Source organism: Dermacentor andersoni, chromosome 1 (genome assembly GCF_023375885.2).
Source record: "Dermacentor andersoni chromosome 1, qqDerAnde1_hic_scaffold, whole genome shotgun sequence".
NCBI classification, from domain to species: domain Eukaryota; kingdom Metazoa; phylum Arthropoda; class Arachnida; order Ixodida; family Ixodidae; genus Dermacentor; species Dermacentor andersoni.
In genome coordinates, this window is record NC_092814.1 from 355,548,413 (window position 1) to 355,620,501 (window position 72,089).

General features: G+C 44.7%; 1 protein-coding gene across 1 annotated transcript; it reads left to right on the forward strand.

Moving 5' to 3' along the window:
• Positions 1–11,716: 11,716 nt before the first annotated feature.
• LOC126516795 (uncharacterized) lies at positions 11,717–60,539 on the forward strand. Its single transcript, XM_050166899.2, has 3 exons — positions 11,717–12,044; positions 22,587–22,795; positions 58,638–60,539. Exons 1-3 carry the CDS (start codon positions 11,888–11,890, stop codon positions 59,034–59,036), a joined length of 765 nt encoding a protein of 254 aa, XP_050022856.1. The 5' UTR covers positions 11,717–11,887; the 3' UTR covers positions 59,037–60,539.
• The last annotated feature ends 11,550 nt before the right edge of the window (positions 60,540–72,089 follow it).

Below are 72,089 nucleotides of genomic sequence, written 5' to 3' on the forward strand. Positions count from 1 at the left end.
GTCTTGAAAGGTTTACGATCATCTGAAGCTAATTTTCGCGGGTGACGGGCGCGATCAGACATCGTTGTTCAAAACACGCGTTTAGTTTCGCCTCACGCGACTGGCCTATGCCGCGCAGACGTCGTCAGCCGCACCCGTTGGCACTGCCTAGGCCAATCGCGTGCGGTGAAACTGATCGGGCGTTTCGAACAACGATCTCCAATCGCGCCCCATATGAGTAGAAGCGTCGGTGTTGACTGTAAGAGCCACGGCGCAGTGCCAAGCACTGTTCCCCGCATGGCCGGCGCATCCTCTACCAAGTCGCACGAAAATGAGCCTGTTAGGAATAATAAATCCTTAATACCGCCTTTAGTAAGCTACGATGCTTACAACCACAATTGGAATGACATCCTGCAAAGAACAAATGGCCACGTCTTGGCAGGTGGCCAGACCAAGCCCTTCATGCCAAGAGTGCATGAAATGAGAACATTGTGACAAAGCAAAAACACTTTATTAAAATGTAATGCTTATGCAAGGTTCGAACAAACTGTGTGAGAAATGCAAATAGAAGTAAAGGTACATCAACAATGACAAAAGTCGCAGAAAGGATTCGTAATGAACTCGAAAGTGAACATTCACTAGCACATAAACAAAATTCCAAGTACACATACAAAAATGAACAGAAAAACCTGGAGTGTACTAAAGTGTCTAATTTATCATAGTAAAGTGCACGTGCTATTAGATGGACTAGAGTTATGCAGAAGTGACATCGGAGCGAATGGAAGAAGTAGACTGAAAAATGCAAGAGTATGAATTGGATGGTAACTGCCTCCAAGCAATGTTACCTATCACCTAGAAGCTTGAAAAGAGCACAAAAAGAAATACCACCGCATACCATTCCTGTGACAGAAATTAAAAAAATGGGAACAATGCAAAATTGGAAATATTGCCTTTAGGATATATCAAAGAAGGTAATGGCGAGAAAAAATAACCATACAACAAAAAAGCAAAAAGTGAAATTAGTACAGAATACTTAAACGGGGGATTCAGTGTAACAAGTGAACACTACTGTAGTACAGCGAACGATGAGACAGTAATGCTGCATCTTGCCACTCCAGAACGTGAGAAATGAATATGCAAGCCTCATATTAGAAACTTACATAAACATGGAAATAAACTGGAATGCACTGGAAGCTGCATTTGTGTAACAAAGGAAGCAATGGTCATAATAAATAGTATGTGTTTTATCTAAAAAGCCCTTTACAAGAGGCAAAGTTGTACCTCTCTGGCAAAAACAAAGTTGCAACGAATAATTTGCAAACCAGCAAATACATTAATTAGCACACTGACATGTCACACTTTGCGCACATCTCCAGTCTCCTAAAGTAAAAAAAAGCACTCTGAATGAGAAAAACGTTTAACACATGTAGCCCAGAGCAAATTCTTTGGCAGTTCACTCACACTTTCACATCCAAAAACATTTGCCACAAAGTCCACGCACAGTTCCACTGATGTTTACCAATTCACCCCCACTTTCACGTCCAAAAATATTTGGCACACAGTCCAGGCAGAGCTTCATAGATAAACAGCTTGAGAGCACCCTACTGATTATTGTGCAGTCCCGCTGCTGGAAATAGAACTGCCGCACATGCTGGTAGTGGTTTCAATGTAGACACACTTGCTGCCCTGGACAGGTATGCTCAGATATCTGCACTGGTGCTCCATTTTGTCGAAGTAGACACATTGATGCACTACGCTGGTGATTGAAATGTATTGAATGCACAAGTATTGGCTTCACCAGAGAGACTTGCCCACATACCACCACTGGCATATATATGCACTTGCTCTTCACTCAGTAGCATTGAACTTAAAGTGTTCCCTATGTGGGAGCCATGTGTAAAACCGGTGTCATACGACCACTCTCGATCGCGATCACGCCCGATCCGGATCGAAATTATCGATGCGACTGGCTCACTCTCGTAGCTTGCGCAGAGGAGCCAATCACGACCGAGAAATTCGATTTGTAACGGACTGGATAGCGGCTAAAAGAGCCCCGTGTGAAACCGGTATCAAATAATGCACAGAGGTACGCTAGGAAAATGTGTTGCACAAGGACAAAGAACTGCGACATGCCCTGTTGTGCGAAGCGCGCGAACAGAACACATGTATATATATATATATATAAAAACTGCGAGAGCGCTTCGCGAGCTCCATGCGCACACATGGCACCCGCACGAACTCGGCAGGCCGCCGTAAAGCGCGAAGGGCGCACAGCGTACATTCCGACACATGTCCCAAACTGCAAACAATCGTACTACCTAAAGCATACAAGTTATTTTATACCAAGGGCATACTCGACTCACGTATGCAGTATCCACAAGCGAGTTATGCAGCGTACATGCTGTATTCATTTCGCCAAATAGTAAAATTGATAACAAGCATAAAGCTAAAAGGGACTCAATACATTACTACCATTTGAGGCGTCAAATAAAATCGAATTTGGCCGTTTCATATATTGGACACAATATATGGACACATGTGGTACCCGGTAATACCATGAAATACCCATCACGTGGGTAAAGGGGGCGAAAACACAATCGAGAACCTGAAGCGCAAACGATAAAAGCACGGTATGGTGCACGCAAAATTATGTCAGTGCGCTGTAGCGCGAGGGAAGAAAATAGGGCGAGCACTTGACCTCACCTTTTGGGATACCGCACTAGTACTGAATCATTAAAAAAAAAAAGCCTGTTTGAACCAGTTTCCTTGTCTGCAACACTCTTGCTAAACGGGAGACTAAAATACCACGATGACGGCTCTATTGCGGAGATCGGCAAGGTGCGCACAGACAGAAATTTTGCCGCCTTTCTTCGCATTCTGCAAAATGCTTTCTTGTTAGGATCACGCATAGCGGCCGATCCCGACGCTAGGGACACACAGGCACGATTTCGTCCCTCTAACTTTCGTCCTTATACTGCCCTTACCGCCTTAATTACAGCGTCAGTGAAAAGGCGCCTCACATAACATGACAATGAACTTGAAGAGCTGATTAGTGCCCTCCACTCCGCGCCCTCCAATTGAAAACACTACTGATTTCCAAATTAAACTACACAAACAGATCGCACAACCCAAACTAATCACAGAACGTCGTTTTCTTCACGGCAAAACCCTGCAACACTTACATGACAAAGGGCAGCGGCAGCACATTCAGAACAGCCGCTATCATACCACAGCGCAATGCAAGTGCGATAACGCTATTATGCCCGGCTCAAATAGATCGCACAACCCAAACTAATCACAGAATGTAGTTTTCTTGATAGCAAAGCACTGCAACACTTACATGACAAAGGGCAGCGGCAGCACATTCAGAACAGTCGCAAACAGACCATAGTGCCATGCGAGTGCGATAACGCAACTATGCCCGGCTTCACGAATAACATGGCCGCCTTGGTCACATAACAATTGAAAACACTACTGATTTCCAAATTAAAACCACACAAACATATCGCACCACCCAAACTGATCACAGTATATCGTTTTCTTGGCAGCAAAACACTGCAACACTTACATAGCAAAGGGCAGCGGCAGCACATTCAGAACAGCCGCAAACACACCACAGCGCAATGCGAGTGCGGTGACGCGACGACGCCATGACGACGCGACTATGCCCGGCTCGCCCGGCATCACGAATCACGTGGCCACCTTGGTCACATGATTTGACGACGGTATCGCCCCCTTGCGCAAGGTTGGATCGCGTTGATGGGTTGTTGAATATTGTAGAAGCCGCTAAAGAGGCTGACGCGCCGTGGCGTGGCTGTGGCGCCTTGAGTCGTTTTCAAAACGTATTCACCCCTCGTTTTTAAGCTGCCTGGCTTCCAACGTTATCAAAACGTATTCACCCCTCGTTTTTAAGCTATCTTGTTTGGAACGTCTTTGATGCGTCGATTTTGGTCAAAAATCCGTTTCAGACGTTGAATCCCTTAATACGACGTTTTCAAGACTTTGTGTGCTACCTGGGTAAGTGCCCCTTGAATTTTATTGTTTCACTTTTAACCACTGCGGCCTTGGCTGCCACAGGGCAGCAGTATTGTATGAATAAATAAACTCAGTGCTCAACCTATTCAAGGCTGCGCAATCGCGTTGTGTTCTGAGTCGTATCCCCACTACACAGGCATGCTTGACACAGCTCAGTAAAAAAAGTGTTCGCGAACGAATACCGCTTTACAAAGCTAAAACCTCTCATCATACCAGTAACAAATACTGCTCTAGCGAGGCTTAAGTACGCTGTGGCCGAAAATTATATAAAAGAAAGGAATGGCTAAACTACTCCAAACGCGCGCGCACTTCGTCAATACGCAGCCGGACGGTCGAGCGCCACGCCGTAGCATCAGGACTGCTCGCAGCGCCACCGCCACGGTCAGAAACGGTCCACGCTCCCGTCGGCGGACGGCATACTAGCCAATCTTCTAGGGCCCATAGCACTACATTTGAGATGTCCATGTGTCGTCAGTCACCGACGCACGCGGCCTCCCCGAACGCTCATTGTCATGCAAGTCTTCACGGCCTTTTGCGCACTCGTCATCTTCTACAACTGACAGCAGCGCCGTGCCGCGGAGGTATACCGGCAGATAAGGCCGGTCCGGTCCAAAAAAGGTCCACCACTGGGAATGGCTATGTTGACATCGCGTTAACAGTGGTAATCTGGCTAAAAAAAATCGAGCCAAAGGCTTCCTGATTCACCCTCGTAGTATCCGTAATAGTAACTACTGTTGCGACGCCTGTTTCTCGAACCTCGACCGGCGTTACTATTGGGTACCGTGGCGTTGTCCGCAGGCTGCAGGCGTCCGGTGGACCATGGCGACCAGGCAGGGACGAGACGATTTCTAGTGCGAAATTTGCACTGTTTATTCAATGGTTGGTGAAGGATATAGAAGAGAATGAATGAATTGAAAGTACATGGCGGGGCCGCTCAAATAGGTCGCTATAATCGTAGGCGGTATCTTCCTCACGTCAACGTCACGTGGTATGCACTGAGTCTCGTCGGTGCTTGGCGGCTACTCTTTCTCTCCTGGGCAACGTTGCACGTGCTTGCCTCCGCTGGCGGCAACCTGCGGGTCTTGTTTGGTTCGCGGAAAGGGTCTCCCCTAGAGTCGCACAGTTTGCGGAAAGGGTCTCCCCTTGAGTCGCACAAACACAAAGGGGCCCGAAATCACTGCGGGGCGTCCGCCAGACCGGCAACCAGTCGAGACAGCCATAGCAAATTAGGGATCCATCCTCCGTTTCGGTTAGGCATGGTCTTTTGAGCATCCTTTTTGCCCGGGGTGTTACAAGCCAACCATAACAGCATTTCCGGCGGGGGACGAATATCCCGACGTGTAGGGGCCAGCAGCAACTGAGCGAGGGATCGGCGTTTCAGCAGCAGAATTTCCCTCCGGGGTGACGAACCCTTGGTTCGTAGCTTGTACATTCCTTGGAGTCGTTCATCAGTCCTCGTGGCGCTCTTGTATGCCTTTTCTCCCTGGTCCGGTCCGGTGAAACTGGACTTGCAAACCGGTCTCGCAACTTTCCGTCTCCTGTTTTGGCAAGCAATTACTCCAGAACAGTGCCGGAGCCACAACCACAAAGCAAGCAATCACAATGCCACCCTCCCCCAAGACAAACCAGGCTTTAAAAAAAAAGAAAACCAGCTACTGCTCTCCCATCCCTTTCGCGCGTCCTCCCCCCCCCCCCCCCCCCCACACACACACACACTAAAAACAGCCATTTCTTGAAAGTTTTAAGACGTGGTAACTAAAATCAGCTAAATCAACTACAACTTCTCAATAATAAAAAAAAACGTATGAAAAAAAAATACTAAAGTAAAAATGCCACGGAAACCAGAGTGAGCATGAGGCTTTCGCTACTCTAGGGGCAACGACTCAGACCGTCGGCATAGCCGTTAAGTTCACCCTTCTTGTAGCGAATATTGAAGGTGTACTGTTGAAGAGCCAAGCTCCAGCGTAAAAGACAGCCGTTTTTCGTAGACATGGACTGCAACCATGTGAGGGGGCAGTGGTCAGTCTCTATGGTGAACCTTGAAGCAGCGATATAGCAAGCTAGCGTCTGTGCTGCCCATACCACGCAGGCAAATTCCTTTTCTGATGCACTGTATGCTTCCTCACGAACTGAAAGCTTTCTACTGGCGTACTGTACGGGGTGTTCATTTTCGTCATCTCTCTTTTGACAAAGCACCACCCCAATACCCCAGTCGCTGGCATCACACTGAAGAATGAATAGCTTAGAGTAGTCGGGCGCTTTCAACACTGGCTGACTCGTTAGTGCGTTCTTCAGCATACTAAGAGCCGTTTCCGTCATCCCACTCTACCGTTTGCGGTTCTGTTTTTCTGAGAGCATCTGTTAAAGAACTTGCAATCTCGGAATAACGCGGGATATATCTTTGGTAATAACCTGCCAAACCAAGAAATGACCTGATGTCACGCTTGGTACGTGGTTGCGAGAAGTTGTTTATTGCGGCCAGTTTAACTTCTGAAGGCCGACGATGGCCTTGCCCTATTACATGACCTAGATAAGCTACCTCCGCGCGCCCCAATTGGCATTTGGGAGCCTTGACAGTTAAGTTAGCCTCTCGTAGACGACACAACACGGTTCGCAAGTGTTGCATATGGTCCGCCCATGATGAAGGAAGGATTGCTATGTCATCGAAATACGGAAGGGCAAATTCCTCCATTCCCCGTAGCACCTGGTCCATAAGGCTAGAGAAACAATACGGAGCATTCTTCAATCCAAAGCTCAGGACTTTCGGCCAAAGGTTCCCATTGGGGAAATAACCGCCGCAAGCCTGCTTGCCCTCTCGGTCAACGGAACCTGCCAGTACCCTTTGACTAAATCGAGCGTAGAGATGAAATTTGCACTGGTCCCTCTCTCAAGCCTTTCCTCGATATGCGATATTGGGTAGGTCTGGTCCTTCGTGATTAGGTTGAGCCTGCGGTAGTCGATACGCGGTCGCGGCTCCTTTACTGGGACCTCAACCAAGATAAGAGGCGAGGTTTAATCCCTCTCTACTGGCTCGATTACACCTAGCTCTAACATCTTGTTTATTTCAGCTGCCATGACTTGACGTTGACGAGGTGAAACGTGATAAGCTTTCGAACGAACTGGGTCCGATGAGGTTAACTCCATATCGGGAACGATCGCTGTGGTCCTGCCTGATGCGTCCGAAAATCTGTCTTTAAATTCAAACACGAGTTCCCTAAGTTCGGCCCTTTGAGTGGGATTCAACTCCGCCTGTTCTACTAACTTGTCAATGGTCTCGTGAATGTCTTTTGCCCCCGTTATTGAAGTTAACTCCAGAAAGTCGACAGGCATCTCCTCAGGTTGGTTAAGTGACATGTTCACAATAGTCTCCCTCTGCCGGTATGGTTTAAGTAGATTGCTGTGGTACACTTGTGGTGTCCTTCGTTTTCCCGGTACCGTGATTACGTAGTTTCTTTCAGATAATTTCTGAATTATGTTAACTGGTCCTTCCCATTGAACCTGTAGTTTGTTTTTCAATGAGGGTTTCAGAATCATTACCGTTTCCCCAACTTCAAAGCGTCGCGTTCGAGCCGTCCTGTCATACTAATGCTTAGCATTGCTTTGGGCCTTGCGCATTTCCTACCCTGATAATTCTTGAGATGTGTGCAGTCGGTCTAACAGCTCTAGCACGTATGCCACAACCGAAGGATCGTCCGCCCGGCCTTCCCAGGCTTCTCGAACAATGCGAAGAGGGGAGCGAAGGCAGCGTCCGTAAACGAGCTCTGAAGGTGAAAAACCTGTTGATTCGTGCGGTGCAGTTCGAAGCGCGAACATTGCTGCAGGCAAGCAAACCTCCCAACCGGCTTTGTGCTCATAACAAAGGGCTCTCAAAAGCCGTTTCATGACTGAGTGGACTTTCTCTACCGCGTTTGACTGCGGGTGGTACACTGAGCTATGAATAATTTTAATACTACACATTTCCAGAAACGTCGAATATCAGTGCGCTCGTAAAGACGGATCCTTGATCTGTGTGGATTTCTGCGGGAAACCCTACTCTCACGAAGATAGACAAAAGCGAGTTGACGATCTCCACCGAGCTTAGTTGTTTGAGGGACACCGCCTCTGGGAATTTCGTTGCGGGGCATAGTACAGTGAGAATATGCCGATAGCCAGACTGCGTTGCAGGAAGTGGTTCCACTGTGTCTATTATGAGCCTGCGAAACGGCTCCGTGATAATGGGAACAAGTTTCATTTGTGCTTTAGCCTTATCTCCGGCCTTGCCTGTGCGTTGACATGTGTCGCTGCTTCTCACGAATGCTTCCACTTCCCGAAAGCAGCCGGGCCAGCAAAATTCCTGCAGTAAGCGGTCCTTTGTTTTCCGAATGCCCAGATGCCCTGACCAAAAGCCCCCGTGGACCAGATGCAGGAGCTTCTCACGATAGGGATGCGGCACCACGAGTTGGTCGAATTGCACTCCCTTTTGACTGGTCTACTTTCTATAGAGGATGCCTGCCCTCTTGAGAAACTTTACGTTCTGTTTGGCCACACCTTCTTTCGCGTCTGGCCTTAGGTTACGTCGGGTGGAATCTTTTTCCTGTTCAGCAATCAATGTGGCAGGTGTTACAATGAATAACGTTCTTCTGCATTCTGCCTCTCAAGTCATATCAGGCTCCGGTGATTTCCTGACCTCTTCATTAGCTATTTTACTTTCCGCAATATCCCTATAGGGCTGTCCTGTCTGGTGCTGGTTGACGAATCCTCCGTCAAACCTGTTTCCTCCACCACTGTACATTCGTACACTGCCTTGACCGCGAGCTCCCTTGCCTTGGAACGAGTTAGGGCTTGTACTATTCCCTCACTAAACCCGATTCCCCTGCGTCGCAGTAAATCCTCGGATTTGTTAGAAAACAAATATGGATACTGCGGCGGGAGATGTGCCGAGACGGCGGCTTCAGTGTCCAGTACTCCAAAAGGGCCTTCGATGCGAATCTTTGCCATAGGGAAACAAACACTGGAGGCCTCTACGGCTTGCCTTACCCAAGCACATTCTCCCGTGAACTGGCCTCCCTCCACGTACGACGGGTGCACCACGTCCATTGTGGCTGCCGAGTCGCGAAGCACCCGACACGGTTTGCCGTTTACCACGAGGTCTCGGATGTGCGGTTCTAGCAAGTTCAGATATTCCTCGTTACTACTTAGTGACATCAACACTAGTTCGAGATTTCTGCCCCCCACGGAGATATGCCCCATTTGCTGGAAGTTGTAGCAAATTAGTGGTTTCTTTGCCTCGAAAGCTTTATTTCTTTTGCCTTTCTGCCCTCTGTTCGGGTGACTCCTCCTTTCCCTTGCTGTTCTCGTCACTATTTTTCACCGAATCTGACCTTTCCTTTTATTTATATTCTGACTCGACTTTGACCATCGCTCTGGCTTGTCGGGTCTGTATTTATTCATCTCCTCCTTAGGAGCTTCTTTGCCTTCGAACGCACGACGAGTTACGTACTCCTCAGCGAGATCGGCCGCTCTCGTGATAGTGTCCACGCCTGGCCTATCCTGAACTCAATACTTGATGTTTTCTGGCAGCCGGCAGCAGAACTGTTCTAATGCAACGCCCTGCATTGTCTTTTCGGCGTCGCCGAGTCTTCTCTGAGCCATTCTTTCAGGTTTACCTCCAAGGTGTACGCGAAGTATGAGTATGACTCACTTTTGGTCTTCTCGACCTCCATGAATTTTAGCCTGAATGCTTCTGCTAATAATCTATACTTTTTAAGCAGACTCGCTTTGACTTTATCGAAGTCCTCTGCTTCTTCTTTCCCCATGCGGGCAATGATATCAGCTACCTCACGCGGCAGCAACGTAAGTAAGAGTTGCGGCCACGTGTTTCTCGCGAATTTTGCCTTCTCACACGCGCGCTCAAACTGCGGCAGAAAAGGACCTATGTCCCCTCCTACTGCATGCGTAGGGTGCCATCAAGTCTGTCATTCTGCGCTCGCTATCTCGTGCCTCTGTGCTAGGTCTTTCAGTATTTTGAGCCTTCAGAAACTCAATATCTAGGCGCCTCATTTCGAGTGCGTCGCGTGCAACACGGTCGCGCTCTTCTTTGGCCTCACGTGCTGCCCGCTCGCGCTCTTCTTTTTCTTCTAGGCGCTTACGCTCTTCCTCCATATCCGCAATGCTCTTTAGGCATTCCTTCAGCTCATCGTGGTCTGCCCTGATCGCTTCGATCACCTCAGTGATCTCCGGTTTCTCTTCGATTCGGCAATTTGCAGGCCCAACTCTCTGGCCAAGTTAAACAACTCCGGCTTCTTTAGTGCCTTCAAGTTCATGGCTGCCCTTAGTACTGCTAACTCTTCCCTCTATAACAACCTCGACGTACTCAAAACTTCCGTCAACGGTTAAAGAAAAATCACGGCTTTGTACTTCCCCCCCAAAATACGTAAAGCCAAGTGATACCTTCGTGAAGAAAAGCCGTGCACTCACCATATGCAGTCATGAATCCGGACACTTTTATTCCGAATTTGTCACCAGGACCAAGAGGAGACGATCTCTTAGATGTCATCCAAAGTTGGGGTCTCCGGGGTGGCGCATCCCATCGCTGCCAACCAGTTGTTGCGACGCCTGTTTCTCGAACCTCGACCGGTGTTACTATTGGGTAGCGTGGCGTTGTCGGCCGGCTGCAGGCGTTCGGTAGACCATGGCGACCAGGCAGGGACGAGACGATTCCTAGTGCGAAACTTGCACTGTTTATTCAATGGTTGGTGAAGGTTATAGAAGAAGAGAGTGAATGAATTGAAAATACATTGCAGGGCCGCTTAAATAGGCCCGCTCAAATCGTAGGCGGGATCTTGCTCACGTCAACGTCACGTGGCGTGCACTGAGTCTCGTCGGTTTATATATATATATATATATATATATATATATAAAGCTTACGAAACTTCTGTAGCAGTTTTCGTCGTGCAGACGCGCTCTCGTGCTTTTCTGTGGCACATTGTAGAAGGCGAAGACCCGCCCCGTAATTACCTGAGTGTCTCTGTTGCTGGCTGACACACTCATAGATCCCAAACACAACTTTCCAGCTTTTATACATATATATATATATATATATATATATATATATATATATATATGTATGTATGTGTGTGTGAAAAAAAGAAGAGAACAATTTCAGAAAAATCAATTACATTTAACAAGTCCTGCTTGATATGATAGGCACGTTACGTTGTTCAGGGAAGGATTGGAAAGTTTCTACACGTTCCACACTATAGGTCTCGATTCGAAACTACATTTTCAGTTTATATGTCTCAGAATTTTTCCACTAATTAAACAGAAAACACTGTGAGGCTGATTACTCTTTAACATGTTGCATCTAGCAAAAAACAAATCGCTGCTCACGTTAATGCCAACGCAGCGCCACAATGCGCGGCTGAAGCCGGCGCAAGCGTTGCTCTGCGCCTCCGTAGCAGACGACGCAGACACAGCTGGCAGACAACGTCGCCAGACGCTGTTGCCAGACACACAATACGACCTCACAGACAGCGTCAAACACGCATTTGTACGCGACTCGGAACATCGGGTGTAAGAGATTACTGCTATGTTGTGACAAAAGCGACTTGTAAACATTAATTTTTTTAGTTTTAAACCTACTTTTCAATCAAACTGCTAGATTGGTTGCGCGTGCAAGCAGAGCGATCGTGTTTTCCGTAGGGAGACGCGTAGTCAACGCTGCTATCGTTATCGCCACTGCCAACAGTGAGACGCAAAGAAAAGACGTTTTTCCATAGAGTTTCGTCTCCCTATTCACTCAAGTTTCTAGATTTGCTTGTGTGATTGCTGGTTACTGACTACATTACAGTGCGCGTAGCGACGGTACCCAAGGCGTCACATTTAATGACCTGCGATGGTCGAGTTCACCCACGACGTGGAATCGGAATTGATTGCTCTTGTCGAGGAACGGCCATGCCTGTGGAACTCTAAAGACATACATTATCACAACAGGCATGTCAAGGAGATGGCGATGCGAGAAATCACCGAACAATTAGGAGCCGGGTTTACAGGTGAGGACACGCGGCTTCGGTAGCGAAGTGAGGTTTTTAGGCGTTGATCAACGCAAGAATGCAAGCGCGGAGCGACGCACGACAGTGCAGTGGCGGCATCTGTTGACAGTCACGAGAGTTTCTGCTGCAGCGGCCTAGAACGCGGAATCCGAATTGGGTTCGGGACACTGTGCAAGTTTGTGTTCCAAACGCGAGGTACGGGTGTTTGATGGACTCCCGTCGCGTTGTTGGTGTCACAGCTGCTTTTCAACAGCCGCCAGATTTACGTGAGTCTCTCGATCTGAAACCTGCGAAATGTTCCGCTTACTTGTTCTTTAACAAGGAACAAGAAAAATCGGACCCCTCGCAACGCATTAAAGAAAAGAGAGAAGAAAATTTATCGGAAGTTGATCGCTGCAAACTGAACTTTATTTCCCGTAAGTTTCACGCACTGCGTGAGAGAAAATTCGGCGTCATTTCTGATCTTATATTCTTTAGCAGTATGTCTAAAAAAATGCAATATCATACTTATTGGAGTGATTTACAAGCCATGAATGCTGCAGGAACGCTTTTCTACAAGAACGTCGTGAGTTCTGTGAGAGCTTGTGATTAAGCATCCTTGATCCTGTAGTGGATGCCCGACCAAGAGCATGCTGTGTTGAAAAGTAACATCTTTAACTATGCTTCTGTGCTTTTAGTTAAATTAATCTGTGTAGGTATAGTGTTTACATACATTGCACGCACATATGCTGGATTCATAGTACTGGGAAATTGTATTTGAATACGGCAGAAAATACATTTATTTCATTGTAAGCAGAAGAATATCCATCCATCTCTGTTGCCATCCTCTGTTGTCACAGGTCACAGGTCAAGCCACAGGTCAAGTGAAAATCACTAATGAATTAAGCGGAAAAGATGGCAGCGCCCGCTTGCGAAGCATTAAAGCCTAACTGCAATGAAATTTCACTTCAGCTAAATTGGTTATAAGGGAGTATACCAAGTGTTTCTTTTTATGTGGAACACATTAGAAACAGCTGTCACATCTAGGCCCCTGCCGGTTTTCTTTTTTTTTTTTTTTGCGAATAGGCAGCATGAGAGGGCAAATGTAGCAGCTAGAAAAATTTCGCTGGTAATTTGTTTGTTTAACTAATTATGCTAGTTAACTTTTTAATGACCAACATTTTTGTAATTGTGTAATTGAAGTCGAGGAGTAGTGAAGTTTTAGCAGAGATCCTAAGAGCAGCACTTTTGTGGCAGAAATCTGCTAAAATATGCCTCGTCATTCTATTTAGGTAGTCCCAAACATTTAGATGCATGCTTTTAGGGAACTGTTAAGGGGAACACCATTGTATCTCGTAGCACCATTTTAAGGTTGCATATCTCAAAAGTAATGCTACTCGTAGGATTTCTGCTGAGGAGACATAATTTTACTACTCACCGGCTTCAATTTCACATTTACAACATATACCCTAAACTTAGTAATTAAAATGTTAATTAGCATGTTTAGTTAATGAAATTATAATTGAAATGTTTCTTGCTGTTAGTGTCTGCCTAGCATATCGGCAGAAAATGACAGGGGCCTAGATAAGAGTTTTTCTTTTCAATGGTTCAGCATAAAAAGAAACACATGGTATACAATTTAAGTAACCTTGGCAGTGCCACAGAGTTAGTAATTACAAATTTTTTTCAATTAACAGTCTTTGAATAATGCCTTAGCAGACAACATGGACACCTGATGGTAATTGGATATGACCCAGATACCAGAACCACACATGCATGTTGTCCCACCTTGGCAGGTGCTAGTTCTTGATGTTTTGTGCTTGATTTCCGGTGAGTGGTAATGTTGGAATTTTGAGTATGATATGAAAACATGTGGATATCTATGATGCATCCACTCATACTTCAAATGAAAAATTTTGCACAGAGGCTGTTTCATATGTACACCATCCAAAATTAGCCTTTTTTTGTAATCTAAAATTTTGTTGCGGTTGTCCTATAACCTATGTTGGGGGGGGTCCACACGAGTTAAATGCAAAACAGGTCAGTCTCACATTGACCTGAGGTGCAGTGAGCCAGAAAAGACAAAAGCAACAAGAGGAAACTAGGGGCCGACTTCCAACTTGAGTTCCTGCACAGCGCCCGACGACATTGTGTGTTTTGACAGTGTCTGCTTCAGTTAGGGCTTCTTACTTGCCTAAATTAAGATGACATTGTGTTTCAAAGGAAGTGCAGGATAAATCTAGAAACATTGGAGAGCTTTTCTGGCATACGAAGAAAAAAGACAGTCAGTGAGGTAAAGTGATGTGGTTTGTGTGCTCAATTGAAGAAATAAAAGTGCGGCCTTCATTTGTTTTCTGTGAATCATCAGCCTTTTGTCTTTCAAAGAAGTTCAAATAGAGAGCTTTAAATGCGTGCTTCATCAGCCAAAACTTTTTTAGGGCTTCTCTTTAGTGTCCCTTTAAATGTGGACTCACAGAGCACTCAATAGCCAGTTTAATCCACAGAACGAGCATAGCAGCATCGTGGAGCAAGCTTAGCAGCACCAAATCGAACTTTGCACAAGGGCACTGCAGTCCTTCTGTGCACTGTGGATGTTGTGCTTGGTCTGCTAACTGAAGCAGCGATATGAGGTATGTTCCATTTTGTTCCAGTAATCAGAGGTATCTAACTTGATATCTAAGGATACGGCTTCATGCGAGTCTGTATTTAGAACATGATCATTTGCCCGGGTTGTCCAAGTTTCAATGCCAAGGTAAGTTGAAAAGTTTTGTAATTGTCTTGAAAAAAATAAGAACTCTTTTGAAATTTTAAGTCACTCATGCTTCTCACATTTTGTATGAGGCAGTGTGAATATGTGTCATTACAATCTGCTGATAACACAAGAGTTCTCCAGCTTGATGACATATGCACATTGTTTATTTCCTAACCCTGCGTGTTCCCAAGGTGGGGCTTCTCTCCCAAACTTTTAGTGCTCACGCTTAAGGTTTGATGCCCCAGCCAGGCCTACAGTTGTTCAACAAAATGGCAAGCCTGGTTAATAGCACTTGCCTGACTACACTCCACCACCCAGCTCCCCTGTTGTGTCACTAATCTGTGTCATCTCCTGGCTAGTTAGCAAAGTAGCCTGCAGTATTGCAAATTTTTATGCCATCTCCTTGAAGCTCTCTGTCTTTGCTATTTACATTGCGATTGGAATGGAACTTATGATGATGGCTGCATGGCAAAGGTGGCAAAGTATCTGTCCGCACTGAGTTTACAACATACCCATGGTTTTCATCATGTCAGTCCTCTTTAATGGGACTCTTATGGAAGCACTAAATCAGTGTAGCCTAGTTTAGTGTCGCAACTCTCTGCATTTGCTCAGCCTAGAAAGGTCACTTCTTAATGAGGCACATTGAAGGTCAAGCATATCTTTTTTGAATGCCATGTTCAAACCACAGTCCCACTGCCATCCATTTTAGGGCTACAGCTTAGCGTGTTTTTAACCAGCACAGTTGGCTTTCTATGGATAATGCCAGCTGCTGCTTGAACCAGCAGCATGAGCTTGCTGGTTTTCAAGTGGTCGCTAGATAAGTGAGTGAGAAGCTGTGTCATAAAGACGGCAGTGGGACACAATTGAGTCAGTGAAGCTTATGAGCACTGAATTACTGATAAAATTTGTTTTTCATCTCCAGTTTTAGTGCATGTTTGAAATGTCTCACTTCAGTTTACTGCTAAGCCAATTAAAAAAATTATTACATTTTTCTAGTTTTAGTTTTCAATGAATCTTTGCAAGTATAGTGTGAAGATTCTTTTCGCTTGAATGTATTCCTTTCTTATAATTCACTGTTATGACCAGGCGATTCTAGTGATTATGAAGACTGAGTGTTGCATGTAATACTTGCAAAAGTGTGTTAAGGAACGTATATGTGCATTGGCATAGCTAGAGAGTTCGGGTCAAACCCCCACCCTTGTGAAGTTTTCTGGTGGCACCCACTCCCCTCCCCCTTTTCTAAGGAACAAAAAGTCATAGGAAGCAAGCTCAAAAGAGTGACATGGATGAAAGGGAAAGTTTAAATGTGACAGCATGTCGAAGGCTAGAGGTGGTCTGAAGGGGGCGGGACGTCATGGAGTCAACTCCCTGGACAAAAAAAAAATGTATTCATAGTCACACCAAGAACAAATGGGCGAAAGATGCAGCTTATGTGCTTGGCTACTTATCCTTGTCAGGACACATCTGAAAGTTACTATATTTGTGGTTAGTGGAAGAAAGAAAATTTGCTAGTCGCACTAGTGCTGGATGTCACCTGAACATTGGCCAGCAAAGGGGGTGGTGCAATGAAGAGGGAGCGGAATAGGGGAAAGCATGAAATGGATTGCAAAAAAAGTAAAGAGGGCTATTTCTAATAATTACAGTATCTACAATTGTGAGTATTAAAGAAATTTAATCGGACATTTCACCTCTTGGGCAGAGGACACACCGGCTAGTGAACATGAATAGTGCGAGCAGACAAGATAGCCCATTTCAAGAAGTGCAAGCCAACGGCCCGGCCCATTGTACCTTAAGGTTTAAAAATTTTTCGGGGGCCTCAGCTTTGCTCCCAGCTGGTGTCAAGGCGTTTTCGAAGTAAACACAGGTTCATCTGCGTCACTGCTCCCCCAGGTGCTATGTCTTCGACAGGCATATAGCGATTATGGGAGAGGAGAGAGAGAACAACTTTATTGAAGGGAAATCGTCAAGGATGCAAAAATCTGTCAGAAGCAACCACACTTATTTTTTTTTGAGGAATGATGACCTTATCATTCTCTGAAAAACAACCAGCCCTTGTTTTGTGCCTGTCGTCGGTTGCGTGTATAAAGTGCACCACTGATGAGATCCTCCATTGATAAGAGATGTGCAGCCTGACCTTGCTACTTCCAATGATATTTGAGATGTGGGCAGAGAGGCAAAGAAAAAAAATTTGTGAACTGTAGAGCTCTCCTCCCCTGAATACAATGTTTAGGACTGCTGTTGTCGGTCGCCAAAATTTAGTGCCCTCGACTGCTAGAGGGCCCCACCCCCCATTTACATATCTGCTGGTCTTATCATGGAACTCTGACGTTGCTAAATGGGCACAAGGAGTGCACCGCTTTCGGCGAGAAAACTTAAAGAAAGGTGTTGCCCAGCACCTGCAGTAGGCAGAACATTGCGGCCGCTCCCAAGGCACGCCACTCCCTCTTTCCAGATTGTGTGAATCATAACTATTGAGAGGGGGATCACGGCTAAAAAGTGCACAGACAGAGAAAAAGTGGACAAGCATGTGCTAAAAACTTGAAATTGTTATTGCTCCCTACCAGGCCATCGTGTTGTCGAAGGGCTTCTCATTTCATGTACTTGACCAAATCATCGACTATGCTGCGTGGAAGAAAAGCATTCTGAAAATATTATGACTTGCCTGTCTAGGAAACGCAGAATAAGCGTCCCCCTCCCCCTTTTCTTTCCCTTGTCTCTGACTTTCATTACGTGAATAAATTTGAGGAGAGCTTGCTGTTGGGCTAGTTGGCATACATTCTGCAGGATGACAACAGCGAAAAAAATGGGACAAGAGAGAAATGCAGACGGAACGCTGATTTGTGCAATGCAAAATATATCAAGGACGGGGGTACAGGGCAGGGAAGCTAAGGAACAGCCATAGCAACCAGGTGGGAAGGGAGGTAGGGGAATGGCCATGACATCCACACAGTGGCGCTGCCTTGAAGAAGTAAGCAGAAATATAGGAATGTGAGGGGCCGTTGCACCGTTCACAATTGCAATGACTTGACATGTTGAGGGTGACAGTGGCTGATGGAAAAGAGTTATAAGGAGGGGAGGGCATTGAAGGATACGAAGCAGAGGTGGGGGGGAGAAGGGAGGAGTGGGGAATTACAAGTATAAATGGCACCAAGAAGGAAGGTGGTGAATAATTGGGGACAAAGGAAGAGCATCTTGTCACTGCCCGATCCCTCGACACTAGACGGCCGTGGCCAGTGTCCTAGCTGCGGTTAACCTACTTAGTCGAAACTGCTGAGAGCCCATCCTAACAAAACATCTCTGCAATCTTCAGAGCAAGTGAGCTACGAACTACGGATGCCATAACAGAACATAGAAAGCATTGATGCTTCAGACTGTCTGACTCATAGATTCCCGAGTGTGTCCAAATAATTATATGTGTCACTTGATAAGGACCCCAAAACCATGATTGCAAGTTGCCTCTAAATATCTCTTCAAACAAGTCATGCAGTAAGTGACCGGTAGTGAGTGAAACTTGCCTCATATAATACTATTGAAGTTCTGGCACAAAGCGTTGTTCCTGTGTTTTAAATGTAAACGAATATAGCACGGGCACTACACAGGAAGTGCACTTCAATAATGGGTGACTTGCACAATAGTGTGCACCCTCTTTCATACGTAGCCCTGGCCAAACCACCCCTTAGAAGATCTGGTTAGAAAATTATGCTCATCACCTGCTCTTACCGGGGTTGCAACAGGTCTCTTCTGGCTCTTGGCCTTGCTTTCCAGCCCATTTTCTTCTTCTTACTTTTCCTGCGTCAAGCAATAAGTGAAAGAAATGCCAGTCCTTTTTCCTTTCATTAAAAATGGATAGACAATGGATTTTTATAGGCCATCTGTGAAAATCTAAGCTTGCTGTCTTGCCTGGCTGTTTGGTGTTTGCTAACCAAAGACTCTCCTCCACAGACTCTATTCCTCCCCCTAAGTGGGGTCCCTTAAGGGAAGGAGTGTGAGCTTAAAGACTTTCCTATAATTTCTGTGAAATTTCTTGTCCTTATGGTACCCTACTCCATACCTAGCTGCCAGGAGGTAATGTGTTGTTGCTGTTCAAGAGCCTTTGTTATTGCCAAAACCTAGAAGATTGAGTAGAGAGTTTGGAGTGGTAAAGGCAAAGCTATTGGTAACAATACACTGTTCTGCTAGTCTGTAGGTTATAATATTGCAGTTGGAAAGTTCCTCTCTCGTGGTTGCGCTGAATACCAGGTGTTTCTGCAAAGACTTTAAGAAGCCAACAAACAATGACACCAAGGACAACATGGGGGAAATTACTTGCATTTACTAGTTGAATTAAAGAAAGGATGAATGAATGGAAATCAAAGTGGCTGAAAAAACTACTTGCCGCAGGTGGGGAACGAGCCCACGTCTTCGCATTACGTATGCGATGCTCTACCAATTGAGCTATCGTGGGGCCGTTTTCCCATCCACTTTCTTGGGTATTTATGTTTTACGACAAGAACTAACCCTGGGAGTGTTAGCCAGCGCCACCACTCATAAACCTTAACGGCAGATGTGGAACATCCTTTCTGCTTGAACATCCTTTCTGCATCCCTCGGTTAACCCTCGGTTAATTCACCTAACTCACCGCTCGGTTAACCCACTTTCTTCTTGTTTATTACATAATGAGCGTCTCGAATCCGGCAACATTGATGCCTTCAGGTAGCATATGTGGGTTTATTGATCAGTTGCCTTCACCCAAAAAGATAGCGTTCTCGTGGCGCCTGCTGCAGAAAGGATGTTCCACATCCGCTGCCAAGGTTTGTGAGTGGCGCTGCTGGCCAACACTCCCAGGGTTAGTTCTCGTAGTAAAACATAAATACCCAAGAAAGTGGATGGGAAAACGGCCCCACGATAGCTCAATTGGTAGAGCATCGCATACGTAATGCGAAGACGTGGGTTCGTTCCCCACCTGCGGCAAGTAGTTTTTTCAGCCACTTTGATTTCCATTCATTTATCCTTTCTTAAATTCAACTAGTAAATGCAAGTAGTTTCCCCTATGTTGTCCTTGGTGTCATTGTTTGTTGGCTTCTTATGATATGATTAATGAAAATCTGGCCCCTCGGTTAACCCACTTTCTTCTCGTTGCAAAGACTTTAAGCAGTTTTTAAAAATCAATTGTAGTCCTTGTGCTGGTCCGCTCAAATACACAGATGTTACCTGCACAATAAATCGAGATGCGAATTTACTAATAAAGTAAGTTAAGCTTTTTAAATAATTACCTTGCAGCACACATTGCAATTTACAAATTGTAACTAGTGAGACTGCAAGGCATATCCACTTGAAAAGAATTCTTTGGATGACACCATTTTCAGGATATGCTGCATCAAACTTGCAGGGAAGATGCACAGTCATTCCATTTACTTTTTTTAACAAAACACTGTTTGATGCATTGAAGTACAAATTTGGCTGGACTACCACATGTATTTCTTTACAAAGTTTGGGAAATAATATCTAGAAACTGATGTCATCCTGAGAACTTGTTCCGAGTGGATCCACCTTGCATTGAGTTGTAAATAAAATGGTATGGTCTTTATTATTTTTGAAGTGTTATTTTTATAAATAGCATATGGACAATAGCATAATTTGATGCGAAGTTTTGTCAGAAGTTCAGCAAAATGTTGTTTTGGCAGCATAAAAACGTGCATCCTCATTGTTGAAAGGTCCCAAAACACTTTTTGAACGTAGTAAGAAAACAATGCTGATCTGTCATAGAGGCAGCTGTAAACATGTGAGCCAAATATTACTGCACTGCTTGTGGCAGAAAATTTACAATCTCTTCTCAAACACAGCGAAAATTTGCTTGTGCTTGCTTCTGCAATGTCCTCATGCAGCGTCATCAAAAGCAGCTGAACCTACCAATGCTACTGGCTAATTTTGTGATCGCAAGAGCATTCTGAGAAATGCATAATTGCTAACTTTTATTTAAATAAATTAAACATGTACATCTCTGCAATGTCGAAAAGGCAAAAAATAATTTCATCTTTACACTGCGCGTAGCTGCATCTGCTGCGTGGGGCCTCCAAGATGGCAGTGGCATGCTGCATAGCATAGTCTACCGGGGCCCCACGAAGTGCCGCAATGAGTCCTTTCACCACCACAACGCTCTATTTTGGCCAGAGCTCTGCCCTCTTGGTTTTGCTGTGTAGCTTTCAGTGCGCTAGCAGAGGCAGGAAGGGAGAGAAAGCTGGGTATCGGTGCAATAATTCCACGTATAGTAGAAGGATTTAAAAAAATTTTTGAGCCGTGAGATTTGTGAGATGACATCCTTTAAAGGGGCCCTGAGCCACTTTTTATCGAAGTGGAGAAAGACATTTGAAGCGAAGATAAGCTATTTCAGAACCACTTTGTCCTTCAATGCGCTCAGCAGAAGCGGAGTTATTGGCAATCAAACATGCCGTCAGCTGTGCTCCCCATCCTCCTCCAATGCCTTGCACTGTGGAAAAAAAAAAAAAATGCTGCGCTAAATGTAAGCCAGACGCGGCTGTCCTCAGAGAGCTGCAGTGTGCTTAGCCACTGGACTTGTGGTGGCACCTCGCAGCAGCCGTGGTGTAGCCGAGCGCAGCGATCAATAGCAGCCGCGTATTGGAGCGTGCTTTATGACGAAATAAAGCACACAGAAGAGAGCAAGGATCATGGGGTTTTTGAAGCGAGAGCGTTTGAGAAAAAGATGACTTCGCGCACCGCTTGCTAGCTCTACGGACCGTGTACGACAACAGAACTTGGCTGAGATGCTCACAACAGCATATGCTACCCGCAGACTATGTTATTTCACCAAGCCCGAGGGGCAGGGCCCCTTTAATTTGGCCATTCTATGATTAGTTACGAAAGTGTTTCAGGACCCCTTTAAAGCATGCTTTTCTGAGCGGTACGTACTACAAGTTTTTGTCTTTGTGTGGTATACAACCTATCTTCCTGTGTCTCTTTTACTCTGTCAATATGTATGTTTGTATGTATATATGTGTGTATGTATGCGTGTATATGTGTGTGGGGCGTATCTACACACACACACATATACTAGAGAGAGGGTAAAGGAGGGGGAGAAGTGGCCGGGGAGAAATACCCCCTCCCCTCAAAATAAATTTCTGGCTACGCTACTTTATATGTGTCTATCGTATTGTTTCTATTGTTTATTGCTTCCTGTACAAAGAAAGAAGAAAGAGCCAGATTTCCTTTCAGTACCTTTTGTCTAGTTGCGTGCTGAGCAAATGGAATAAGATTTATATGCTGACCATATTTTTATTTGTAGCCAGAGTTCAGAAGGCTCTTTAGCCATTTTGGGTGCCTCGAACTACTGGTTTTGTTTGTTTTTGAAGGCTCAGCTTGCTGATTTGCTGATTTTTAGTTGGAAGCACTGCCTGTTGGTGTGCTTTATGAAGTTTTGCATGGCATGCACTCTTCAGGCGGAGCAACTATGGCCTACAGCAGTACTTTGTGCTACATGTGCCAGACTGGTGTCGTCTTTGGGAGCATGTGTGCAATTTTTAGGGGTGCAGAGAGCTTGTTTCACTTTATCTACATTCATCTACATCTTGGGTAAACAGGCAACACAGACACAGACAAGAGCTAAAGAAGTGACAGGACAGGCACTAATTACTGTGTTGTGCTGTTTATCCAAGGTGAAACATAACCAACTCGCCTAACTGTAAGTTTTTTTACACATTCAGCTAACTTGGTTTATTTGCCAAGTCTTATAGCAATACAGACAGGAGGGGCTGTGAGACAAAGTAGCGTTTGGACAACTTGATCGGCCCACCATGGTGTTCCTCCCCGTTCTGCAGAATCTATGGTGAAGTCCAAGTGGGCCAACCTGCGCTCCCAGTTCCAGCGCGAGGTGCGTAAGATCAAGGAGTCAGCACAGGGTGGCCACCCGCTCGACCGCTACGTACCCAAGTGGGCCCATTACCAGCAGCTGCAGTTCCTTCGGCAGGACGACACTCCGGAGCCTTTCAACTACACGCCTGCCGAGCTACAACACGATAATAGCATGGTGAGTGTGCACTTCACTGAAAGCTTTTACTGAACCTTGAGTGGCTTGTGGGTTGGGCAGCTCGTTTATATTATCTCACACTTTTCAAGACCTGCAGAAAAGCCGAAACAATAAAGAAAAGGACCAGCTGTTGACTTTCAGCTGTTGTCATTGAAACAAAATACAAGAGCATATTTGTGGAGAGTGGGCGATTTGTGCGAGTGTCTACACTGCTGTCAGTGGAACACTTGACCATTGAGGGAAAAGAAGATTTGGGCAGTTTGATTTTTCAACCAATGTAGGTGAACAACAGAAGCTTTGGCTAACGAAATCAGTACCGATTGACAATGACCACAGCCATTTATTTAACCATGTGTGTTAATGAATGAAGCTGCCTGATACTTTTCATCCCATCTCATTTGCACATTTTGTGCGCTCATAAAGATGGCAACACTAAAGTGGTAGTTCGTCTAGCTTTCATGGTGCAAATTGCCTACAGTTTGTAAATGACTTTATCACAGGGTGCACACAGGTCATTGAAACCCTTGAACATCCTTGAAATTTAAAGGTATGTATTGAAGGCCCTTGAAAGTACAGAAATTTTTCTCTCCCTTAAGCATTATGGAATTATTCAGTAATGCAGTCCAAGATCGATTATGTGACCCGCTTTTTATGCTGGATCAGCGTGTGCACAGCAAACTCCCCATTTTAAAAACAGTGGTATAAAAACTTAAAGCCGGCGCATGTGCACACGCATTCCACTTTGAACAGCAACTTTCGTGGAACTGGAATACCTCACAGTGGGCAGTGTGCAGTGTGCAGTGTGAGGCAGTTGACAAAGTTGAGTGTCGCCATCATGAAGGAGCTAAGGACATCTGTGTCAGCAGCAAGGAACCACTACAGTGTGCACGTAGAAGTGCAAAGAAAAGGAGAAGTTTGAGGACTCCAGGACAGGGGTCTCACACACGTGGCCCGCAGCACACAATGGTGCGGCCTGCATGGCCCCACTGAATAGCGCACCTTTTCTTTCTCCTCCTACTGTGCTGTTGCCCCTTTCCTGTCTCGCTCAATTGTGAGTGTTCCTTTTCGTAGTGGGGTAGATGTAGGAGTTCCCATGCCGGAAAAACACAAACATTGGCATTGGATTGACCAGCGCAGATGGACCTTTCAAAGCAATCATAGCATGCTAACAAGGTTAGACGCTAGCAAGGCTAAACGTCACCATGGCCATCCTTTTGCTTGAAAGTAGGTGCATGTGCTATGCAACTTTCCCCCTCAACGTATAATAAAATGAGCAGTAGAGGTAATGCCAAGGAAGCTATGTGCAGAAGACACACCCTTGCCCGTGCTTATATAGCAGGCAGTTTTGCAAACCGCATTTTTCTTGAATAGCGTTACACCCGTACTGACGTATCTTCGTGCAATGTGAACCTTGGCTCCCTTTCCCATGTGCTGACTTCTTGGCAAGAATTCCCATGTGATTGCAGGCAAGCACTGTGAAAAAAAAAAAGTGGGGTGGGGGAAAGGGACAGACAGGAAAGGGCGGCCGCACACCCTTTCCTGTCTATGTGGACTGGACACTGCTCTGTGTCAGAGATGAGTTTAAAACCACTGCTCTAGGCAGCCAAAAAAACATCTGGTCGAAGGTGAAATTGACAGCATGAGAAAAAAGGAATTTGAAGAAGTCATTGCCAGTTTTACTGCTTCAGCGGAACACTACACAGAAAAGGCGGAAGCGTCTAGTGGCATCACGTTCATAGTGAAATCAAAAGACTGCAAAAAGTGAAGTAGTAGAACTCATGAACATCACCCAGCTTATAAAAGAGTGGTCTCAGCAGCTGCATTAATTTTGTGAACTTTTGTGCAAGTTAGGTACTTGAATTGGTCAAGGCTGGATGGACATTCCAATATAACTCTTGTATCTCTAGTACAGTAAAACTATCTATAGTGTTTTGGAAATGTTGTTACAATAAAAACATGCTACATGTGAAAGCGCTCTGCACCCTTGAAAAAACTTTGACACGGCCTTGAAAGTCCTTGAGTACCCTTGAGTTTTTTCTCTGAAACTTTTACAAATCCTGCATGATCAGTGCTTTGTAACCTCTTGTCAGCTTCCTCGGATCTCCGACACACCCTGTGTTGAACATGTCTGTCACTGACAAAGTCCAAGTGGATTGTATCTTTTCCAAACACTCTCAACCATGTTATTTTTATTTTTTAATATTTCTTCCTCCCTCTCTCTCCTAGAGCCTTTCAATTAACCCATTAGGACCTATGATAAAACTGCTTGTGCAATTTTCCTCAAATATTGTGAATAATGAAAGAATAACACAAATATCACATTTTAAAATATTATGGGGAGATATTCATTGTTTCTCAATTTACAATGGTGTACTACATCTAGTATACTGGGCGCATGGGGTTTCAATGGCCAAGGCACTTGTCAATGCACTCCTATCTCCTTGTATGAAACTCTCTTCACCTTCTTCCAAGGTGTGAAGGGCCCGTTAACTTCTCACATCTCCATGATGCTCGGGCATGACAAAATTGGTATCGCAGCTGTTTTCCAAATTTTTCTGGATAGTGACCGTGACCATCCGCCATGAGCATCCAAACACACATGTAGTACCACCCAGCAAGCACGGCAGCGTCAATGCCAACATCGCGAGCATGGCTAAGGTGTCCTCGATAATGCTATTTCAATGAAACCATTTTTGCAGAATATTGTTACAGGCTTTGCTAACCTACACTAACCGCAGACATCGATCACGGTGAAAGCATAGGTGTTGTTGTCGTCACCTTCCTCCTCGTCCGTGTCTTCAGCTGGTTCTGGCGGCACAATCACAATATCAATGTCCTCTTCTATTTTTGCTGTGCTCTCAACTGCACCCAGAGTATCGCACATGTGACAAAATGGCTTCCTTCCAAAGAAAAACTCTGTATCCATGCTGGAACACAGCTAAAAAAAAATGCCGGTTTGTAACTGCTAGTGTACTATACATCTAGTGTAACAAACTTTGAATGCATGTTCCGTTGTTTGAAATGAAGCCATAGATTTGACAGTTTGTTTCTAACACACTGCAAATATGTACTAAACACTGTAAAAAGGACAACACAAATATATAAAGCAGGCGAGCGCAAATAAATGAAAAACGAGTACACATCACAATTCATCACAAGTTCGTAGTATTGCTGGAATTGGCAAGAAAGTTTTAGGTATGGATTAAACAATAGATTCTACCCTGTGGTAGGGTGTGTGTGCGTGCCCTCTGTATACAAGAAACACTAATAGCCAAAAGGAAATATTGAACTGTTCATGATGCAGGGATGCAAAACCAAGTGTACTAGTTCTAGTACAGGGGGTGCTAAAGGGTTAATTCCTCATTCTCTTCCCCACACAGAGTAGCATGTAGGCAATTAGACACTTCCTGGAAGAAGTCTCTGTTTCTCATTAAACAGTCTCACTCATTTGCCCTTCAATTCCAAAATGTAAGTGTTGAAATGAGTGGCATTTAAATCAGCAGTGTGCATAAAAGCCTCACGTGTCTGGTAGTACTGACAAAGCATGCCACATGGGGAAGTACGGAAGCAGCTTCTGCTCAAACATCTCCATAACCTGCACAGGGTGCACATTTGGTATAATATATGCCATCAACATAAATTGAAATGCGAACAGGAAATAACAGACCAGAACGCCTGGTACCTGTAATTACATGAAGGTGTAACATGCAGGCGCTCTGTAGCCACTTTCTAAGTATGCAGTAGTCCCAAGTGTACATTTTGGAATGTGAATTAAGCCATTGTTACAAATGCAAATGATAGTGCAAATGAAACAATGCATTGGAATAGTTTCACATTTGTTTGCGTTTGAATTGTAGTGATAGTTTATACAAAATGGAACAATGTATCTCTCATTGATGGTGGCACTCAAACCACCATCTAGATCTCGTCCCAAACACTTCTCAGTAAAACACTTTCGGCATGGCTGGTTGTAAGCGTTACGGTAAGTTGTGATTTTGGCTGCCCTCATGGACAGGCATGCGCTTAGAAAAAGACCTTCCTTTACACACACGTGAACAGCATGCACACTCCCTCTTGCTGTTGCCGTTGACAGGGGCCAGTCAGAATTTTGTTGGACTGGCTGTACTGACCTGAGCAGGGTGTTGTAGCTTCGACGGGGCGGCCGGACGAAAGTTTACGGCATGAGGCCTAAATGGCCGGGGCGCGCAGCGCCGCAAGAAAGAGCCGGACTGCTTCAGTCGGGGACCACACAAAGAATGCTCTTTTGTTTCTGCGAGGGGAAGCAGGAGGCAACTTGCAGCATTTGGCGCTGAGTGGCGCCCTGACGTAAACGACCCAAAATCGAAACCAGAAGCCAACACTGGATACCACATCACCTCTCCCTTGAAAGGAAAATGCGCTACTCGCTCTCCTCGCAACAAAAGTAAGTCACGAGTTACAGAAGAACACATGTTAGCACTGTAACACATGTGTTTCGTGATGACATCTTTACACAATAGAAAATGACATCTTTGGCTTCCCTATTTAAGAAAAACGCACATGAAAACTGAATATGAACTATTGCAATCCAGTTCTGCAGAGTATCAGCACCCGTCTTGGGAAGACGATGAGATGCAGCCTTGCACACACAGATCATACATGAAAAAAAATTCACAAAGTACAAAAGTAGACAGTACAAACATCTGTGTGCCCCCTGGGACAGCACTGATGGGTGGCTCATTCGCCCTGAGCCTGACTCGAGACAGTCTGTGGCTGTCGTGAATTGGACATTGTGCATAAAAGCACTTTACACTCCATAGTCCCCCCGTAAGAATGCTAAGGACTTATATAGCTTAAAAAAGCTTTTTGGCATGAAAGACAAATTCGTATGGCGGTCAGCACTGTAGTAATGATGTGCGTACTGCACGATTACGCTACAAGAAACGTAATGTATCCCCTATACCAGTAGTAACTGGAAGAAAAGGTGGGAGACAATCATCAAGGGAAGGGTAGTCACTGGAGTGACTCTTTTCAGTGAATTTTCCAAGAAAATCCTGTAGTGCAGGGCATTTCACAAGTTTGGATGCATTCCATCGTTTGTCATTTTCAAGCGGGAAAGTATTGCGACCTACCCTACAGTAAATCTTAAATGGACCCGAGTATTTAGGACCGGACTTTCTTGAGTTACGTACTCGGACAAGATCTCCTGGACGAAATTGAGGGCATTTTGATGCACGACGATGGTCCACGTACGTCTGAACACTTTTGGCGTAAGAGCCGAATTCGCATGCAATCACCTCCTTAATAGTCTGGAAGCTATACTCGGTATCCTGATCCCAGACAAACGGTTGTCCTTGCTTTAGCAGTTTCCTAAGTGGCTCTACCAATTCAGCGCACTGGGGGATCAGTTTAGCGTAGTATTGCGTGACACCAAGAAATGAATGCAGCGACTTCTTGTCAGTTGGCTGCGGTGCCTCAACAACTGACTGAACTTTGTTTTCCAGCGGTGAAATACTGTTTGCAGCGCAGGCTTGCTCACGGAGAACCCGAAGTTGAGGACGCAGTTTCGCCGAGACTGGTTGCATTGAAGCTCGGAGATGCACATCGTGGATGAAGTCATTTACAAGTTCCGATTGTCCTGAGTACGACTGGGTGAACTCCGAAGGAGGGTTATGCGGAAGAGACGGAAACTGAACGCTTGGATCAGCTGGAACTCCTGGCACTTGTTGGCATGTAGCGAAATCAAGCTGCGTATGAGCAGGGGACTGTCGATGCTTTCGGTTCCTCGAACGGCAAACTGAAGCGAAATGTACTGCTTTTCCGCACGCACGGCAGGAAACGTGCTTTGCCGGACAGGCTGGATCAGATGCGATGTGGTGAAGTGAATCGCATCGGTAGCAATGGCCCGCGATGTCTCGACTGGCTTTGCGGAGTTCGGGCCGCGCGCCATGTTGGCCGGCCTCCCCAGGTCGCGACTTTCCGCCATGCCGCCGAGCGCCATCTTGAAGCCGCCGGGTCGAGGGAGAAGGGTGGCGGGAACCGCCATCTTGCGCGCCCGGGCGAGGAAGGTGATGGCTGTCGACGCCATCTTGGTGTCACGTCGAGACGCGCTGAACAGACGAGCTGTTAAGGACTTGAAGTTCTTTATGAACTTGCTGTATGGTGCGTCCGATTTCCTGGGCCTTCTTGAGCGTGAGGTACGCTCCTTCGCAGAGTAACCTTTCTCGGATTCTTGTTGATGCGACGCCTTGGAGGATTTGGTCGTGAAGGGACTCGTCGTGCCAAGTGCCGAACACACAAGCAGGCGCTAGGCTTTGTAGCGCGGTGACGAAGTCCTGAAAGCTTTCTCCAGGTAGTTGCTTCCTGTCCCGGAATATAATGTGGTGCACCAAGGGATTGGTGCATTCTTCGTAGTGCTGGTCGACGATGCGGAGAACGTCTTCGAACATAGTAGCCGTCTGGCCCGTTTGCGACGCGACGTCGTAGTAGAGACGCTGCCCCTCGAAGCCTAAGTTACTCAGTAAAATGGCTTTCTTCCTCTCGTCTTGTAGTGCCTCGCCTCCGGTTGCCTCGAGAAACGTGCAATAGTACCGTTTCCATGTGAGCCACGGTACCACAGGAGTGCCGGGTAGCGCCAAGAAAGGCGGCATGTGGGGTACGAACGCCATGCCGGGCACCGAAAACAAAGGCGGAGGAGTTGCAGTTGACGGAGGAGACGTAGTTGCGGCGTCTTGCATGCCGGTAGCAGTAGGAGGAGCAGAAGTAGTACGGCAAGGGCACGTAGGAAGCAGAGTAATGTCCAGGCATTACCAGACATACAGAGTACGAGGAGCATTTATTCAGTTGTGGCATACTATACTTATATTTCTGCAAATACAACAGTGACAATTGTCAAGAGCATTTAGGAGCCGATTTTGTAGCAGGCAGAGTGACGTGTACCCCCTGTGCTCACTTTAGTGGCATCCTCGTCGCCAGTTTGTTGTAGCTACGACGGGGTGGCTGGATGAAAGGTTTACGGCATGAGGCCTAAACGGCCGGGACGCGCAGCGCCGCAAGAAAGAGCCGGACTGCTTCAGTCGGGGACCAGACAAAGAATGCTCTTTTATTTCTGCGAGGGGAAACAGGAGGCAACTTGCAGTGTTTGGCGCTGAGTGGCGCCCTGACGTAAACGACCCAAAACCGAAACCAGAAGCCAACACTGGATACCACACAGGGGTCGCAAAAGGAAGTGGCCACTGCTTCCGCTATCAAACAAAAGCAGAAGTGGACGAAATAGGAGCAATGAGCCAGATGGGGTGCCTAAGAGGCCTCATGAGAAATGGCAGACAGCAACCTAGTAAACTACAGATTTACCATGTGTTGCCACCTAAACGTATATTTTAGAAATTATAATCCATTAGTGGTTGAATTTTCTGCCATGTGCCACCATCGTGTGTATTGGCCCTTCCTACCACAGAAGAGATGCAAGTAGTCATTAAGAGACATTGCCGTAAACCGTGTCTTATACTGTTATGATTTACTGCAACATCCTGAGTCATTGTCCACTTCTTTGGCGACTGTAAATTTTCCCCCACTTCTTCAAAATGAGAGTGGGTGACATCTTGACATCCAGGCAGTAAACATTCATAAACCAGGAGTGAATAAATACCAGCGGATGAGCAGTAGTCAAGACCTTTCATAAGTTCTTTCCTGCGGTGTCGGGAAAGTCTGAGTGAGCAGATGGGAAAAAGTAAAGCATGAAAGAATAAACAGGCAAATGAAATTTTTTTCTTTTGCCTGGTTGGGCAACTTTTTTTGTGAACTTCATGAAAAAGAGGAATGGGCAATCTTTTGGGGATGGGTGAGAACTCGGAATAATGCGGTATGTATTTGCAATTCGGATTGAGATTACACTAGAGCACTGCATGGGCCATGATTCTCGGCTCGGGCCCAGGCTCGGCCTGGCACTTGTAAATGTTTACCCATGTGAGCCCAGTCCGGTGGTTCAAACTGAGACCCGAGCCCGGCCCAAGCCTGAAAACAATTTGACCTACCCAACCTGGCTCAGCCCATCCACAAATCAGGCCGACTGAGGCTTGAACATGCTGTCAACAGCGATTTGTTTCAAATAGCAATAATCAATGTTTTGTTGGCGCATGCTTTGCTAAGTACATTAACCTTCAGTAATTTATATTACAAAAGGGCCTCAGGGCGGAGAAGGATGACCAGACATACAGAGTACGAGGAGCATTTATTCAGTTGTGGCATACTATACTTATATTTCTACAAATACAACAGTGACAATTGTCAAGAGCATTTAGGAGCAGATTTTGTAGCAGGCAGAGTGACGTGTAGCCCCTGTCCTCACTTTAGTGGCATGTTGCTATAGCAAGAGAAACAGAGGATGAAAGCCTAATTTATTGGCTTTGTTTCCACGACGTAAAGTGCAAACATGGAAACGCTCGCAGGCATATTCACACGCTCACGGGATTGTATCTCTTGCAGAATAAGTGGAATCACTTAACAAATGTAATTAACATTTTTTCTCGATGTCTTGAGAGTGTGGTGGTAACACAAGCAATACCAGTCAATAATTCCATCCAGTTTTTAGACATAAATTTTTTTGTTCGAGAATCATATTTGTTGGGAATATCATCCTTGTGACAACAAGATGCTGCTTCTGCATTATTCCTCTCATTCTAAGCTAGTCAAAAGAGCAATCGCTAACCTGTATTTTGACAATGCGCTCCGGAAATCATGCCCCCATAAAATGTCTAGAAGGCTTGACTTAAGAAAAGAGCATCTATCCGACACAGGTTACCCTGACCACATACTTGTTTCAGTAGCAGAAAGTGCATTGAAGAAGTTAAAGAAACAGAATGAAGGACATGAGCAGCTGTGACGATATGAAAAAGGTGGTTGTGCTTGTTGGAACCTCAGTGCTGACACCCGTTGTTGCAATCGGGTCGCAAGCCCCAAGGGTAGCGTTGGCCTGGCGGCCTGGGGCACAACTGGAAGCATCCGAAGGTCCCGGCAAAGCACGAGTCGACTGGTAACAGAACAACTTGTTTATTTTAACATCGCAAAAGAGCGGGCGGTCAGGTCGACCGAAGTGGAGAGACGGGAGAGCACGTAACTCAACGGAAGAAATCGGAGCCTCTCTCTCGGCGTCCGGGGGCAGCTGCTCTTATACTCTCGGAGTTGAGGGCAAGAAGGAACGTCTCGGGATGAGACCACGTGACTCTGGGCCTGGACAGGCTGAGAGACATGTTGAGACGAGTGTAGTGACGCATCGCCGAGCCGGCGCCGATCAGACCTCCTCGCTTCACACTTGGGGAGCTCCTCTCCCCGGCTGCTGCGCTTTGACAAGCGTGGCACACACACACACACGCATACACGAAGACACGTGGCACCGAAACACGCCTGGACGCGCTTGGCGGGGAGGCGTATCGGCGGCGCTGAACGGGCCAAAATGTCCGCCGCTTTGAACGAAGCCCCGGCGTCCGTTGCATCCGCGCCGGCTATACCGCGCGTCGTAGGCGAAACGTAACAGACCGCCCCGCCGGGGGAAGGAGATCCCGATGGTCAGGGGACTGCATCCGCTGTCCGGAGGGATGTCGCTTGATGATGCTCATAACCGAAGTCGGTCGTCCTTCGGCGTTTCTTGAGCGCAGCGTACAGAGAAGGCCCCGTTCTCTCGTTCAGGTTCACACAGGACACTGCAAAGTGACTTCGGGAGAGTTGACATTTTTGTTCTCGTTCCCGGCAAGCGTTAGAACTACGCCGAAAGTCAACCGCTCAGTCAGCAAGCACGGCACAACCCTCACTAAGCCCTGCCAGGCTCTTTCCCCTTTTATACTACTGCCTAGTTCCTTACAGTAGTTTAGCAGCACTCAGAACGCGTCCACAAATCGGAAAATTGCACTAGAAAGCACATCACTTTGAAACACTACACAAAAGCAATATGTTAAAAATCCTGCCTCAGGAAGAAAAACATCAGTAACAAACAATTTTGAGGCTGATTCCCACGTTAGGGGCTTCGACTTAAGCCATCGGCGTTACCGTTGAGACTCCCCTTTTTGTAACGCACCTCAAAGGAATATTGTTGCAAAGCGAGGCTCCAGCGCAGGAGGCGGCCATTTGTGGAAGAGATAGTCTGCAGCCATTGGAGAGGGCAGTGATCCGTCTCGAAGCATGCGAAGCGGAGATCGCAGCGAGCGACTGTACCCTAGCTCAGCTGGCGAAAACCCCGTAGCCGCATGCGGCGCGGTCTTTAATGCCAACATCACCCCAGGCAGACACAGCTCCCAGTCAGTTTGTTGTTCAAACCACAATGCTCTCAACACGCGCTTCATGCCGGAGTGGAGCTTCTCCACGGAACTCGACTGTGGGTGGTACACTGAGCTGTCTAACAGCTTTACCCCACACCTTTCGAGAAAGGCTGTCGTCAAAGCGCTAGTAAACACTGTGCCCTGATCTGATTGGATTTCCGCAGGAAACCCAACTCGCGCAAATATCGACAGTAGTGCATTGACTATCTCAACTGAGCTGAGTTCTTTAAGCGGCACTGCTTCAGGGAACTTTGTCGCTGGGCAGATCACAGTCAAAATGTGTCTGTACCCCGTGGCTGTTACCGGCAGAGGTCCCACTGTATCAATAACGAGCCGTCTGAAAGGCTCCGTAATGATAGGTACCAACTTCAACGGCGCCCTCGATTTGTCCCCTGGTTTGCCCACCCGCTGACAGGTGTCACATGTCTTCACAAAGTGGTCTGCGTCCCGAAAACACCCTGGCCAATAGTACTCTTGCAAGAGACGGTCCTTAGTTTTCTTAACTCCTAGGTGTCCGGACCACGAACCCCCATGCGACAAGCGCAACAGATCCTGACGGTAGCACTGAGGCACGATCAGCTGATCGAACTCCACTCCCCTGCGGTCTAGATACTTCCGGTACAGGACCCCACCTCTTTCCACAAAGCGAGCATTTTTCTTGGCGATACCTTCCTTGACAATGCAGCGTATGTTTTCTAGGCTGCCATCCTTCTTTTGCTCGGCTATCAAAGCCGTCCGCTGACTTTTAGCAACCTATTAAGTCCGTCTGACGTAGGCGCGATGAGCAAATCTGCAGATAGCTCTTCTAACTTTCCCGCATCGGGAATTTCCTCTCCAGTATCTGGTGCCTTTAACGCTACAGGCTCAATTTTATTCAGTTCGGGCGTGCTCTGAATATCAGCTTGCTGCGCCTCTGACCCTTTCTCATTGTTCAACAACGTCGGTCCCGCAACTACCGCCTTTGCAGTGAGCTCCCGAACCTTCGATCTGGTTAAGGCCTGAACGCTAGCCTCACCAAACGAAAGCCCCTTCTCGCGCAGGAGGTGATCGGACCTGTTCGAAAATAGGTACAGGTACTGGGGGGGCAGCATAGATGACACTGCGGCCTCCGTCTCAAGCGCTCCGAAAGCTCCTTCAATAAGCACTTTTGCTACGGGCAGACACACGCTGTGAGCTTCCACGGCTTGCTTGATCCATGCGCACTTGCCCGTGAACATATCGGGTTCTACGTAGGAGGGGTGAACTACATCCATCGTAGCTGCGGAATCGCGAAGCACTCGGCACTCTTTCCCGTTCACGAGGAGGTCTCGCATGTAAGGCTCGAGAAGCTTCATGTTCTCGTCAGTGCTGCATAAGGACAAAAACACGACTTTTGTTTTTGTTTCTGGACACTGCGCCGAAAAGTGACCCGGCTTCTGCCACGTATAACACACGCGCGCTTGCCTCATCTCGAACCGTTTTCTGCGTTCGGCTTCGGCTGCCGCCGTCTCCTTACGTTCGGTCGGACTGCTTTCACTCGCATCCGAACTACGTGTGTCCCCCTTTGCTCTCATGGGTGTGAACTTCGGCCTCTCAAACTTCGAGCCAAATTCACCCTTTTGACCGTCCTTAGCTCCACGAGCCCGACGCGTCACAAACTCTTCGGCTAGCTCAGCGGCTCTAGCCACCGTACTAACGTCTGGCCTATCCAAGACCCAGTACCGCACGTTCTCAGGTAACCGACTATAAAACTGTTCCAGCCCGAAACACTGCAGAACTTTCTCGTGGTCACCAAACGCTTTCTCTTCTTTGAGCCACTCCTGCATGTTTGACATTAGCCTGTAGGCAAACTCTGTATATGACTCACTTTTGCCTTTCACATTTTCCCGAAACTTCCGACGGAACGCCTCCGCTGACAGCCTGTACTTTTTTAGCAGACTCGATTTCACTTTGTCGAAATCCTCTGCCTCCTCTCTCTCCAAGCGAGCGACTACGTCGGCCGCCTCGCCGGGTAACAAAGTGAGCAAGCGCTGTGGCCACGTTTCCCGAGAGAACCCCTGCTTCTCGCACGTTCGCTCAAAGTTAACCAGGAACAAACCAATGTCCTCTCCAAGCTTAAACGGCCGCATCAGGTCAGTCATTTTGAACAATACTCGTTCTCCTGCACCGTGTGCCTGACTTCCATTACGAGCGCGTTCCATCTCTACCTCGAGACGCTTCATTTCCAAAGCGTGTTCGCGCTCTTCTTTTTCTTTCTGTTCTTTAAGTTCGCGCTCCTGTCTCTCTTCTTGCTCTTTAAGTTCGAGCTCATGTCTTTTTGCCCTCTCCTCAATGGTCTCAAGGCATTCCGGCAGCTCGTCATCCTCAGCTTCTAACTCAAGAATAGCCCTTAGCAGTTCTGGTTTTCTGAGTTTGTCTGAGACATCCAGACCCAACTCTCTTGCAAGCTCCAGCAATATCGGTTTGCGCAACGACTTCAAATCCATGGCTGCTCCGAATGCTGCTTTCTCTACTGCCTACTATTGTCTTGCCGCAAACTAACCCGGCAGCAACGACAACCACAATTACCAGCTCTGTTTCTGACACTAACAAAAGCCTGGCAAAACTCAGTAGAAGAAAGTCCCGCACTCACCAAACCTCGCAGCCAAGAATTCAGCGCAGTCGTTCCGCTGCAGGCAACCAGTCATCACACAGGGCTCGTTGCACTGCTCCCGGATGGTCGTTGTGCTGCTCAGCATACAGTCAACCGCATATCTTCGCTGCTGGCCTCCGTTGTCGCGATCTCACCGCTGGCAACCAGCTGTAGGAATCTCAGTGCTGACACCCGTTGTTGCAATCGGGTCGCAAGCCCCAAGGGTAGCGTTGGCCTGGCGGCCTGCGGCACAACTGGAAGCATCCGAAGGTCCCGGCAAAGCACGAGTCGACTGGTAACAGAACAACTTGTTTATTTTAACATCGCAAAAGAGCGGGCGGTCAGGTCGACCGAAGTGGAGAGACGGGAGAGCACGTAACTCAACGGAAGAAATCGGAGCCTCTCTCTCGGCGTCCGGGGGCAGCTGCTCTTATACTCTCGGAGTTGAGGGCAAGAAGGAACGTCTCGGGATGAGACCACGTGACTCTGGGCCCGGACACGCTGAGAGACATGTTGAGACGAGTGTAGTGACGCATCGCCGAGCCGGCGCCGATCAGACCTCCTCGCTTCACACTTGGGGAGCTCCTCTCCCCGGCTGCTGCGCTTTGACAAGCGTGGCACACACACACACACGCACACACGAAGACACGTGGCACCGAAACACGCTTGGACGCGCTTGGCGGGGAGGCGTATCGGCGGCGCTGAACGGGCCAAAATGTCCGCCGCTTTGAACGAAGCCCCGGCGTCCGTTGCATCCGCGCCGGCTATACCGCGCGTCGTAGGCGAAACGTAACATGCTCTATTTGCGTAACATATCGCACACACTAAAAAAAAACTTGGACAAAAGATTAAAGTAGATGCCTGCAGGCTTGCAGTGACGCCTGACACCGGCAAAAGATGCCGAAAGTGAGTGGGGCTATACTAATACAGGTACTTTCAAATTAGGAAGGCCCACTTAGCTTCAGCAAGTGCTCTTCAGCAAGAAGTGCTCTGTTTTGTATAGAAATATAGATAAAGTTATGCGAGAAGTTGTTGAAGCTGCTTTGATAGCGAGGGCTGCTGATAACTGCATCAGTTAGCCTTTCAGTTGCTCTGACTAGAAGTGAATTTGCGTTCCTGGAAGTTGCTGGTTTTCATGTGCAGTGATTGGGCCTTTTCGGTGTGCGGGCCTACAAATACGTTGTTTTTCTGGTAATCAACACTCAGTTTAAAGTTAGCGCTCGTCCTGTTGTCTCGCTCCGTGTCTTCCAGCGTGTCTTCCAGCGTTGTGACCCCCAATGCTGTATCTAACCAACTATCCCAAACAACCATACTTCTAAACTTCAGGCCTGGGCCTGGGTCGAACCCGCCATGAAGGCCATTTGCCATTTTACCCACCATCGCCCATGTGCTGGGCTGGGCTGGGGTCTTCGTGTAGGCCTGAACCTGTGCAGTGATCTAGATTACACAGCCTGCCTTTAGTGGCAAAAGTGCTCCCTGGAGGGCTCCTCTTTATTATGTTGTAGCTACATTATTGTTCATGCATAGTGAAGTAACAATTACATGCCAAAATCGCTATTGTTCTATATGTTTCATTCTTTTTTTCATTACAGCATGTTACAGAAGGGAGCAAATTTATCATGCTGTAGCTGAGAAAGTGCCATTTGTTATCGCACTAATGTCACTGTAGCATTGAAATCTGATGATCAAAAATGCAGACACAAACTGGACAGGTGCATGAGGAAGAGCACACTGATAAGTGTCAATCGGCAGCTCAATATTCACTGTGCAAAGCTGTTGCACTTATAGGTATTATTCTCGCTCTGTGAAAAAGCCATAGGAATACGAAAGCACTCAAGAATGAGTTCCCAGGATTAGTTCACAATTCACAACATGTAAGCTACAGCTACAAGTTAATCCAAGTTGACAAGCTAGAATACAAGCCTAATGCAGTGCATGTAAAAAGAGAGAGAGAGAGAGAGAGCGAGAAAGAAGCCTTGATGTCAGAAGGCATTCTAAGTGCTCTTGAGTTCCCATGCTACATGTGTTCTTGCGGTTGAAAGGATGTTCCACACCCACTACCATGGCCATCAATTGTGCTTGCTATCGCTCCCAAGGCTAGATCCAACAACAACAACAACAAAACCGAAGAAAATGGATGGAAGGACGACCACTGCAGTAGCTCATCGGTAGAGCACTGCATGCGTAATGTGAAAGATGTGGATTCAACTCCCACCAATAGCGAGCTGTCTTTTAATCTAGATTAATTTCTGTTTTCCTATTTATTTGAGGAGGCTCCTTTGAACATGCGAGCCAAATATTATTGCACTGCATGCAGTAGGGAACTTACAATTGTGTCAGAAGAAGTGAACCGATGCTTGCTCTCGCATCCGCAGTGTCTTCATTGAAAGCTGGTTGAACGCAGTTGGCCGACCAACGCTATTGACTGATTTTGTGATCACAAGGACATTCTCAGTAACACATAATTGCTAATGTTAAGATAAATAAATGAGAAGTATGTATCTCTCTGCTCTCAAAAATACAGAAAAATAATTTCGTCTTTGGACTGCACATGGCCTCCAAGTCACAGTGGTGTGCTGCGCAGCGTAGTCTACTGCGGTCTCCATGGGGTGCCATAATGAGCCCTTTCGTTGTCGTGACACTCAGCTTTTGGCCGGGACTGGCTTCTCTGCCATCTTGGCTTCTTGGCTTCTCTGCTGTGTAGCTTCCAGCGCGCTAGTGGAGATGAAAAGAGAGAGAAAGCCGGGCATCGATGCAATAGCTCTACTTATACGAGGACGAATTAGAAAGTCTCCGCACCTATCTTTTTTAGCCAAAATGGCTGTAAATGCAAAGTAACATATCCATTCTGAGCGGTGGACCTTTCTTGGACTGGCCCGGCCTTATGTGCTGGTAGCTATGCGGCACGGCACTGCTGTAAGTTGTTAAAGATGGCAGTTGTGCTTCACACGTCCACAGTGCACAAGCAACAAAGTGCGATTTATTTTCTTTGGAGCAAGGGACGAATGGCCATTGAAATGTACAGGGGAGTGCAGTCCACGTATGGGGAAAGGTGTCTCGCTTTGAAAAGTCTGAGGTGGTGGTGTTGCGAGTGCTCAAAAGGGCCGCGAAGACTGGCGTGACAATGAGTGTTCGGGGAGGCTGCGTGCTTTGCTGATGGATGACAACATTTCTCAAATGTAGTACTGCGATCGGACAAATGTCTGAACCGGTGTGGGAACTATGTAGAAAAATAGTGTAAGGTACGTACAATAGTACGTATATTTGTAAGTACCTGTATGTACTTTATTTTGGCCAATGAAAAATAGAGGCAAAGACTTTCTGATTCACCCTCGTAGTTGAAGACTTCCATGAATGTTTATGGCATAAGATTCATGAGATGACATACTTCAACAGCGAGGCCATCAATGACTAGTTAGAAAAGTGTCTTAGAGTGCGTTTAAAATAACTCCCTCCAAACCATAGCATCCTAGCGCTACTTTGGTGGGCATATATGTAATGACTTGTCCTGGAAACAATTGTTAATTGTTAATGTGAACCAAATCTTGGGCTACCTGAAAAGAAACTTGTACCTTGCCCCGCTGTCACTAAACTTGTTACTTTATACTACCTATGTTGGCCCCGACTTGAATACGCCTTGCCCGTATAGGACCCACATTACAGGCTACTGAGCCAGTACAAAATTGTTCTGCTCATTTTATTTTAGTTAACCATCATCGCATTGCTAGCCTGACAGAATTTAAAACTACTCTTAATCTTCCCTCCCTAGCTAGCTGTAGAAAGCAGTCACACATTTGTCATTTTGGTATGGTGTATTTCCACAACGCTGACCTTTGTTCCTTGTTTATAGTACTTCCAGCACCATATTGCTTGCACTGGCTTGATCATTCCCATAAGGTTAGCATATATTTTTTAATGACTGCAGGCTCACAATCATTTGTTCCCAGAACCACAAGGGACTGGCACCACTTAATCAACACCTCCATAATGAACATAAAAATGCGCTATCAACCCTGCTATAAAAATACTGTACGAGGAGTTATTTTTTGTGTGTTCTTCTTACTTGAAGTGTGTAATCTGTTCTGTATTATGCTTTCTTTATTTGCTATATTTTTCTGTTCTATTTTGTTATGTGTGCCCCTCCCTTCTGAAGTGTATTTATACCCTGTGGGGTACTGCATATAAGTAAATAAATGAATCTAGTTTGGTAATTTTTAAGCATCAATTGGTAATTCCTAATTGATGCTTATGAAGCCGGCTCCGCTAAGTTTATTGATTCGTTCAGTTAAACTTGAGACCATATCCGGTATGTAGATGTATGTTGTACATGGTGCTAAATGTGCTTGTCGCTGTGCCAAATCAGATTTTTGCCTGTGCCAAAACCTGCACAAAAAGGTTGAATGGCTATTCCACCATTGTATGTGTATGGTATGTTTTCTTTAAAAGGACTGTCTACCATTATTCAAGGTTTTTGTATTTTGTAGCACAACAGGAGGCCTACTATTCGAAGGGTCTAAACTTGCAGTGGTTTATCTGGAAAAAGAGTAGAAATTTTTAAAACACTGATTACTGGATGCGATGGAAACCTCGGAGGCCATGCACCAATGCACTACTTCGTTCACTGCGACTCCATTTGTGTGCACAAGGCCACTTTCTCCAACACGCGCTAGCTGGACACTAAATAAATTACTTTCTCGTGCAAGGAAAAGTTAGCAGATGAGTCTAAAATACAATTTCAGGCCACAAGATATTCCTCCATTCCGAAGGAGCTGGGCAGCGCCAGTGGCAGTGTCCCGCTTACAAGGTTATGGCAAGAGGGCAAGTCACAGCACCCTGTGGCAGCCGCATTATTTACACTACCCAGCAGATGCAGTTATGTGCAACTGTCCATGGCAGGGCTGGAGTGTGTGCTGGTGCTTGTGGGCTCCAGTCTGGTTGTGCTAGGTGATGCGGATCAGCTTTGTTCTGCACAGATGGTAGGCAAACCAGCATAGCACGTTTTGAAGCGCTATCAATAATTCAATGCGAATCACGTCTAGACAGATGCAGCCAGGAGTGAGCATCCCCTGTAGATGTTAACTGCCATTTCTTGCAAGGCATGGTAGGCGTCGCATACGTGTGATCTGAGCTTAAGTTTTACATGGTTTGAGGCTAGTTGAGTGTTAAAAAATAATCGAAATTACTGAGACCCTATGGCTAGGACACCGATAAGCAGTGTCACCAGAGTTTCATTCTTACATGGACGGGTGCAGCCTAGCGTGAGAGGAAAATAGTCGTTTACTTCCTGAAGTACATAATCCTTATTGAAATTCGTAGTGAAGATATTTGCGTACTTCAGCTGTACGTTTAGTAAGCTGTGTAAATTAATATACACAGTAACAGTAGGAGCAAGCACACTAATCCAAACACCCTTCTTAATTGATGTCGACTATCGGGCAATAGCAGTGTCTATTGGAATCTTGCATATGTTGACATATGCAAGTCGGCGGTAGCTTCGAAATAGGTGAGGAGATGGCCTTTGTTTAAAAGGAGAGTGTTGGGGAAAAGGATGGCTTCATGCTCCGTTTGTGAGTTCCATGCACCACGCATGACTGTGAAATTTGACTGTGATGTTTACAGTAGTCTGTGCTATCCGCAGAATATTATTTTTTTTTTCACCAAGCCCAAGGGGTGGTTCAGGACCCTTATATAGGATGGGCAGGAAGTCGGAGAAAGAGGTGAATCATCGTGACAGCTAGTTTCCTTAGAGTTATTGAAGGAGTGAGCTCCTTTATCAACTATTTATCGTCTGATTTTTGCTTTTCACCTAGCAATTTTTCATTGGATGCCCCTGAGAAAAAAAAAGAAATGGGAAAAAAAAAAAAAAAAGAGTCCATTAAACTTTTGTCTAATAACAGTGAGACCTCCCCTCAATGAACATCCACTGGATACAACAATATTATTCTGTTGCCTGTCTATACAGTTGCAATTGTAATTGTGACAGTATAATTTTATTCAAACATGAGACTGAAGACACACATCTTATGGTCGAGACTTGGCATATCAATAATAACGGAAGTGCGTGTGTTAGCCAGCATTTGATTATATTGTCTAAAGACGAAATATCATGCCTAAACAGCTATTTTTTGCTTGTGCCAGCACCAGTGACGTAGCCAGAAATTTCGTTCGAGAGGGGCTCACGTAAAAGCTCGGCCTCCACACGCACTTCCTTATAGAACTCGTCGAGGGATCAAATACATGAATAATAACTGCATTGCCATTGCCAAAGATGCTGCAAATGAATTCTTGAATGCTACGCACTGTCAAGACAATAAAGTATGTATTTTTTTATAAAAGAATGTACTCGTATGTCTAAAAAATTGTGCCCGAAATAAGTGATGTCAATGCTTCAATGTTTTTTGTCTTTTTAATAAGTAAACAAAATATCACACGAACTTTAGAACTATATCAGTTCGAAAGCAGCAAAGCAGGGCATGCCGCTCATATGAAAAATGTAAGGGCCATGAAATGAGCAAGTTGAGGACAAATATGTTAATGAAACTTTGTCAGTCAAGAACATTGTTTCCATTTTTGTACATATGCAACGACCAGGGAAGAATCTCAATGATGCTGTCATTTGTTCCAATGTATTGTGCAGGAGCAGCTGTCACCGGTCGTGTATTGTAATTGCACCAAAATAATAGTCGCAACAGAGAGCACACATAAAAAGCAGGAGTTCTGCAGAATATACGAGGGTGAGTCAAATGAAAGTGAGCCAGTGCGAATATATGGCAAACGGGGTACTTTATTTAAAAGTAGTCTCCATGAGCATTTAGAGATTTGTCCCACTGATTAACGAGTTGCGTGATTCCTGTCTCATGAAACTCCTTGGGTTGCTGTTTCAAAAAGTCCATAACTAACTCTTCCACGTCATCGTCTGACACGAATCTGGTTCCCTTGAGCAGTTTTTTTCAATTACCCGAAAATGAGGAAGTCGCAAGGCAACAGGTCTGGGCTGTATGGCGGATCTTGCAGCATTTCCCACTTGAACTCTGCCAGTTTTGTGTTAACCACATCAGCGACGTGGGCACGGGCATTGTCATGGAGTAAGATGACCCCATTCGTCAATTGTCCACGTCGTTTGTTCTTGATTGCGACACGGAGCTGATCCAGCGTTTCATAATATCGGAAACAATTTATAGTCTCTCCAGGTTTAGCAAATTCTATCAGTAATGGCCCCCTGACGAATGAAAGAAAAGTCAACAACACCTTTCCGGCAGAAATAATGGCCTTTGCTTCCTTTGGGTGTGGTGAATTCGAATTTTTCTACTGTAGGCTTTGCCGTCGTGTTTCAGGTTTGTAGTAGTGGCACCATGATTCGTTCCTGGTCACAATTGCAGACAAGAAGTCGTCACCCTCACTGTGATACCGGATCAGATGAGTCAAGGCATCGCCGAGCCTCTCCGTCTTCTGGTGGCGGTTCAAAATCTTGGGCATCCATTGTGCACACAAGAGCCGATAACCGAGATGTTCATGAATTATGGTGTGAACCGAACCGTCACTGATGTTCACATGCTCTCCCTGTTCATCGATGCTTATCCTCTGTTCTTGTCTGATCAGCTCATCAACCTTTGCAATTGCATAGGGGGTGATTGCACAGTGGTTTTGGCCCGCTCTTGGATCGTCTTTGCAACTTTCATGTCCTTCTTTGAACCATTTCCTCCAACGCTTCACAGTGGCCAATGAAATATGATGTTCGATGTACATGGCAGCCACAAGGCGACTAATTTCTTTTTTGGAAACACCTTCAGCTGTCATAAACCTCACGATATCACGCCGCTGTACCTTTGGAGCGTCCATTATGTCATGTAACCACATTCAACCCAGTGTATGAGAGCATTAAAAACATTCATCCTCACACCTGCATGTCACTTTTGTACATGAGAGATGCCTGTGTGTTATGCGCATGCGTCGCAGATAATGAACCGAACCGTTATTGTGGAAGGTTGGTTGGCTCACTTTCATTTGACTCACCCTCGTGCATTAGAAATGCGAAGATACAGCTTGATAAAGGGCAGGAAAGTGTCACTGGACACAAAGTTCACTGCACGTATACACAAAACCTCGCAATAAGATATTTAAATATATGTACAAGTCTCCAATGAACCTACGTATCTAAGAAAAAGTCACTGTATGTAATGCGTCAAACAAGGCAAGTAAACATGTTGCGCAATCACACATTCACAGATCACAGAATTCTAAGGTCCGCCACCCCTCCATCCACTCACCCCCGATGTATCGCGCGTGATGGAAGGTGGCGCGCTTCTTCCCTGCTTTTCTCCCTTGCGCACACAAGACTGAACCACCATCGTCGGCTCACCCGTGCTCCCCCCCCCCCCCCCCCCCTCGCGCTTTCATTCACACATACAGCATGCGGCATGCGGTCACAATGTTATGGCCCTTGGACTTTATATGGAACATGAAAGTGATGGTGACAGCAGGAATGCACCTGGAGTGTCCATATAATTGCTATCACAATAATATAAAACGAGTATCCGGCAACTGAAGTGTCCTGTGGCTCATTACTTTCTGCAAAAGAAGTAACAAACTCGAACTTTCACCATGCGACAATTCGCTGCGCTGCAACAATGCCTTTTTTTTTTCTATTGTGGGGCGGGGGCACCAAAATGAAAAAACGCAAAGGAAAGCATCTTGGCCACAATTAAATGCCTATTTTGGGCACCTAATGTTGCTATCGAAGGAATACCGAAGAAAACGTGAGATGCTTGGTCCACAGAGAACCATACGCATACTGCTCAGTATCCTACACCAGCGAGACGAGACTTTCCAGAGAGGTTGCGCTCAAGCGAATGCGTTGCAATCTGTGAAGTCCCCACAGTGATGGCTGCGAGCGACCATTTTTTTTTTTTTTTTTTTTTTTTCTCGTCTGCTAGCCAGAAAGCGTCCAAAACTCTGCCAGGCAAAAATCCACTCAGCCAGAGAAAAACGAATGTGCATCGAGCACGCCGCGCAGTGGTTGGGGCAACACGAGAAAAACGCATTTGCTCTGGCTGGCTCTGGCACCCCACGGGTAGCGAGAACAAGAAAATTTAAGAAGCTCAATGTGTCCTCACGAATAAAAGTCAAAGTAGAAAAAATAAATAAGAACGTTGTTACCTTTGCTGACTTTAGTGGCTTGACATGGATGTTTGGTGGAGGTGAAAAAAATGTTGATATTCGTTCCTGTGACATGACAGCACAAATGAACCACCACAACACTTCGGCTCATTGGACCTTGCTGCATTCTTTGTCAATTTGTTTGATAGTGTCTAGATTTGGCTTGTCTCGTTGTATGTTCCGATGTATGACTTTAGAAAAGTCAGTGCACCTTTGGCGTCAAATGTTTATAACAACATTAAACGCACAAAGTTCCGGAATTGAAAATCTAAAGCACGACTTTGGAAGTGTCAGTGCATCTTTCGCATCTAAAGTTTATGAGAGCTTTACCCATAAAGTTTCAGAATTGAAATCCATGTGCTCCTTAGATTTCGTGGCATCTGCGAGATGCCATGATAAGCCCGCTCGCCATCGAAATGCCCTTGAAACTTTGCGCTCGGATGGGGCTCTTAGTCTTATGTGACTCCCGGTGCATGGGCGTTGCCACGAAATCCAGCCCGAGTTTGCAATTTTCGCTGTGAAATGTCTTTTCGAGCATGAAAAAGACATTCTAGACAAAATCCAGAAGGATTTCTGGCGCTGGGGGTTGTTTTGGTCGGCGGTGCATAGACAGTACGAAAAAATTGCAGCCCCTGGCCAGCACGTGGCTCTGATTAACAGTTGGCACTGCCTCTCCTCGTCTCGTACAGATAAATTTGACTGGTGGTGATGCAGATCATCACATTTAATACATCTAAAGAGAGCGTAACTTAAGCACCTGACTGTGCCGATGGCCAGCTGAATGGAAGAAGATAATTCTTCAGTGTTGCAACGCTATTAAAGAGGAGCTAAGGTGGTGCTAGGGATGTGACGGACTATAGGATCTCACAATAGTGCCTGCATACCTGCCATATGCATTGGATGACCTGCCCCATCTCCACTCCATTCTCAACTAAAGTATCAGCCTCACTTGTTTGCTCTCTAATAGATTCCACTGCCTTTCTGTCTCTTAATGTTACGCTTATCATTTTTGTTCGATTGCTTCGTGGCAACAGTCCTTAGCATCTTTTCAAGCTGTTTTGTCATCCTCCATGCTTCAGTGTCATCGATTAGTACTGGTAAAATACTTTCTTCGAGGATAGTGACACATATTCATTATTTACCTTTTTGTGGTGGCCATTTTTCACTGATTAACCATGGTTACAAAGTTATTGCTTGGCGCAAGACATGTTTTCATTTATCTGAACTTTCTTGAATATTGTCACCAATTCTGTGGCAAAAGCATCTTGTTTAATCAGATAGCATGTGCGACTGACATAAATGATGGTATACATCGTGGAACTTGCGGAGCACCAGCAATTAATGCTAGAATGCACGATGTTTCATGTATAAATAGCTGGCACACTTGACCCATAATCAGATTTTGGCGAACAGCGATTGTGCTTGCTGTTATCATTGGTTGTGCTTTCAGTGCTACTTGTTTTTCTGGGTACAAGGTCACCTGATAAAGAGTTACATTTGTGACTTACCATTTTGGCACTGACCAGTTCTTCACCATCATTACGTTACAGTATCAGTAAGCTGCTTGTTATGACTTAGAAGTGTCTGCCATATTCACTGTAACTGGAAATGTAAAGAATGGTGACAGACAAAGGAAGGTGGGAAGGGCATAGCCCCGTAAGCAAAAACAGTCTCCACCTCGCATATCGCCAGAAATGAACTCTGATGGAATGCACCATTAAGTGTGTCAGTGGGCGTGCTTTAGTCACAAGGAAGCCACTTCCCAGACCCAATGTAACATGATCGGCCACATGTGCGATTCAAAGGGCTCTGCCCTTGCACAATATGCTGAGTGCCGACACCGATGAGGCTGTCCTTCTCAACATTGACAGTTTAACGAGCTCACAGAGACAGAGCTCTCTCTTTTTTTTTTTAGGCATTCTGGGAAATGAGGAGGGAGAATGCGAGAAATGGTCATGTGTATGTAACATCTCAGTTGTCCCAATCAGGTCGCCGGTCTATTGTAATCTGTAATGGGGGTGGTTCATGAGGAGCAGCCAAGGTGTTAAAACAGAGCTCCCGACCCCTCATGGGTGCTTGTATGTAGGAGCCATGCTCTGCACATTCAGCTTTGCCAAGTTAATGCATCAGTTCCATTCTGAATAGCTGCCTGTACATATATACTCTGTATATAAAGTCTAGTTGTGTAAGTACAAGCGTCTATGGCATCCCATCCCTGATGGACGGGAGCAATAAAGACAGCGGCAGTGAGTGTACGTAAGTTTCTCTCCCAAGTTCAAGTTCATTTATTTACCACATACATGGAGTTTCACATAAGTGGTTGGGACGAGGGAAAAAAAGCTGGATTAGAAAACAGCTTAACTAGCCCCACGTCCCTGGTTCACTAAGGCAGCATGGCAATAAAAGAAAAATACATTTCAATGTCGGTGTCAAATGAGAAAACACATGATATCAACAGAAAACATATTTTTACAAAAAGTGAAATTTAACTATGAACATATTTAACACAGCATGCTTAAAACAGAAGTATTAGAGAGTATGCGAACATTTTCATAAGAAATCTTGAATTTATTTAATGTCTTCGGCAAGCAATAACTTATTGTTTGAAAGCCATAATTTGTGCGCGGCTGTGGCGCATACCATTTTTCCAGGTGTCTATTTAGGCGCAAAGAAGGATTTAGTTGCAAGTAAGCTACACTACGTATATAATCGCAATTTTTTACAGTATCAGATCTAAAGAAAAGTAATAAAGTGTATTCATATAGCATGTTTAATTTAATTACATAACATTTAACGAATAGTTCTGAAGTATGTGCATTAAATGGTAGGTTTGCAACGGAACGTAGGGCCTTTTTTTGTAGGATAACAAGATTATTTGTGGATTATTGTGTTCCGTTACCCCAAATTAAGTTGCAATAACGCAGATGTGACGAGAAGAGTGCCTTAAATATCGAAAGCTTTTGAGGAACTGGCAATACACGCTGACATTTTCTCAGTACGCCCAAGACCTTGCAAAGTTTGTTTTGTAAAAGTTACGTATGGTTATCCCATTTCATATATTCGTGAAAAATTATACCTAGAGATTTTGCTGTAGAAGAAAATTCAATTTTATTATTATTCAACATGAGATTATAAGAATGAGTGAGCTGATAAAGTGGGGATTTAGAGCAAAAAAGAACAGCTTTAGTTTTTGAGCAGTTAATTTCTAAAGAATTTCTAAGTGTCCGGCTGCATATTTTTGCTAATGTCAAGTTAGCTAGATTCACGAGGTCACATATTTTCGTTCCCGAAAAAAAGGACTTCCATCATCAGCGTAGATTATGTATGGGCTGAAGGGTCAACATTTATGATATCATTAATGAATATAATAAACAAAAGCAGCCCCAATATGCTGCCTTGGGGAACTCCATATTTAACAGGTTGCATAGAAGACAGAGTTCTGGTTATCGATACACATTGCTGTTTGTTTGCTAAGTAGTTTTGAATTAGATTAAGGGCAACACCATGAACTCCATATCATTGCAGCTTTCCTATTAATGTTTCATGGATAATTTTATCAAAGGCCTTGGACATATCTAAATATATGCCGAGTGTGAATTTTTTTGCTTCAATATTTTTAAGAACCAATTCTTTTTGAAACAGTAGAGCACTTTCTGTTGAAAAACCTGATCTAAATCCATATTGCGATTTTGTTATGACAGAATGTTTGTCAACAAAGTTTGATAGTCTAAGATGAATCATTTTTTCAAGTCCTTTGAAGAATAGGGGAAGGATTGAAATAGATCTATAATTACCGAGAATGTTTTTATCTCCACTTTTGTATATTACCGTCACTTTGCCATTATTCATATTCTGTGGGAAAGTGCCAGTTCTTAAGGAAAGGTTATAAATATATGTCACGCACAGACTAGGGAGATCAATAATATATTTAATCGGTTCCATTTTTAGACCATTTATATCCTCGCTCTTACTCATCTTAAAGTTTTTAAATACTCTTAATACTTCATTTTCATCAGTTGGGAAAAGAAATATTGATTCCTTGAGCGGCACAGGCAAGTAATCAAAGGCGCTCTCTTGATGTGAGCTCTCAGTTACAGATGTAAAGTATTCATTGAATTTGTCGGCTAACTCCTTGCCTTTGATAACTTCATTGTCACCTACAAGTTCTTCTAAACTATTTCTTACTCTACCTGGAGATATGATGGAGTGTAATTTATTCCACATTTGTTTGATATCTGTGATGCCCTCGGACATGTTATGATAGTAATTTCGTTTTGCTTGCCGTTGTAGCTTAATGATCAAATTTCTACATTTTTAAACATCCTCAAAGCATCTGGATTTCAGTTAACTAGGAATGCGTGAAGTAGCCTATCCTTTTCCTTCATCATTTTTAGGATCTCTGTAGTCATCCAAGGTTTGCGGGCACGCTTTGGTTTTTGAAAACTTGAAGTGGGAAACGTTTATTATAAACTGAACTGATCGTTCAGATAAAATACTCGTAAGCTAAATCAGCACAGGATAAAAAAAATAAGTCATCCCATTGCGTTTGCTCAATTTCATCATGAAAGCGCGAAAGAGAGATAAAATTTACATCTCTATAATGTATCTGAGTGTGCTGCAGGATTGGTGTACAATAAGATATATAGGTAGGTGATCACTGATAGCAGTACCAATAGTGCCAGAAAGTACGGAATCGAAGGGAAAGTTTGTTATGAACAGGTCTATTAATGTTGCACCCGAGTCAGTAATATGAGTAGGAATGACAATAACATTCAATAAAAAGGGGGAATCAAAAAGTGCCGAAAGATCCTTTTGCTTATTTGTGCTTGCTAATATATCAATACTCAAGTCACCTCCCAACACGAGTCTATATCCATTGTCATTAACAAAGGAAAATATGTTATCTAAAAACTGTATAAAATTGTTTATGCTGCCATCAGGTGGTCTGTATACTGCGACAAAAACAAAGTTTTCTACTTTAAGACATACAATTTCAATATCATCCGTGCATTGAGACCACTCGTTAAGCCATTCATATCTCATCTCATGTTTAACGTACCGTATTTTCGCGATTCTAAGCACCCCCCCCTCTATTTTCGCGAAAAATTAGGAAAAAAGTTTGCATGCGAATCTAAGCACCCCCCTATTTGTTAGGAAAAGCACGTAGCCAAGGCCGCCAAACGCGCTTGCTCACTCTGGAATCATTGCTGGGCGGACCTGCAGGCACATGGTCGATGCTTCTGTTGGACGCGTTTCGCGGCCATCTGACCCCGGAGGTAAAGACAAAGCTTCGGAACATCAATAGCGACGAGGTTGGGATTCCGAGTGGCATGACGCCAGTGCTGCAACCTCTCGACGTTTCAGTCAACAAGGCCTTCAAAGTCAATCTCCGGCAGGAGTACGAAGAGTGGGCGCGGAACCCTGACCGGAAAAAGACGCCGCCGGGAAAGCTGCAGAAAGCGTCCCCATCAACCATCGCAAAGTGGATTTCGGACGCGTGGAAGAGGGTCCAAGTGGACGTTGTGGTCAAATCATTTAAGAAGTGCTCGATCACAAACAACTTCGACGGATCGGAAGACAACCTGCTGTGGGATACTGAGAGCAGCGGTTCAAGCGGTGTGACGAACTCGAGTGCCACTGATAGTGACTGAGCAGCCTACACAAGCGGTGGGTTTACTGTCTGCACCGATTTTCTTTTTTGAATGTTTGCAAATTAAAATGTTGTTTCCCACACCCATCTCCTCGTGATGTCGTAGCGAAAAGAGGGAGGAGGGGGGTCATTCTAGATTTTTCGAGTCTAAGCACCCCCCCTCACTTTGGGCATCGCGATCGTGAAAAAAAGGGGGTGCTTAGAATCGAGTAAATACGCTACATACATACACCACCTCCTGTCCTTATTTTCCTATTTAAATAAACTGGATTATAACCTGCGATATTAATAACGTTCGAGTCATCACGGTACCAAGTTTCTGTTAGCATAACTATGGAGAAATCAAATTTAAACTCATCAAGAAGAACAAAGAGGCTGACCTCTTTGCAACGAGCAGACTGCATATTAATGTGAAGCACAGCTAGGGGTGATATGCGCTGGTCTACAGTGCGTGAATTTAGTTCCGACGGACTAGAACCCATCGTATTAAAAGTCCATTAGTGGACAGGGGTAATAACATATGTATACAGAAATAATTATAGCAAGTATAACAAAACAGCAGCCCTTGAATAGGGTAAATGTACTCACTAAGAGATGTTGTTGAATCGTTACGAAGCGATACTTTCGTTGTACAAGGTTAGAAAAACTAGCACAGACAACAGAGAAGTGATATATGGCACTAATACAGCACACAACAATATTGAAAGCGTTATAAAAAATGTTCAGTTGCATAATATAGATGAAGAGTAGGGGCATTGGTTACATAAAATGCTGTGTAATATGAAGAAATAGGTTTAGACACATATAACACTCTACAGAAGGACAGGATTATGTTTTCCTGCTTAATAAAGCGATCAAAAAAATACAGAAAAATTACATGCAGGATCACAACTAAGAAAACCATTTTCCCACCGTGACGACCAGTTAAACAACTTGCGCCAAGCCCTCCTTACACGTTATGCACAAAACTGGTGTCTTTTCCAATTTCCACATGAGAACTTTGCCTTGAGACACCCAGATAAACTTCCATTTTTTCTCTTTCCTTGCTTGTCTCGCTTTTGCTAGCAAAATTATGTTTTCGCGACAGAGTTGCTCATTTACATAGATCGAAGCATCTGTGTCATACCCTAAATCCCTTGTATTCAGTTTTCTTTTCCTTGCTGCCGAAAGCATTCTGTCCCGGCCAGCTCTCAAACGAAACTTTGTGACCACATGCGGCCTACTCTTATCTCTGGATGGCACACGATGCACATCTTTGTCATTCTCATTGGTGCCGGCCATCAGATACCCTGCAAGTTTTCCAACTTCCTTCAGAAGGTCCTCATCTGGTACAACCAGAAGCACTTGAATTTCAACATTCATATTTCTGGAGTATTGTTTCAACCCAGTTATCTCACTCCTAGCATGCTTCAGTTCTTTTTTGAGGAGTTCACTTTCAATGCGGCACTGCTCATTGTCAGCCCTAACAGCAGAAAGCTCACCACGAAAGGCCTCAACATCAAGTTTGAATTTTTCAAAACTATCACTCAAGAAATGTACGGATCGATGAAGACCAGTGATTTCCGTCCAAATTTCACCATTTGAGGTACTGATCCGAGCAACGTCACTTTTAATGTCTGACGTGAAAGGATCTAGCTTAGTCACCAACTCAGTCAATACCTTAATGACCTCTTTTATGCTTCCCGGCTGCTTCTCAGCCATAGCTTTAGCAAGGTCATTTAGGCCACCAGAGTTCGTTTCCCTGCCTCGACTCAAGGTTGGCAATAGAAAACAACAACAACACAGCAGAAAATAGAAGGCATTCACACACAAAAAAAAAGAAACCCAGCACAAGTGACCAAGTACGGCTCTACATTAGCTTTTTTATGCACCATGCAAGTTAGGTAAGCTGGTTATGCCAGCTTGAGAAGTTCAGCACAACTTTTACACAGACCGTAGGCAAAGAAGACACAAGCGCTGACTTACAACAAAATTTTTATTGAAAACGTAGCGACATATGTATGGATAAAGTATCACACAGCTAGACTAAAGATATTCTTGCGAACAGAAAATTGTCCTTTTGCACATGCCACACCGTTATGCTTGCACATACAACCACCACATCTGCCGCTTGTCAAGGTACTGTATTTCTTTTTTGTTATTGCGATTGATGAATGGCTGATGCATCCGTCTTGTGCTTTCTGAATGTGTTAAGCTTCCATGACTAAGTGAGTTGCACTATCTCTATGTCTTACGATGATGTTAGTCTTACTGGTCAGGCATACACCTTAATGCACGGCAGTGCAGGTTAAGGTACATTGCTTCGTTATTCTTTCTTCTATTTTCATATTCCTTTAATCTGGCATTTACACAACTTTCTGATTGACCTATGTAGCACCATCCTTATGATAAGGGCAGCCTATACACAATGCCTGTTTTACATTCTACTGACTGTGACTTGTCTTTGACATTGCAAGCTCCTTTGCTAAAAGCACCCTCGGCCTTGCTTTGAACATGTGGGCAGATGCTAGATAACTTGCATGGTGTATAAGAAACAACACCGACATATCGGGCACCAACACTCTTTAACTCGTGCGACATACGATGCACATGAGGTACGACCACTATAGGCTGCTGCTGCCAGCGTTCTGTACTTGATCCTTTACCCCCTTTCCTTAATCTGTTTGAAAGCTTTCTCAGACGCTCTCATCATCACATTCTCTCGGTATCTGGCTGACCTTAGCTTTCCTAATTGAGAAAACACAGTCTCAAGGAAGGGAAAACATGGGGAAGGCGGGAGATGGAAATTCAAGACGATGAGCAAAACGAGAACAAGGTGAAAGTAAGAGCCAACGTTTCAACAAGTGGACTTGTCCTTTTCAAGGCGACATATGCTTTCCTTGGCACAGTATATATAGGTAAGGTTCCTCTAAAGAGGAAAGGGGGTAATGTGGGTGGGTAAGGCAATGGACGAGGGTATAGAATTGAAAAGAGGTGTCCAGGCCCCTTCCACAAAAAAAAAAAAAAATAACCTACAGTGACACATCAACCGGCTGACACACGACGCTACCTCACATTCCTTTGCCTACGCTGAATAGCACACCTCTCTTTTCAGTTCTACACACTTGCCCACCCACATTACCCACTCTCCCCTTTAGAAGAATTGTACCTATGTATACTGTGCCAAGGAAAGCACATGTCGTCTCGAAAAAGAGAAGTCCACTTGTTGAAACGTTGGCACTGGCTTTCAACTTGTTCTCGTTTTGCTCATAGTCTCAAGCAAGATATGACAACATGCAGTGGACAAACAAGATACGGCTATTCCCTGCTTTATCACCTTCGAGTATTCTAATCCATAAACCATCAAAAATATCTCAGACCTAGTGTTATAACTCCCAATAAGGATGACTCACACTGGTTTGCACCCTTAATTTTAAACTCAAGAACTGCAGTTCATTATCTCTAGGGTACTTCAGCAGTGAAACATACACTCTTCCCTCTTTCCTCGGAAACCTTTAGCACATTGGCTACCTGTTTTTTTAAGAATAGCGATGTGGGTGAGTTGCTTTAGGTCCATGGTGTAAAATTTTGAAGCACTGAAATGCGGAAAAAGAAAAGGATTATGGAATAAGGATTGCGTGGATCGCGGTGTGTGTGTGGCGAGCACGTTTGGTGGCATGGCACATTCGGCAAGGAACATGTCCAGCAGAAGTTCATCAAAGTTTATGCAGGAGGCTGGCCCCATCTAGGGGAAATACCAAAAGGATTCGCCAGATTTTTGCCAGCGCTTGTGTTGTCCTCTTGCAATTCTTCTTTCTTCGTCTGTTTTTGCCAGATTTTTGCCAGCGCTTGTGTTGTCCTCTTGCAATTCTTCTTTCTTCGTCTGTTTTTATTCCTGTTTATTTCCCTCACTTCGGTGCTTTGCGCTGCAAAAATTTTATGCCTGTTTGTTTAAATCTGCCTTTGAAGCAATTATCTGAACGTCATCAACATACCGAAACAACTTAAACTCTTTCCCGTGGTGCGGGTCCCGGCCTTCATTGCCTCATGTAACATAGGAGTGTACCAAAAGACCTCGTACTATTAATTCACCTTTGGTACTCACCTTGCTAAGGGAGCCCTGGGAGGCCATCCTCGTTCTTGCTGACCTCGAGGCCAAGGAGGGCCTCCTGGATCAAGCTGGGCGGTTTGCAGTGGCCACTGGAGTCTTGGAATAGGGACCCACCCTGCACCGCTCCCTTCCCCTGCACTTTTTTTTTTCTTCAATACATGTTATTCCTCCTCCTCCTCTAAATCCATTTATAATGACCTGTCTACAGAACTTAGGAAAATTGTGCATAACATTAGTGCAACTTTTGACCCTATGCAAATCCCAGCTTCTTGCGCAAATGACTAGCTATCGAGACCCACAATGGTAGACTAAATAAAACTGCAAAATTTCCATAAACCCATCCACTGCAATACCACAGTGGTTTAGGAATTGTTGCTCATCACTGTCCTGAGTGATATAATTCTGTAGACCGCACATTCATTGGAGGGGATCATATAATAAAGACGCCTGATGCCTACACTGAACACATTACAGCTGCCGGGGTTACACTCCTTGATCCATGAATCCATCAGTCACATTAACAAAAAAAAGGAATACAGTATCTTGACAAGTGGCAAACGTGTATATTGTATGTGCACGCAGAATGGTGTGGCACATGCAAAAGGATGATTGTCTGTTGTTTACAAAAATTTTTTTACTCTTGCAATGTGATAATCACACGCACGCACGCACGCACGCACGCGCACACACACACACACACACACACACACACACACGTCCCTGCGTTTTCAATGAAAATTTAGTTGTGAGTCAGTGCTTGTGTGCGTCTTCTTTGCCTACAGTCTGTGTAAAAGTTGTACTGTTTATTTCCGTCATCTATCAGTTCCAACTCACCCAAATATCTGCTCTTATGAGAAGTTCAGAGCAACAGGGGAAGAAACTTTAGTTGAGACTTTAAACATTAGCCTCCAAATGTATCAAAGAGTTTGGTGCAAATAACAGCTGCTTGCAATAATTTAGTTATGAAACTCGGGGTTACTGGACTCTGGAAATTTTTTTTCTTCCAGCAGTCTTTCAGAGCACAGAGTAGGCATGCTTACTCAATAGAAAAAAGTATTTTGTTACAGAGATTTTCAAAACATTCATGGCACAGTGATGGTTAGCTGCCATCTCCGTCTCTGTAACTCTGCACAAGAGTGCATTGCAGCCGCACTTAATTTAATTGGTTAAGCAGTGGACTATAATTTGTGCATACCATAGTTAATGAACATATTTCACAAGATCTACATAAGGGACGGACCCTGCTTCCTTCTTTGTTGTACCCGCCGTGGTTGCTCAGTGGCTATGGTGTTGGGCTGCTGAGCACGAGGTCGCGGGATCGTATCCCGGCTGCGGCGGCCGCATTTCGATGCAGGCGAAATGCGAAAACACCTGTGTACTTAGATTTACGTGCACGTTAAAGAACTCCAGGTGGTCAAAATTTACGGAGTCCTCTACTACGGCGTGCCTCATAATCAGAAAGTGGTTTTGGCACGGCAAACTCCATAATTAAATTAATTAAATTTGTTTGCTGTTAATAGGTTGAAATAGCAAATATCTTGAACAATTTTGTTTATTATTTGCCGGTAAGTCTGGTACTGGTGACCTTAGTACGCCTTACAGATTAAATATCATTCACAAGTACATAAACTTGCATAAGTCTCATTATCAGAAGGCAGCTGCTGTTACTTTGCAGTTTCTTTCTTTTTGTTTTAATACATGTCTTCAAATAAACTTGAGTAAGGCTCACTTTTTGCACACAGTCTGCTTTCTTGCTGCACCAAAGTCTGCACTGAAGTGGCATGCATGAGCACACTTCGTGTGAAATGTATGCATGCACTGTGTTTAAATTGAATCTTCACGGTAATCTAGAAATGTTTGTGCTGCATTTTTTGTGAGTATTGTTGTTGATCACTACATGACTAGTACTCATCAGGCCTCCATCGTAGCCGCTTAAAGTAGAAAATTTTGTTATATACTGAGAGTCACACAGTACTCGCCTCTGAATATTCTTCCACAAATATTTCTTTTATTGTAATTGCAGAGCTTCAAGCTTTTGAAGGCGGCTGATCATTCCAGCACTTCACCCCACAATGCATGCCACCACGTGTCCTTGAATGTGCATTACCTTTACCCAATGCAAGTTGAAAGTCCTGTGGAATGCTAGTGATTCCACATCTATTGTGGCGAAAGAGGGAGAATCAATGAATGGAGTGAGCAGGCCTCAAGTGGAGAGAGGTCAAACAAGCCATGTTTGTGTGTGTCACATTTAAACAACATGCTACTGTGTTGTCTTACCATCTGTTTCCTCAGGTCTTGATGTCATTGACATTGCAAATATTTTGTGCTGGTGTAAGTGCGCCATTCATGCAGTGTCCTGTTTGGGCATTTAATAGCGTACCTGCCAACCCTCCCGAATTTTTTGTAAACTTTACAAATTCTTCATTGTTATATAATTTTACTAATGTTGTGTCAAGTTTTACGAAAACAGATTCTGTCCGCAAGAAAGTTTAAAGGTGTTGGAAGGTGGTACAGGCATAAGATTGCAAACAAAAAGAATGCATACTATAAAGAAATTTTGATGGTACCTTTGTACCTTTCTCACCTTTTTGTGGCAGCAGAAAATGCCTTATACTAGTAGGGTACTTGCTTCAAGCAAGTGTTTTCAGACAAGTTTCTGACCCAGAAACATGCACCCCGAATTTCACATCAAACGCTGCAAACGTTGAGCCAAGGCGCTACAACGCAGCTATGGACAGGCTGAAGGAGTCTACAATGTGGACGCTGCAGCCTACACCCCTAGACATCATGCTCTAGCGGTCATAGACAACCAGGGCAACACTGTTTGTTCAGGATCAGTCAAGACCACCTCGGCGGGCGACGCGGAAGAAGCCGCCATTGCACTCGCATCGCGGCTACCCGGTTGCAACGTCATCATAAGTGATTCTAAGACTGTTATCCAGAACTTCAGTAACGGCTACATTAACAACCTTGCCCACTCTCTACTAGTCGCTCACCCACCGGAAAACGACATTGCTCACGTCTGGACTCCAGCACATCAAGGACTCCACGGCAACGAAATGGCTCATGCCGCTGCTCGAGGATTCACGGACCGAGTGGCCGCAAATATTGGCCGAACTCTAGAACCCAATGACTCCCAACAACACGCCAATACAGACACACTCGTCACATTCCATGAAATTTGCACACATTACAGACACCAACGCCTAATGTATCCACCTCTCTCTGTGCCTAGAACGCACCAGAGAGAAATACTATGGCGCCAACTACAAACTCGCACTTTTCTTACCCCGCACACTTTGCACTTATTCTCTCCCGCCACATACCCGACACCCAAGTGTCGCTTTTGCCCTGTCCCGGTAGCAGATCTCTCCCGTATCATGTGGCAATGCCCCATCAATACTCCCCCTCCCCCCCCCCCCCGCACGCTCAAACCATTAATTAGTAGTGAGGAGCTGTGGGAGACTGCCCTGCGCAGCTCAGATCCCACCCTACAGGACTGAGTCCTGAGGTAGGCTAAGGAGGTAGTGGAGGCCTACCACGACTGGCCGACGGATGTCTAGCAACCTAATGTGGTGGCAGATGCCTGCTGGGACTGGAGTACATAGACTTCCCTCTCTCCCCCCGGCCCCTCCCCTCTCTTAAAAGGGGAATAAAGTTCATTCATTCATTCTGAAGCAGGCAAAATTGGCAACAGCAAAGTTCCAGAAAAAGTTACTATGATATATAAAACAGTGGTTTGCTTTTCAATTTCTACTGTCATTCCTAGCTTTTCTATTAATAATTGTTAATGAAATGTATTTGCCACAAAATGTGTGTGCACACTTAGTGCAAGCTTTACTAAAATACATGCTATCACCCCTGCCTTGTCATGTCCATGGAACTTTTATGAATTTTGAAGTTCACAGTTTAGCAGATATGTTAACAGTCACATGTCATATAAATCTGCAGATGAAGTAAAAGACAGAGCTTGTCCTCTTTTTTGATTGTTGCGCGATAGTCAAATGGCATCACTCATTTTCGTTACCCGCTAACCTCTGCTGCAGGATCACAGCCTTTCGGATGCACACCCACCATGTGAGCCCGCACCGCCTCCGGGCCACTCTCCCATACCCCTAAAAAGAAAGTGCTACAGTGACAATGGTGTTGGTGTTAGTGGAGCTGGAACCAGCAGCACGAGTAGCTTTCAACTGGGCCGGTACCGACGTGAGTCACCTCCGGAGGACCCTTGCGGTTCAACAGCCATTGTGGCAGCTCCGGCAGTGGGTGCGTGCCGTGCCTTTGGCCTCATGATGGAGAACTGCGTCAGTGATATTCCCGAGGGCCCCAATCGGGACCTGGCAATGCTGGTCGCATACCAAGCCCTTGTGAGGTTCAAGCTCACGCTCAATGGCCATGGCAGTGACGCAGTAGATATCACACTCTCGGAACTCTTCAGGAGTTGAGCAGCACCATCAGATCCCGTCAACCCGGGTCTGTGTGGTGCATGCAGCTGCCTAAGCTGGCGTTGTTGTTGCACAATGGACCAACCATAAATCCGCTGGTCTCAGTGGCAGATTTAAGTGTGGAACTGCGTGGGGCTGCTTCTTGTCATGGTTGATGGTTTCTCAGAGGGTGAGTTTGTTTGCTGGTTATCGTGTTCCTCGCCACGTTTGCATGGTTGCTGGTGTGTTAGTTGAATCTGAGGTGTATAGAAAGGGGCCGGTCACACGTTGGCCAAATGAAAAGCAGCCTTCGTCTGCATTGGTGGCATGTGTCAATCTTAACGATGCCACTGGTTAGTATGAAAAATAACTGTGCTGCCAAGAAATTATGTCCATGTACATGCAAATATGTGCCATATGAAACATCAGCGCCGCTTGTTTATGGCGATAATCTTTCTGTACTTGCCATAAAATGTGAAATACTGACAGACATAGTGAACACTTTGTTTTGTGCCCTTGTTAATTGTTTTACCGTGCCTGTAACCATTGCCTTTCATTTGCTCTCTTCAGTCAGGAGTGCATATCAGGATGCAATGCAAGGTGTTAGACATTTTCTGCTGATTCAATGCTTAAATGTTAAGGTTATGGTTAAGGTTATTTTTAATAACATTAAGGTTTTAAAAATCACATTTGTGTGCGTTCATTTAATTGCAAGATAAGTGCTTTTGACTGTTGAATGTGCAAGACAAGAATAACACCTCTGCACCATTACATACACATATTGCAGGCTTCACTTTTGTTTTGTTTTGTTTTTTCCTCACGTGCCAATCATACGTATTGCATATGTCAGAGAGAAACTTTGGGGGGAAGAAAAATAGGCATACTGCAAAATGAAAGTTTGCCTTGAAAAACAAAACTGAATGTGATACAGCAAATCAAAGAAAGAATTCAATGCTAGACATTAGGTAAGATTTAGTGACACGGTTGTTTATAGTAGTACATTAAATAATGTACAAGAGACTCAGAGTTTTTCTTCGTTTGTTCTGCCATGCTGTCAGAAGTGGCTGAATGTGTAGTGAGGCTATAAAGAAAAGTAAGAAAAAGATGGCATATTGTTTTCAGTATCCATGTGTGTGCTGTCAGTTGGCATAATGTATGTATAATATAACTAGCCAATAGTTATTTTATTGTGATAGCAATTCTATGGACACTCTAGGCGCAGTCACACTGCTGCCGTCGTGCTGTCCCGCTATAAACAGCCCATGTGCCATTTGTGCGCGGAGGCTTAGAGGGTTTACACAGACACAGAGTGTGTTTGGTTGCAAAAAACAACAAAGCGAAGTGGATGCACCGTCAGTGATGTCCTCAGTTGGCTCAGTGGCGGTGCCAGGAGAGCGTTTTGCCTTCCACTGCTGGCATGAGCGTTGTGCGCATGCATACTATAAGTACATTAGCATTCCTGCTGAGCTGCTGTGGTATGCACTGATCTGAGCAGAACGGACAGTAAACTTCGAGCTAACATTGTCTAATGTTTCACTGTGTGCTGACTAACGCCAACGGTTTCCCATCAGTCTCGTCTCTTGCACCATCTAAGTGCAGTGCCTCCAATGCTACTGGCGGCACTCCTGATCACGCCAGCGTTGTGAGGTGCCTAGTAGCTGCCAGAATGCTGTTCCTTCTGTCCAGTGTCAGTTGCCTTGCAGGCTGCATTGCGCCAATGTGTCGCCCCCGCTTTCTGTTACACTGTCCAAGGAGCTTGAGCGTAATGCTATACATTGCTGCCGCAGTCAGTGCTTCGTCCTTCGGACAAAACTGCCAAATCTTTTATGGGAATGAAATGTCTTATTCCCATGAGAGATTAAATTTCGCAATTCCAGCCAAGTTTTTTTTTGCAAGACAATTGCTGCCCCTCTGGAAACTTATACTGGCATGGGTGTCACACTTTCCTTGCTTTCATAGCATTAGCACATGAGCTTACACGAGCTTGCTCGAGTAACAAGAGTTGCTATTTGAAGTATCTTGCGGGGAGAGCCATGACATTCATTGTTGTCAGTTTGCAGTAATCCTTGAGTAGAAGCTAGGTTCCCATAAAAAAGAAGAGACAAACCTCCATTGCTGTTAGTGTTGTACCTCTGTTAATGCTAACATTGTTTGAGGTCCAATCAGTACCAGGTGCTTCTGGCACACACACTTTATTCGTTGCCTTCTCTCTTTTTTTAATAGGATTACTGGGTCATTCCATGCCAACTGTCCTTACCGTGGCGCTCGAGAAAAATCATTTCTCTCCAAAAATTACAAGAAATTACTCGTATAGTATAAGCATCACATACACAGTATTTTCACAAAGTATGTTGAGCAGAAAAAAACTGTGGCTCGTGAGGACGATTTGAATTTCATGAAATAGTGAAAAACCAGGTGCAGAAAACAAATTCACGAAAAATTGGCGCTCTTGCACATTCTTGCACAAATTGATGTTTTTGCGTTGTCTGAACATTGTTACGAGCTGAAAACAGCACTAAACGACAGCACTAAGATAGGGACACAGACCCCAGTCCTGACTAACAACCAAGTGTCTTTATTCTTTCACTCAGCACATATATATATATATATATATATATATATATATATATATATATATATATATATATATATATATATATATATATATATATATATATACAGTGAACTCTCACTTGAGTGAACTTCAAGGGACCGAAGGAAATAGTTCACTTAACTGAAAGTTCACTAAACTGAATATTCACCAGACCAGCATAAGACATGGCATACAGAGTCAAAAGTTTGAAGTGTAATTCATGGAGTAAAAGACATGGCATCCATAGTGTTAGAAATGTGTGAAATGGAATTTGTACATATCAACAAGTACAAGGTTCATAACAGTGATAATGCTGCCTTTCTCACTTAGAAAAAAATCTAATCTTCTTCTGCACTTGTACTGTTAAAGCACAGGAAGTAACAAAACTGTCCAAAGAGTCAATGTTCTTGTACACTTCTTTTGGGCAGTGGACACGCGAATTGCCGTTGTTGCTTAAAACTGGAAGGCTGAATGGAGCCGATGAAAAAAACACCACGTGGGTCGTTTGCGTGCACACGCGAAACCGACAAGACTGGAAAGAAAGAGATGACGACCATGCCACGACTAGCCGGTCGGAAAAAAAACACACCACGTGGTTTGTGGCGTGACAGATCGCCGCTTTGCTCTGGCGGCGTTGTAAGCGCCAGCGATGTTACTTTGTTTATGGCCTCCGAGATCACATGCTTGCTCGTTTTGTGCGGGCAATCTCGGAGGCCATGCCTTGTTGCCGTTCGTTTTCCGCGCTGCCGCTTTGCCCCAGGGGCGCTGTAGCGCCAGCGACGTTACATAGCCGCTGGAGCGGCGGTTTGATGAGGGCGGGCATCAATTGCGCCTGCAGTGCAAGGCGCTAAACTTCGTTGAACTGATCGTAAAAATATGCCTTGGTCCTCTGAGCGAGTTCGTTAAACTGAAATATTGACTGTTCCGAAATTCGTTTAAGTGAAACGTTTTTGCATAGAATCTATAAGGAAACTGCCGGGAATTTTTAAAAAGTTCGTTATTCTGAAATATTCGATAAACCGACATTCGTACAACTGAGAGTTTACTGTATATATATGCCAAGTGAAAGAATAAAGACACATGGTTGTTAGTCAGCACTGGAGTCTGTGTCCCTCTCTTCGTCCTGTCGTTTAGTGCTGTTTTTTTTTCCACTCGAAATATTTTGGGAAAGTACTGTGCAAGTGATGCTTATATATGTGTAACTTTTTTTGTAATTTTCGGGGAGAAGTTATTTTTCTCGAGCGCTACGGTTGGGACAGTTGCCATGGAATGACCCTGCTTTCATGGTTGCCTCAATATATATAAAGGGAAACCGATTCATCAAAAAAAGCAAGAATTTGCTTGTTTTATTGCTTTTGCACTCAATTGAAAAATTGTGGCCAGTTATGCCACAAACCGGTGTAAATCATTTTTACTTTTGAAAATTTAGTAGCAGCAGCTGCAGGGCCTGCATTTACCTGGGTGGCCAGCCCTTGCTCAACACAATATGCATCATTTGTTGTTTCAGTTAGATATTGGCTTCCTCTTAAGCCTGTTGTGGCTGTTTAAATAGTACACAGGGTTATAATAATTAGGCAGTGGTGGTGCAATGAGGTGTACTGCAACCATGACTTATTAAAAATGCGTACTCTCGCTATTTCACTGAACTGCACGTACAGGAAAGTAGAAAGTGGGTTGGTATACTGTAAGCGAGGTGTTATGTAATATTGCCCTGGTACGCAAAAGAACAGCTGCAAATGTGTACATAAAGGTGTAGCTTGAATTTCTGTGTTCTGGCACATCATATCGCCATGTATCAGACCTCTAATATCGACTGCGTACAACTTAGATTCATAGCTATCTATTCAAGTCTGCAAAAAACTGCAATGAACAAATATGAGTGCAGTAAAAGGAGCAGATCATTGGCAGGACAGTTTCGTGCATGGATCTGAAGCACAATGCTAATGAATGCCTGCATCCATATAATTAGTTATTTCTGCAGATTTCAGGGGTCATAGCATGATGTCTGGTTCATGGAAATGGTGCAGTACTGCAATAATACCCTGCTGTTTCCTTGAACACTTCCATCCTTGCTGGAACTTCCAAGTCTCTGTACTGTCTGGCTTAGGAGATGACATCATCATCATGGCTCACTGTTATGTTAAAGGTGAAATGCTCACAGAAATGCATCAGGTAAAAAGTTAAAGCTGCAAGAGTAGCACAGGATACCTGTGCGGTAGCGATAAGCTTCACTTGTGGCCAAATTATTATCCCTTTCAGTGTCAGTTTTTTTTTTTTTTGGAGGTGACACCTCCAGCATCGGGATTCTTTGTTGGATATTATAAAATGAACACAATGGTTTATTTTTGCTTATGCAGAAAGTAAAAAATGACACGAATAATAGCAAATGCCCTCTTGATACGGTCCTCGCATTACTATCTGACATAAGTGACATGGCGGGACAGAAATGCAAAAACATACCGGTACGTTAGTGACACTGAAAGGAGTATTATTATTATTATTATTATTATTATTATTATTATTATTATTATTATTATTATTATTGTTCCACTTACAGAAACTTTAAACGTGAAAGACCCAAGGGACCATGCCAGGCTTCAGTAATGCACGTTTTATTGGCATCCACGGCTCATGCTTAAATTAGGGTATCATGCTAATGTAGTTGCCACAAGAATGGTTTGAATAAAACTGTGACGCCTTTACTAGTTCTGCCTTTTTTGCCTTTTCACCGTAGCGACACAGTGAGTAGGAAGGTTTTGAAAGTACTGGTGGCAAACCTCACTGCTGCTCATTCTCTTGGCACTGTGCTAGGCAGACGTGCACAGAAGATTGAGACACATACAAAAGACTTGTATGTGTCTCATCTTCCCTCTCTCACTTTCGGGGCATATGTGTTTCATGCCATTGAAAATAATGCGTTGCAGACCACGCTAACTTGTCCAGCAACAAGTTGTGCTCATATAGCCACACAACTGTATGAAACAGAGGCATATAATGAGCTTGCATGGCCAATGGCATTGCTTGATGCCTAACAAAGACATGCACTTATTTATCATAGTCTTGATGAAGACTAGTCTTTTAATAATGAATAATAGCCTAATGATAAAGAATAGTTTTCTAACAAAAAAAAAATGCAGCATATCCAACTATATACAGAGAAGCTTATGAGGCAGCATTCATGCGCACCTCCTCATCTTGCTCAAGGATGCCCCGAATGAGGAGCTCTGCATTGTAATGCACCTTTGAACATGACCACCATTATAGGGGTTAAAAGAGGCAAGCTGGCTTTCTGTGGCGTTTGTTTGGGGTACCTGACTTCCCCTTGCAGTCGTGGATGCTACCACCCACGCTGTTACCAGGCGGCACAGCCAAGAAGGTTATATTTGGCGCAATGCATGCTCAATGTGAGGCCATCTCCCCTAGTACTCTCTCTACAATCTCATCGCAGCTATCCGTCTTGCGGCCCCCTCGCCCTCTCCACCAGTGGCCAACAACCCACATTCACAGGCTGGCTCCCCCCCTCCCTCCTATCTTCCCTGCTTTGGGCAAAGTAGTACGAGCCATCGCTGCTAGATGGAGCCGCCGTCCCATAGCCAAGTGTAAGCTATTCGGTGAGAACACATAAGCATCAGCAGCAGGCGACAGCCACGGTCAGAAAAGTCTGGGATGGTTTGCAAAGAAAGCTTTGCATTAAAAAGAAAAAAAAAGAGAAGGCCAAGAAATAAATACAATATCAGTGCAGTTTGATGCAGTGTTGTTGCAGCGAGACTAGACTGTTGGGTAGAAGCTCACGTGATGCCTCAAGCAACATTCCTTCCAGTAGTTTTCGTTCTTTCCCATACTCCATTTTCCTAGGAGTGCAAGAGTGGGTGGAATTATTGTCATCATCAGCCTATGTATGTTCACTCTAGGACGAAATCTCCGATTAACCCTCTCTTTCACCAGCTAACCCCATCTTATAGCTGCGAATTCTGTGCTTTCACCACACCACCTTGTTCTCTGTCGTCCCAGACTATGGTTCCTTTCTTTGGCACCCATTCTGTAACTAACTCTAATAGACCATCAGTTATCTGCCTTGAAGGGCCCTTAAACACTTTTAGAACACAGTAAAAAAACATTGCCGATCTGTTGTAGAGGCTGCTGTGAACATGCGAGACAAATATTACTGCACTGCATGCAGCAGGGATGTTGCAATGCTGCAAAAATAAAGTGGAGCTAAAAATCACTATGTCGCTTCAATGTTGTCATGCAGCGTCATCAAAAGCCGCTTGCCTACCAACACTATTTGCTGATTTCGGGATTGCAAGAGCATTCTCAGTGATACATAATTGCTAATTTTGAGCTAAATGAAAAATATATGTCTGCGGTCTCAAAAAGACAGGAAAATAATCTCATCTTTGCACTGTGCATAGCTGCATCTGCTGCGTGTAGCCTCCGAAATGGCAGTGGCATGCTGTGTAGGATTATCTACTGCGGCTGCCACGGGGTGCTGAGACCCTTTTCATCACCGCGACTCTCAACTTTTGGCCAGGGCTTTGCCCTCTTGGCTTCTCTGCTGCATAGCTTCCAGCACACTAGTGGAGACGAAAGGATGAAAGGAGAAAAAAAGCAGGGTGTCGGTGCAGTAACTCCACTTGTAATTGAAAGACTCTAAAAAAATTTTGGGGCCTGATGTTCATGAGATGACGTCCTTTAACAGTGAGGCCATTCTGTTATGAGTTAGGAAAGTGTTTCGGGGCCCCTTTAAGTGCCGGCATTACGTGGCCTGCCCAGCTCAACTGGAATATCGGCTAACCCCGTTTGCTCTCTAATGTACACCGCTATCTTTCGGTCTTGTGTAATGTTGCACCTTACATTTTTTTGTTCCATCGCTGATTGTGTGTTTAAAAAAGAAATTAAATTGTGGAGTTTGTGTGCCGAAACCATGATCTCATTATGAGGCCCGCTGTAGCGGGGGACTCCACATTAATTTTGAAAACCTTGCACGGTACACAAGTGCCCCTATTGGAATGCAGCTGCGTGCGCACATGATCCTGAACTTCTTCTGAAAGTCATGGTTTTCGCACACAAAACCTAGAAATTTAATTAAACTAATTTCCTTTGTTAATCTCGAAATTTCTGCCTCATATGATAGTACTGGTGGAATGTAATGATTGTACATTTTTCAAGAATAGGGGTAAGCTGCCGGTCATGACTTGGTAATGCCTGCTGTGTGCACTCCAAGCCAATTTTATTCTCCTGCAAATTTCCATGGAATGATGGTACACATCTAATTGGCGATCAGTGTGACTCTCACAAGCAAGAGAATAAGTGAGGTAAATTTTAACATGGCAGGTTGTCACGTTTCGTGGCCTTTCAAGTTTGGCGTTCCTCTATGTTTCAGTTCATGTCAGTTTCAGAGATTGAGAAATGTCTGCAAAACTTCTACACCTGAAATCTCTAATGTCCTGAGGCAATTTTTGTTTGAACATTATATACATTTGGAAGACTTTGGGGTATCCTTAGTTTTACTTACAAGATGCTAGTAGTTTAATGCGACTGTTTTTAGAAGTTTATTATAAATTGTTTTATACATTTTATAGTACACCTTAATCAGCATATTTTTCTCTTTCGTGGCGTGTGAACTGCTTTCATTTAGTAAACATACAGCTACTTTTAAAAGCTATATATAATTTATTTGCATTTGTTTACACCTTGAAATGCAGTTGGAGTCACGTGATCCTGTCATTAATTTTTTTGAATACAAATTAGATGTAGCTTGCAAAAAACAAATCGCAAAATGCCACCTTTTGATCGTGGCTGACATCATGTGACCGTCGATGTTGTGTAGGGGAATGTGATGTCACAGACAGCAGTCTTCACATTATAATGCAAAGCCTGAAACTTAGCAGAAATGCGTGTCCCCAGATATGCCATGCTTCCCATGCAGCAAATTGAGGTGCATAATAGATGGATATGGATGTACACGTCACCTTTTAAAGAAATATTGCCCTTCTGTGTGCAAGAAACCTACCATATTTTGTTGGTAGCTTTGCAAAACCATCTGTAGTCTGCATAATTAGGTAATTCGTTATGATTACTGAGATGCCTTTTTAAATATTGATCTGATGGACAGCCTTTGTTTCAATGCAAATATATAAAGTGGGCCCTAACATAAGATACCATACACTCAACACTCTTTTTTTGTGTGTAGCTTCTTGCTGTGCATTCAAAAAATCCATTTATTTAAAAAAAAGCATTGCAGCTTTTCAGTGCACCTATGCAATGTATTCTCATGTGTATCTCAAATGAAGTAAATCTAATGCTAATGCACCCGAGTGGTCCCCTAAATGTTTTTTGCTGTACTTGGGAGGTGGACACTTATTTTATTTGCTCGGCCTGGCGTTGTGGTTTCTGATGGCCTGGCTTTGACAGACTTGTGTAACTAACTATTGCCAGAAGTGCAGATTTTCGGGCTAGTTGGTTCGTTGCATTAATTGAGGTCATAGTGCTGGATTCACATGGACAAGCGCATGTCCTGTCCTCTTTTTTGTCCGTGTGAATCCAGCACTATGACCTCAATTAACTATTGCCAACTGCCATGTGAAGCCAACAGACAATCCAGCCAAAGAAAACGTAAGGGAAATTACTTGTTTCTATTTGAAATGTAGAAATGGTGAAGTAAAGGGAAATGAAAGTGGCCAAAAAAAACAAGTTGCCGCAGGCAGGGTCCAAACACGTCTTCTAACGGTGTGTGATGCTCATACCGATTGAACTTGGAGAGTGTTGCCATTTTTCCATCTATTTTCTTGGGTATTATATGTCTACTAAATCTAGCCCTGACTGTGCTAGTCAGTGCCAGAACCACGTCCATGGCAGCAGATGTAGGACATCCTTTCTACCACAGGCGTGTCACGTAGTACGTAAAATTGGGAAAAAGCAAGTGGCCAATATGCTACCTGAAGTCATAAAAGTATGCCGGAGTCAAGACCCTCGCTATGTAATGAGCAAGGACTTTTGCTTTGATTTCTCTTTAATTTATCATGTCTAGATTTCAATTAGAAACAACTAATTTCCATTATGCTTTCCTTGGCTACATTGTCTGTTGGCTTCATATGACAGCGACTAACAAAAATCAAGCCCCTCGGTTCCCCTTCTTCTGTGTTATTGCAGACTGTGACGTGTACCCGATTCCAGGAGAGAAGTAAAACTAGTCACTGGCATGAACTTTGTGGTTATACCAGTGTAAATGCTGTCTGCCCATTGTGCAACCACACTGTAAAGCAAGGAGTGTGTTCTGTTCACTAATTGCTTACTTCAGAGTGGTGCTGCTGTGAGCACAAGTGGACTGGCCATGCGTATTCCTTTTAAATGTTATGAGCTACGGTTGTTTGTTCTGTTTCTTTTTTAGACAATAGAGGATTTTTAAACAGCGCTTGCGACAGATAACATAATTGTAGTCCTTGACCTGGATATACTCAAACCGACGGACATTACTTGCACGAAAATTTGAAATGCATAATCGAATAATTAACAATGCACTAATTAACAGTTTCATTCATTACATTATGGCACATATAGCAATTTACAAATTGTAGCCAGTCAGTTTGCAAGGTATATCCACTTGGAACAAATCGTAAGAAGCATATTGGTTTCAATATATTCACCATGAAACTTACGGTAAAAATGCACTATTGTTCCACTTACTGATTTAAAAAATGGTCATCTTCTACATTGAAACACAAAAGTAACTGAAACGCCTGTGTGTATCGTCGCACAATTTGGGAATCAATATCTCGAAACTGGTGTCATCCTTAACATTGGTTTCAAGTGGATACGCCTTGCAAACTCTATTCATAAATTGCAATATGTGCCGTAAGTAATTAATTAAAAGTTGATTAGTGAATTCTTGTTAATTCGTCAATTATACATTTAGACTTCTCGTGCAAGTGATGTCCGCTTCTTTCAGTAATCCAGCTCAATTACTAGAATTATGCTATCTCACAGGTGATTTTAAAAAATTGTGAATGGTCTAAAAAAACACTCATTAAAGTACTGCACAGGCACCGGCCCGAAAGCCCCGGCCCGGCCCGTCCTGCGGTGGCTCGAGTCGGGTAAGCTATCTCTATTGCGGACCCGGGCCCGGCTTGGGCCAAGGAGCTTCGAGTTCAGGTCAGGCCCAGGCCTCAATCAGTCCCGTAATAGTCCTGGGTCTCCATCAGGCCTGTAATATGCCGGGTTTGCTATTGGTGACTTTTGAAAACTACCCACTATAGGTAGGAAAAACTTTATTTCGTCAGCATTAGGTTGGATTATTAGGCGTGGTTTCTTCAGGCGGGCCAAATTGCCGTCAATCGATGTTTGATGGTGACCTCTTCAACTTGTTTTATGGCCTGGATTTGGGTATCCAGGCCTCCCATACTTCAGGTGAGGGAGAGGCCATCAGGTTAGGAGGTGGCTTGTTCTCCTCGCAGTCCCATATTATGTGATTCAGTGTTGCTAGTTCCCCACAGAATCTAGAGTGGGCTCAAAAAATTGGACCATGCTTCGCTTACGCTCAAGGGCTAACGGGATAGGCCCAAATCTTCCAGGCCGGGTACGGGTAAGGTTTGAAACTGCCAAGTCTGGCTCGGGCTGGTCGCCACATAGCACTTTCAAGCTCGAGCCGGGCCCAGGCCTGAAAAACCGGCCTGTGCAGTGCTCTAACACCCAGTATAATTTAATAATTTATTAGGCAGAACAATGAAAGTGCTGTCAACTCCTCGATTTAAGTTCCTTATTTCCCGTTTGGGTTTAGTTTTAGTTGAACACTTTTAGGAAGATTAACACTAGTATCGCCAGTTCAATTCACTGAACACCTGTGATGTTATTCCACACGTAAAAAATGTTTTGATTATTGATTATTCTTAAGTGAACTAGTTGTAGTGTGTGTGTGCCTGGGATAGTTGCGATACTTTGCACCAAGCACCTATTAAGGGCTAACTATGTATTTAGAAATCTTGTTTACATTCATCGATGCTTCATGCAAAATCTTTCTGCTCTGTCAGGAATAACCTTTGAACTGCATATGTTTCTTTCACCCTTTTTTGTTCTGCCTGATGAATTACTGTATTTGCACATAACGCGACCATGAATGTAACGTAAGGGGAAAATTTCAGTTTTTCAGAAAAATATAAAAAATATTACGTTTATAATGCAAAGTGATGCCGCAAAGCAACAGGAAGCAATTCATAAAATCAGATACCCGCCAGACTTTATTCATCATTCCTGGCAACTGCCATCGCAAAATAATGTGAAAGTACGAGTGCTGACGTCTTTGTCACTGTCAGCGAGAATGGCGTCATCTTCCGTGACACCCATCAAGGTTATTGGAGAGGTCACACTTCAGAAATGGCCCTAACACAATCGAACTTGGCAGATCTTTTTACGGATTGTGTGGGGACCCACTGCGTTGCTCAGGGTCATGATTAGAAAAAGCACACATTATATTCATGTCACAAACTCCGAATATAGCATGAGTCACATTTTCAGGCCATAAATTTGAAAAAATAACTCGTTTTGTATTCATGCAAATGCAGTGATTCGTTGGTTCTTGCTGGCTTCCTTACTTACTTATCCATTACCCAAGTACTTTCTCTTGTTTTATCAGATTTATCATGTTTAGTTGTTGTTTTAATTTTAAAGTGGTTGAACAATCAAAACGCACAGTTTTACAGCCAAGGGCATATGCAATCTGTTGAGGCCAAAGCAAGGTTGTATTCACTTCTTATGTAGTGTAAGCCTCCCCCTGCTGACATGTAATATGCTTTCTAGTGGAGGAGACTCCAGTATCCTTCTGTCTTCCTATACTGTGGTCTGTCTTCATGTTTCTCATATTTTTGTTATCTTTTAAATGCTACAAACATTCTATGTCTGTATGCCTTGTCTCCTCTTAAAGTTTCTTGCTGCTGCTTTTTATTTGAGAGGTGACATGCCAAAAGTGGTGCTGCCTACAATGCAACCCAGTTATTGTGCTTGATATGAATACATTTATCCCAAACAATGTAGCTACCTGTTCTGGAGGCTTCATCAGAGCATACTTTTGTTAAGGATATTTGATGTCCTGAGAATGCCCTGTACTGATCCTCTGCATGTCGTCACTCTGTTCTATTTTGCTTTCTGCCTGGGAGGGGCGGTGGTAGAGTTTTATTGCTATAGAAATTATATGGACACTCCAGGCGCATTTCTGCCGTCGGCATTGCCGTGAGGTTCCGTATAAAGACCAAGGGCGATAAAATCGTCGTCACGCTTTGTGCTGTATGTGCGAGTGAAAGCTTGCGAGGGTGACCTGGCGATCGCGGCTCAATCTCGCGCACGCAACGGAGTAAAGCGGGAAGGAAGTGCGGTGCCTTCTGTCGCGCCCAAAGCTTCGGGGGGAGGGAGGGTAGGGAGGGGACGCATGTTCTACTCCAGGCAGCCCAGGCGGCCGCGCGCGCCCGGCCGGGCTGCTGAATGTTGAATGC

What these genes read in the sequence shown, in the direction of transcription:
- LOC126516795 (XM_050166899.2), top strand. Translation starts at nt 11,888, where the DNA reads ATGGTCGAGTTCACCCACGACGTGGAATCGGAATTGATTGCTCTTGTC. An exon ending in ATTAGGAGCCGGGTTTACAG is followed by an intron (nt 12,045 to 22,586) that starts GTGAGGACACGC and finishes CCCGTTCTGCAG; the next exon opens with AATCTATGGTGAAGTCCAAG. An exon ending in TACAACACGATAATAGCATG is followed by an intron (nt 22,796 to 58,637) that starts GTGAGTGTGCAC and finishes CCTCTGCTGCAG; the next exon opens with GATCACAGCCTTTCGGATGC.